This window comes from Dendronephthya gigantea, unplaced genomic scaffold (assembly GCF_004324835.1).
Source record: "Dendronephthya gigantea isolate DGI-Jeju-01 unplaced genomic scaffold, DenGig_1.0 000116F, whole genome shotgun sequence".
Lineage (NCBI taxonomy): Eukaryota > Metazoa > Cnidaria > Anthozoa > Malacalcyonacea > Nephtheidae > Dendronephthya > Dendronephthya gigantea.
Genome location: NW_021163126.1, coordinates 161,571 through 233,659, shown reverse-complemented (window position 1 = coordinate 233,659; position 72,089 = coordinate 161,571). Strand labels below are relative to the sequence as shown.

Genomic DNA, 72,089 nt, shown 5'->3' with positions numbered 1-72,089 from the left:
ACATACTCTGTTATGATTGGAAAATTGAGCCATTGTTTTAATTTTCCCGCTTAAACAATTGACTGTGTGCGTTTAAAGCGTTTGAGCATTTTCAGGTTTTTTTTATTGCTTCAAATAACGCAGAAAATCTGAAATCTTTCGTGGTCAATATCAGCCATTTGTTGACGAAGATGCGGAGACGCAGGACATCAACAATACGTAAGTACTCAAATTTACTCAAATTATGCTCACATATTTACATATTTCATACCTTTTCTAGTGACTCATATGAAACGGAGCTGGAGACGCCAGTAAGACAAGCCACAACAAGCAGACCGATGCAACCGTGTCTTGGTCAGTGAGGTCTTTTTAAAATTAAAATGGCTACGTATATCCGGCACACTCATCGTCAAATAATTTATTTATTAATGGTTGAAGCTGCTGGGTGTTACCTTCGAGGACGATGTGTGCTGCTGGGACCTGCACATTGATGGCTTGCTGTCGAAGGCTGGAAGCCGAATGTATATTCTATTCTATGCAGAAGGTTTGTATATCGAAAGGAACATCTCAGCTATCTCTTTGAGTCAATTATATTGTCGTTATTTCTATACAGCATTGAAATTTGGGGATCGGCTCTCTAAAAGAAATATTTAGAACGCATTGATAAGTTCTTCAAGCAAGCGTATCGGTATAAATATGTACTGAAAGAGTATAAAATGTCTGAGCTAATCAAAGTGAGAGACAAAATTTTATTTAATAGGATTTTAGATGACCCTAAACATATTTTATATGAATTATTGCCTTTCAGAAAGGCATAGAATTTTAAGAAAACGCGATCATCCATTCATTTTACCAAAGGTCAGAACTGAAAGATTTACGCATTCTTTTATAAATAGATGTCTATTTGACTTTGGCTATCAAAAGTTTCCTCTCATCATGAGGAATCTAATGATATGACTTTTATTGCAGGGGTATGTATAGAACTGGAGATATTAGTGGAAATGTCTCAATTCTTGGATTATGTATTTAGCGACATATATCAGTATCACCCTCCCGATGCGATGCCCATTTCCGGTTGCTGGTCCTTTAGTGGATTTAGTGGTCCTTTAGTGGATCACTTTTTTTAGTGGTCCTTTAGTAGATACTTTAGTGGGGCTGTAGCGGTCTGAGATTGTCACCGTGCTGAGATTGTATCGACACTACTGCGCATGCTCTGTTTATGGGTGCGCCCGCGATGAGTATGGACCGTGCTGAGATTGTATCAAATATATAATCAAATATATTTTTGTTTACATCCGAACACATGTCTTTCTATTTCGAAGTTTAAATTCAAAGTCTTTTCTGATTATTGTAATCTTTCCTATTGGTGTTGGAAACAATCAAAGAAACTTCAACATTGCGCTTTCCACAGGTGAGTATTTGCTTATTAAAATATATGGTAGCACTAATAAACTTGCAACATATAAGTTTGCGTTGGCCGTTGGGCAAGCGTATGTTATAGCTTAGACAGACTGTTTATTTTTTATTTTGATTTTACTAGAAACTTATTTGTTACTATTATTTGCATCAATGACTAGATACTATATAGTGAATTAGATCGATGAAGAACTGCCCGTGATGGGAATAATATTTTTGGCAGCAGGGCGAGGACCAAACGTAGCTTGGATTATCAGCACAATCTGTGCTGTTCTCTTAATTTGTTTTCAACCATGTCAGAATCTAAATCTGGTAAATATAATTAAAAACTAATACTTTTATTTTTGTTATTTAGGCTAATTGTTAAATTGTAAGAATGGCACTACAGAATGATGTAAAAGTGGAAAGTGTTTCTGATGAATCAAAACTTTGTTCACTTGATGTGAAGTGTCCACCTAGTAGAGAAGAAAGACTTTGGAAAGGTGTATCTTCGGTTTTTTTTCAATTTAAACCATATTCCGGGGGGGGGGGAGATGAAGGCATGGTCACTCACCCATAGCCCTGCCTATTTCCGGTTGCTGGTCCTTTAGTGGATTTGGTTTGGTCCTTTAGTGGATTTGGGTCCAATTTTAGTGTAAATCATGTGATCGATGTCAACGATATGACAAATTAAAGACACAGTGAATGTTGCAGACCTGTTTCCGGTTATTGAGAGTGGGGAGTGGATAACAGATGACCAAATTGACCATGCTCAGGCTATGCTCTCTAAACAATTTAGCAGCATTGGAGGCCTGCAGCCAGTTTGCATCTTTGTTCCAGAGGGATGCCAACGAGTTGGAACCCCTGAAAATGAGTTCATTCAAATCCTGAATATTAAGGGTAACCATTGGATAACTGTAAGCAATGTTGGTTGCCCAAAGGATACAGCAGTCAGATATGACTCATTAGGATATGGTGGCATTAACTCATATGGGCACAAACTTTTGCGTCAAATTTCATACATGGTGATGCCAAGATCCAAGCATATGACGTTGATGGCAGCAGACATTCAAAAGCAAGTAAAGACTTCGTACTGTGGATTGTTTGCTATTGCTCAGCACAACAATCTCAGCACAACAATCTTAGCACAACAATCTCAGCACAGCAATCTCAGCACAACAATCTTTATACAGCAATCTCAGCACATCAAACCATACACACAATTAACACCCTCACCACAAACATTCTTAACACAAATATATCAGGACACTTAACTGAGCACAACATCTTTAGAAGAACGAGATATGCTTTTGATAAGCAAATGTAAAAAGATTCTTTGCTATTTACAAGAGCAAGTTCTCTTACCTATTTTCATATAACTTTTCCCAAAAAGTCTCGTTATAAATTCCAATAACTTCCAATTATTCAAAAACATTCAAATTATACGATCTACATGTATTTTCCCCGTTACTCGTCTTTTATTTGATTTCTCAAAATTGTGTTGCGATATTCATTTGATGAATACTCGGTGGAACTGAACTTCAAAATTCGTAACAGAACTAGGGCCGAAAATACTGTACAATCTCAGCACAATGACAATTTCAGACCGCGCTTCGGCGTGCTAGGATTGCAGGCTTGATTTCGAGCATGCGCAGTAGTGTCGATACAATCTCAGCACGGTGACAATCTCAGACAGCAATATCTCAGAGCGGTTTCAATGGATTTCAACAAAACTTTGATGGGGTTATTAGGGCGTGGTCATTCACTAGAGGCACGCCCACTTCCGGTTAGAAATAAATTAAGTATTTTTTAATTTTTTTTTTAAACTTTGAAAAGGTGTATCTCAGGGGGTATTTACCAATTTCAACCATATTCTGGGGGGAAGGATGAAAGTGTCGTCACCCACCCATAGCCACGCTTATTTGCAATTGCTGGTCCTTTAGTGGATTTTCCTGGTCCTTTAGTGGATTTTGGTGGTCCTTTAGTGGATCATGTATTTAATAACATCTTGAGTTAAATTTTTTTTATGGTTGATTTCTACAGATGGAGGACCGAGGGTCACCAGACCTGTTCCAAGATCTTGAAGAGGAGGTTGATGCTCGTGCAGTCGATGCTGGTGAAGTTGATGACAGGTCATCAGAAAATAAAGAAAACACAGAGAAGAAAAAGGTATTCATTTGTTTTTTTAAGAATTTGTTGTTTGGGCATTTAAAATAAATGTGCATGCAATTTTAAATTCGAAATTTATGAAATTTTTTCTCAGGTACAAGCACGAAGGGAAAAGCCATGCCCAAAGTGCGCCAAAGCGGTCAAATACCTGCCGAAACATTTGGTACAGTTTCGTAAGATCACAAAAGCAGAGGCCTAGATAATTTCAAGCAAGCAACCGAGGGCAATTAAAAGAGGGGTTGTGCAACGGGCGCCGGCAATCAAATGCCCTGTGCCGGATTGCAACGCAAGGGTATGCCGGGTCGATAAGCACCTGAGGACCATGCATAAAATGGACACAAGCGACCCTGACTATGAGAGGTTAGTGCACCTGTTTTTGTCTTGAATGCATATATATAATATAGGGTAAATAGATACATATACATAATATAGGGTAAATAGATACGTATACGGTTATACGTATACGGTTATACATATACGTATACGTATACGTATACATATACATATACGTATACATATACATATACATATACATATACATATACATATACATATATATATATATATATATATATATATATATATATATATAATATAGGACAGCGAGGAGCTATGCCGCCACGAATGCTAAGTCCGAACAAACGAATCCACAAAGCGCACAGAAAGATTCATCTGAGAATACAAATAGCAGTGAAACCTCTGGCAGTGAGGGAGAAGAAGAGTAAGTAATGTTCAAGGAGCCCAACCCAAGGCCAGATCCACCATGTGGGACAATTAAAGAGATAAGCAAACTGAAGATACTGTGGGTATTCAGCAACCCCCTCCAGAGTTTTGAGGGGAAGGAGAAAAAAAGTCAGTTGCCCAAGACCATGTAAGCTGTGTCTCCCGGTTGCTGTATGAAGTAAAGAGGAACCCAAAAGATGTTTCAACAATCTGGCAGGACAAGTCCATCGATATTATCCGAACAAATTTTTTTCTGGGCAACAACAAACTCCAAAACCCCAGAAAGCCGCAAACTATGAAGACTTACATTATATCTATGAAATTGTTTTTCAAGTTTTTACTGGCACGGGAGGAAACCGTGAAGAGGCTCAATGAAATTAGAAGATCGGGACCTGGAGCAAATAAGGGCAGCAATGGTCCGAATTGAAGCCTGGGCCTCAAATTTCAACACGGCGGCCGCGAAACGGTGACAGGAAGTCCGGGAGAAGGACCAGGAAGAAATTCTTTCTCCCGAAGAGTTCCAGGTTCTGACCGATGGGGATGTCGCAAGAGATATCAAGGCGTTGTTTGCCGCTGCGAAAAAAGACCCAAGTGTCATCAGTGCAGCAGATTTTGCTAATATGAGAGACTTCATCATGCTCCGGGTCATTATGGGAAGCGGACAAAGATACGGGGCACTCTCAAACCTTTCTGTAAAGGACTATATGCAGTCTGTAAAAATCAGCGAGGAAAATGAAGAGGAACTTTTCCGCTCGAAGACCACAGTCCATAAAACCTCTTCCCTTGGCCCAGCCAAATTATTTTCGAGGGATGATGTGAAAGAAATGAGGGACATCTATTTGTACAGTCTTCGGCCCGTTTATGCGAATGAAACATCTATCCTCTTAGGGAAGCCCGGGGTGAAGGCCGAGCAGGCTATGTTTATCACAGTCACTGCAAAACCAATGTCAGAGAGCAGGATCAGTAAGGCGGTGTCACGACTGGGGAAGAAGATGCATAAGGGATTAAAGAGGAGCCTTAAACAATCTAGGCTCCAAAAATCCATTATTTCCTCCCACCGGAGAGGGGTAAGCACATTCAGCAAGGTTGACATTGCCTCTCAGATGGCGCATTCTGTGACCACTGCTAACCAAAATTACAATGTTCGGAACACTGATCAGGCGGATGCTGCTATGGCAGAATATCTCCATCAAATTACCTCCGGCCAAGAGGGTGAAAAGAAAAAGGTTAGATTGAGGGGTCATTAATGAGAAAAATCTAATTGACAGAGCAGGTGAAATGGATAGGGTATTTAAAAACAAATATGATTTTTTTTCTTATCTAGAGCAAGGAATGTAGTGCTCCTGAGGTGGACGCCATTGATAGCAGAAGAATTAGATCCCCTGGGTCTTCGTCAAAGGTAAAATATTTTGATATTTCATGTTAATTCATTGCTGTCCTGTCTCACAATTTTAACTCCTTCCCTTTTAACAGAAAAGGAAACATGGCGAAACAACTAAATCCCCTGGGTCTTCTTCAAAGGTAAAATATTTTTATATTTCATGTTAATTTATTACTATCCCGTCTCACAATTTTAACTCCTTCCCTTTTAACAGAAAAGGAAGCATGGTGAAACAACTAAATCCCCTGGGTCTTCATCGAACATAAATATTTTGATATTTTATTTTAATTTATTGCTATCCTGTCTCACAATTTTAACTCCTTCCCATTTAACAGAAAAGGAAGCATGGTGAAACCAGTACAGACCCTGGGTCATCGTCAAGGGTAAAATGTTTTGATATTTTATGTTAATTTATTGCTATGCTGTCTCACAATTTCAACTCCTTCCCATTTAACAGAAAAGAAAGCATGGTGAAGCAACTGGAGACCCTGGGACATTGTCAAAGGTAAAATATTTTGATATTTATAATAATAATAATAATATTTCACATTTATATTGCGCATATTCTATAAAATATTCATATGCGCATTACAATGTTAAAACTAATCAATACAATAATATTTACAATTAAAACAATTACTAAAAATCTATCCTATATAAAAACAAGTTAATTATATCACTTGGCAAATAAATACGTCTTTGCCAGTGACTTAAAATTGTCCACAGTAGTTGGAGCAGCAATCATGAACGCTCGATCACCCATTGTCTTTTTAGTTCTTATTGTGCTCCTGACTAATAAAATACCCATTATCATTACGCCTCAAATCATACCTTAAAGCCTGTAAAATTTTGATCAACTCACACAAATAGCTTTAAAAGTTATGAGTAGAATTTTAAATTCTATACGTGCACGCACTGGCAACCAGTGTAACTCTTTGAGTATTGGAGTAGTATGACAAAATTTAGGGGTGCAATATATAAGTCTAGCACTAGCATTGATTACACGTTGGAGTTTCTTTACATGACATTCTGGAATTCCATTCAACAAGCCGTTGCAATAATCCAATCTACTCGTAACAAAAGCATGGATCAGCCGTTCAGTATGTTCTTTTGAGAGATATTTCCTGATATGTCGAATGTTATAGAGATAGTAAAATACATTGCTGCAGGTCTTGGAAATGTGAGTGGACATATCCATATAGGAATCAAACCAACTTCCAAGATTTCTTACTGACGGCACAGGTATAATATCAGCGTTGCCAACTTTGATGCTATCGATGGACACTTTAGCCAGCTGTTGACGATTGCCAATCAATAAAAACTCAGTCTTGCCATCATTTAAACATAGCGTATTTTCTTTCATCCAAGCACGCACATCTCGGATGCAGTTCTCCAAGGAAGCGACAGCTTCAAGTTCACCCAAATCATCAGAAGGTTTAAACAACATATATAATTGAGTGTCATCAGCATATGCATGCACAGAAGAAAGATGCGAACATATAATCTCAAACAACTCGTTGATATAAATCGTAAAAAGTAGAAGGCCTAAGCACGATCCTTGTGGAACACTGCATTCTAAGTTAAATTCATTAGAAAGCATTCCATCAATCGAACTTCTTTGCGATCTTTCCTCCAGATACAATTGGAACCAAGAAAGCACACTTCCACACAAACCTAACTGTGACTGTAGTGTTCGAAGTAGGATGGTGTGATCAACTATGTTAAAGGCAGAACTCAAATCTAATAATACCAAAAGTGTTACATGACCTTTACCCATATTCATGAGTAGATCATTTTTCACCTTAATCAAAGCAGTTTCAGTGCTGTGATGTTGTCTATAAGCACTTTGAAATTCAGACATCAAATCATTCTTTACCATATGACATTGAATTTGGGTAGCCGCTGCTTTTTCTGTCAGCTTAGATACAAACTGCAGATTGCTGACTGGGCGAAAGTTCTTATGAATGACTTCAAGATTATATTTCTTCAGTTGAGGATGCACTAAGGCACACTTCCATTCATTCGTAAAGTGACCAGTCTGTAAGGATAAGTTGACCATCTTAGTTAAAACTGGGAGTAACTCATCCAGGCAAACTGATAAAATATATGCAGGAATTGGATCAAGCGCACACGATTTCCTATTTGCTACTGCTAGCTTGCGTACATTGTCCTCGGACAACGGAGAAAATTCAGAGAATGAAATATCCGGATTGGAAACATCAATACTTACATTGCCCAAGACATCAGACAGATCAGTCTCAATCAGTTTCGCTCTAATTGAAATGATCTTGTGTGCAAAAAACTCACCCATTTCATTGGCAAGTGTAAAAGCATTTGTATATGATGGAAGGATTTTATCTGGCTGCATGTTTAGAAGGCGTTTACTCACTCTGAATAACTTAGACTGGTCAACACCATTATCCTCAATAAACTGTTTGTAATAGTTTAGTCTAGCTTCGTTCATAACATAGATAGCATAGTTTCTTTTAACTTTTAACGCAGCCAGATCTTCAGGAAGTCTTCTAGCCCTCCATCGCCTTTCAGCTTTTCTCCTATCTAGCCTTGTTTGTATGATGACGTCATTAAACCAGGGTGGAGTTCCACGAGTAGCAACATGATGTGATAGCACCGGCGCGTGTTTATCCAGCAAAGATGATAAAGTACTATTATAACAATCAGTTAGAGTGTCAAGGTCAGATGGAGGGTTTGTGTACAAATGGGATTTGTGAATATCCTCAACAAACTGTTGCATGTCAATTGACTTTAGCTTTCGATACTCAGTGTGCTTAATCTTCTGCACTGGTCTGGCAATTGTAAACTCACACATTATGGCTGCATGATCTGAAAAATATCTTACTGGCCATGGCTCTGTCAGGTCTTGTTTTCAAACGCTTTAAAAGCGCCAAGGCTCTTTTCCTCGTGGTCTTTGGAATCCCCTGTAAAATAACATCGTCCAAAACTCACTTTCCATCTCACATGATCAATCCTCAATTTGACCCCCTATTTGCTCATCTTCCTGTAACTCATAGCGTAAAAGTCTCTCCTCCGGGATTAATACCATATGTTTCATTATCAATAAATTTTAACCAAGCAGACCAGATAAAGCTAGCAGTACAAGTATTGAAAAAACACCGCTACCCTTTTAAATAAGGAACTTTCTCTTCCTCTTAATTGAAACGTTCTTCTTTACTAGAGCTCGTAGTTGTTTCTTGTAATGTGTCAAATAACGTTTCTGAGATGGAGTTAATCGAATCACATTTTAAACAATTTCGCAAACAGCTAAAATTAAATCCGATGGACTGTGCTGAAAAAATAGCTTTTTGTACTTGCGGTTTTGATTTCGCTAATACCTGAATAAACGGAAGAGTTCTTTCTATATACTCTGACATCTTGTAAATGATGTTCTAATAAAGAACAAATTAATTATATATTAATTAAAAGATATAAAAGTACATTGGAACGAATCCTGAATGTCATCTTAATGACAATATCTCAGTCGATCGTAATTGGTTGATAATTCTCATTGGAATACTTAGAAATGGAAGAATTCAATCTTGTACCAGGTAAAAGGGGGTAACAGGTAAATTGGCAAGAACCGTACTCTTCTCTCCATCAACACCGACGCTCTTGATAGAATCAATAAGATTACATGGAAATTTAAGATATCTCAAACCATGATTTACATCCACAGGATTTGGCAATTTCTCTTCCACTGTCAATGGATGATCATTTGCCAAACCAAGACGTTTACCACACTTCTTTAAATTTACAGATTTCAAGTTTGTAGAGTCAATCTCAATGGTACACATATTATTGTGAACATTAGGTGAAAGTGTAATGTGCTCCCCTTTCAGACACTCTTTCAAAAGTTGAAAATCCCAATACCCTTCTTGAAGTGTTTTTTCTTGAGGTGTGGATGAATCTTTCTTTACCACTTCAAATTTGATCTCCTTGTATTAACCGCAAATAAACACAGATATGTTTCGCATTGTCATCATAAATGAATATGCACGTGTTTTTACCTTTGCATATATACAATATGTCTCTCCCCAAGTAAAATATTTGTGCGTAAACGAATAATCTCAGGAGTTGGGGGACGGCAATCAATCAATAAATAGCTAATAGGTCGCTTTGTTGCATTGTGAAAAGAATCCAATAAAGACTGAGTTCGCCTTTGGAACGTTTGTTTAGCTAATGTTGAAATTCCAAGAGAATCACGTGGATTCTTAAACACAATAATATACTGAGAATTCTGGCTGATGGTTCTTGATAATTTTCCAGGAGGAAAAAAATTCTGGGTAAGATAAAATACCGAAATACCCTTGTGATGAGAACCGCATGTAAATAAATGGGATACACACGTTGCTCTTTAGAACATTCACTCATTAAATCATCCAAGACTATTAATGATTTCTTATGTCCTCTTGTCATTTCATTTAAATCCGAGGGAAACCCTTTAACAAACTCTATATTATGTAAATCATCGAACTCCTTTTGATACTCCTCGTAACAATAAATAATCTTAGATAAAACAGGATGAAACTATTGATTGATATAATATAATAATTGACATACCAAATACGATTTTCCTCATTGGCTTTGACCTGATATATAAAAATTTGCTGGTACTTTAAACCTTACAATAAACGCACATGCTTTTTCAATAAATTTTCAAAAACACGAGTTAATAAAAACACAAGTTAATAATGTTTAATTAATGTTATGATAATGTGCTATATGTACCCTTGCTATTCTGTACTGAGATTATGATTTTCTGGAAACCACCACACATTCCACAACACGCAATCAATATCCGCACACAATTTATCTACACTATAAGAACCACGTACATGAATAAAATCTGAATTGCGATTCATATCCATGTCTATGTAAACACTCTTAACTGCATCACATATTAATTTATAACTCTGACAGGTACGCATTCCATAAAGATTATCTTCGAGTTGAACAATGGAATCACACTTAAACATCGCCCTTGGTAACCTCAATACATCTCTAACATGATTCCAAACATCAATATATTCCTCATGCATATGACATATATGGGATGTGTAATAAATCGGAACCTCCACACAATACTTCCCAGGTCGAATACTTGCATACTCGAGAAGAATCTCCTTCACGTCATTCTTAAACATATGACAAATCATAAACATGAACGCCGGTCTCAGTGCCTGTGTTAATTGATCTCTGAACGGGTGATCCCTCAAAATACAAACAAAAGTCAAAAGAGAATCAACATTCAACAGACAAACATAAGATTGATGATGATAATGATAAACTACACCCCCTAATATCTCTTTATTTATACTCTCATTTATACATGTTTTTATAATTTTAACATCATGTGATTATACCAGGTGTTTTTATAATGAACAATAAATGTGACGTCATAACTATTACAAAAAATGCTGAATCCTGCCATAAATAATCCCCCTATGTATATGCAGGACGTGACATCATAACTATCATAACTATTACAAAAAAGGCTGACACCACCAAAAATAGAATCCACTATAAAAAATAAACATGTGCAGATTATTCAAGTCAACCAAAGATTTGATCTCAAACAAGAAATTCTGGATATTGTGGAATGTACATTACCTGAAAATGCATTTAACTTAAGGCCACCATAACTTTACCATATTTAAGGAACATGATAGACCTTAACGAGTTGGACCGTCAATGGAGGCAATTGAATCAGTGGTTTCTACCATCACAGGTAGATGAGTGTTTTTCACCATCACAGGTGAATCAGTGGTTTCTACCATCACAGGGGAATTAACGCAAGAGATTTACGAGGAGATTTATGCGACGGCAATCGAGATGATGCTGCTTCCATATCAGCAAGGTCTGGAGATATTGCAGCACTTTCATCGGATCCAGACACTGATTCTTCTGAAAGTGAACATGCTGAACCTTTTAACCAAAACCTCAATGATATGTGTGATGATTGCAGAATTTATTTCCTCACCCCGAGCAGATAGTTTCAAAAAATGTATTACTACAGGAATATGAAGAGAGGATTGTCGCTTGTGTTATTGATGAGGCCCATTTAATAGATGAATGGTGACAGGAGTTTAGGCCGGATTATAGCAAACTTTGTCGTTTGGCTTTTCTGTTCCCATGTGCACCAATTCTTGGTCTTACAGCCACAGCTCCAAAAAAAAACAAGAGATATGCTTCTTAAAAGTCTTAACATGAAAGCGCCAGTCAGGGTAATAGGAGCACTGGATAGGCAAAATATTTTCCTTTGCAAAAGTAAACGGAAACCTTCAAAATCAGGATCTAAAAGTTTTGAAGAAATACTACGCCCAATTGCAAGCGATTTATAGAAACAGCTAGTTGATTTCCCACTAACAATAATATATTTACCGTTGAAGTGGTGCGGCTTTGCGTTTAATTACTTTGTTGACATATTGGGCAAGGAGAGCTACTACCCTACAACGTCAGCCGCGAATCCAGAACATTGCCTGTTTGCACAATATCATTCTCCTCAAACGCATGCAATGAAAAAAATTATAATAGAACAATTGACTGACCCTTGCTATGACCTTAAGACAATCACCTGGAGGTCAAAGAGGTTACTCCGGTCATTGTATAAACCTGCCACAAAATGTTAATGACTTTGCATCTTCATTGCCAAGATATCGTAAAGATTTATCTGTGATTATTGTGAATGTTAAAGGTAGAGAAAGTACTTGATATCAGTGTAAGAGAACAAAAAGTACACCATGCGTTATTGTGGCTTACACAAAATAATCCTCATTATGCAGATGTTCAGATAAATGAAAAAGCATTAAGATGTTTGCCGAAAAATGATGTCCCAATCAGATCTTCTTTCTGTCGAGACAGAATGTGATATTACTTGTAATGACAATACTCAGCATGACTCAGGTCCACCCTCTTACAACACTAATGAGGATGTAGTTTTTAAGTACTCAACCGAAATGAGTAGTTTTCTACCTGTTGGTGAACAACAACAGCAAGAGCTTGATGCAGTTAGAGATAGATCAGCTTTCTGCAAACGAACCAATGGCATGGCCCTCAGTTCAAAACGAACCCTTTAATGAGTATCAAACACAATATATAGCTACTATAGCCTTCCCTACACTATTCCCTGATGGTAAAGAGGATTCGTCTAACCACGCATTGGTCAGAGATGTTTCTTTTGTAGAAAGAATTAAGCATCTTCTTAAGTTTGCTGAAAACATTGATGGTAAATGGGTTTATCAATTTCCCAGCCATCCTAGATTCTCATACTGGGCTTTAAATATGATTCAGAGAAAAAGAACATTGCCACAAGGTGGGATATTTCTAAAACAAAATCCTGGTGAAGCACATCTAACAATTGAAGAGTTAAGTGAAATTGCTGGAGATACTACTTTACCTGCATTTATGTAAAAAATATCTAGGTATGTTGCTAACATTACTGGCACAAATGCTTATTGGCATTGAGTACAGGAAGAACTTACAGCCATTATAACAAGTGTTGGAACTCCGACATGCTTTTTCACCTTTTCTTCTGCTGATATGCATTAGCCGGAATTGCACTCTCTCTTCTAAGGTTCAGATATTAACAGTCCAGACTTCACAATTTCCAGTGAAGAAAGAAGACAAAGTATTATAAATAATCCTCACATTGTAGACTGGTCTTTTTTTACCCAAAGGTTGGATAATTTTATAAAATATTGGCTTTATGATACTCTTGATGCTGAGTGGCACTGGTACAGGTTTGAATACCAAGGTGGAGGAAGTATTCATTGTCATGGTACTGGTAAATTGAAAAGTGACCCAGCACTATGTGACCTTGCAAAGACAGCTTTAAAGGGTTTCTTAGCCCAGAAGTGTAAAGATGAAAATTTGGTTGATGATATGTCAAAGTTGTAAAACTGAATGGATAGATCTTGGCAAATCAGAAAGGACTCCAGGTGTATCTTATGTTGCTCTTATGTTGCTATAAGTAGAGTTAAACTCTGTCATCTTGTTGTATTGAGAGCCAATGAGATTTGAGAGGTTAAATACCTTAAAATCATCCTCAACTTTACAATATAGGCTTGACGAGAAAGCACGATTAGATAACACTGCAAAAGCAACATGTAAAGATTTTGATTGGGTTTAATGACTTCTATAAAAGTACAAGCTCAAACAACAAAGTTTGCACCATTTCAGCACTTATAAACAATTTTAATTAAAACGTAAATAATAAAGTAGCACAAAAAAAAGGTAAATTTTGTTTAGATAATAAGTTAGCCAGACTGAGCTATTAGTTCTAATTAAACTACATGTTATATATAACATGTGGTTTAATTACAAACTGTAGTATCTAACCATTCTGTTCTCTCTCTTAAGCCTGCAACAAACCTACAAGCAAGTGTCAGAAGTTCCAAAATTAGAACGAAAAATAACAGGTGAAAATGTTACTAGTTATCAAAATTAAACTTATACTTTTTACTAATTAGAAATTATCCTTATTTCACCTAGACTCCAACATAAAGGGCTATATCCACAGCGTCTCACCAGTGAGAAATTTAAAATCCTCCTACAGAAAATACTTCAATTTCATGGTGCAGCAAAAAACAGCGTGATTCGTGCTGTGTGTCTTACACCAACTAAACAAACAGACAAAATCGCCAGTAAATGTATCCAACTTTAAAACATCTTAAGGTGACGATGTTATCTTCAACCAGAATACAAAAGTAACCACATTAGATTCAACCAAGGTCGAGCATGTGAACTCCAATAAATTAACTACAACAACAGGAATGGTAAAAAGCATTTCAGCTTGTAATGAGTTAGCCATTGAACAACTCACTACTTCAAAGCACAAGTGGCAGAAATGACTGCCGTAAAAAAATTCGTACTCAGCATCAAGGTATGTTGAACAAGCAAGAAGTCAAACTGAGAAATACAACCGCCTGTATAAAGGCAGTGCTTTGGGGATCGGACGTCGATACTTTGAAAGAAAAAAACACATATATTTTTAACAACTTTAAAGATGATGTAAAGTCCGTTCTGCGCATATATTCTGCGCATAACAATGTTTGTTTACATTGGTTATACAGGGTGTATCAGAAAAAACTAGAAGATTTTAAAATGTTCAGAAAACTATCATTTTATCAAGATATCTCAAAAATATATTTACGTCTAAGTATTTTAGCATCTTCTGGCTTATCTAACAGTAAAAACTAGCAGAAAAATTAACCCCGAAAAGCGGGAGAACGGTTTGTAAAAGCCTCATTTTTAACCGCTTGTGCAAAGAAAATGAGACGTTGAAAATCCAAGTTCAGTTAAAGAGGTAAAAGTTTGGAATCTTTTGTGCAATGTATCGCAATATCAAAAAATTTGATAAACATTATGTCCGCCGCGAAACGTTTCAAAATTGGACTTTTTTCTCCGTTTACTCCGTTCTCTCGTAACTTTTTACACGCAAGAATGATTACATGCATGAGTGATAGTTGGAATGACGTAATTACCAGCACTCTTTGTTAAGTGAAAACAATAAAACAAGAGTATTCATTGTTAGTTATGTTTAAGTACGTCATTGAGATATCTTGATAAAATGATAGTTTTTTGAACATTTTAAAATCTTCTAGTTTTTTCTGATACACCCTGTATAATCTTTACATGACGTATGTTGTTTGAATTTTCTTATTTTCTTCTCACTCGACTGGCTGTAATCTGTGATGAATATGCTTATTTTATATTATATTTTGAAGAAAATATTATATTGTGAAGAAAATATAAAGCAAAGCTTGTAAATAAACCAGCCGTTATTTAAAACTTTATATATTTGTAATATTTGTAGGACAAGCGAGAAGGTAGCGTCTGTGCCTCTTCGCCTTGCGACATAAAATAAAATAATTGAGCTCCCAAACTGTCTGTTTGTAATACAATGCGTTAATGTCGCATATCATTAATATTCCAAAAGTTGCTCCATCACTGATGGAATGTGTTGCTGTGCGGAATACATGCGCAGAACAGACTTTACCTCATCTTTAAACTTAAAATATACAGGGGTGAGAAATAACTAAACATGCAGAAAAGTGACAAAAGGCAACAGAAACCACTCTATTTGACCAGCCACTAGTTGCTATTGATGTCAACCTGCAGTTAATGTCTGCAACTATAACTGGAAAAGTTATCGGGGTACAAGAAATTGTAAAAACTCTCTCCGGTGCAAGTTGCAAGAAAAATGTTGTCCCTCTCTTAGATGACAACCTCTTTGGAGAATGTCAGAGACAGGCTTGCAAATCGTTGGCTATATTAAATGCATGTGGCACCCAGTTCACCCCTTCGCCTCTTAGTGCATCGCCTCTGTAATATTGATTTGTTACCTGTTGTGTTTGGTAAAAATACTTAAAATATAATAAAACCTTGTGTAAATTTGTGTTATCCATTTTCAATATTTTTATGACCTTTCACAATAATGAGCAAGAGCATTTAGCATTGGCATTTAGTACTACCAAATACTAAATAGGCTCTACTAGGCAGGACTTAGTTTGCGAAGTTCTAATTTCTTCTAGAACTTCTAGTTACATAGATTATTCTTTAACCTTTTGCATTTTGTGTGATTTGGTGAAATGCACTCCAGCTGTCACAGTTCCAGTACACGAATTTGCCCTATCTATGCTGATTTGTCCCGAAAAACATACAGGCGAGAGCCGAGTTCTCTCCGAAATAGTGTTTCGTACCTTCCTCGCGACCACATAATTGATTTATTTGAGAGCATGTGATCAGAGTATTTGCACTAATTCATATGAAATTTTGAACATTTCTTGTTGCCTGGTAATGCTTAGGACGCTTTTTTGAAAAACATTTTGGTAATGCCTTCTCAGTGCCATAACGAACGAAGATAGGGGCCTAGGTATATCTGGCGTGGGGGCCCTAGCTGTTTGTCATGTTTTCACTTAAAAAATAATTTGAGAGCTGAACCTTGTAAATTTACATTAGTGTATTACTTCATTAGTTTGAGTTCTTATCATACACTACATAACTGATTCACATACAATTATGTTGATAATGGAAGATTTTGTTACTTAGTAATTGTAGATAAAACTGAAGAACAATGTGATTATGTGAATGTCAAAGTGTTTAATAACAAATCTAAATATGCAGTCGGTCATCCCATAGACACCTATATGTTCCTTTTTTCTTGCATTGGCAAATTGTTGTATTGACTTGTGTTTATCAACGTGTTTCGCTTGCTTGTTTTCGATGGAGAGGACAGCCAAGCCTGCAAGTCTTTCTTGAGGCATTTGAGACCTGATATATGTCTTTATCAGCTTCAATTTAGAAAAGGAGCATTCTGCTGTTGCAACTGTGACAGGGATGGTCGCAAATAGGATGAGGAGTTTGCATACTTGTGAGAAGGTAACCCCCGCCACACAATAACGGAAGTAATTAGTATTCAAATGTCTTCCGTGGAACTATAAGCGTCTTCTGTGGAAGTATAAGCGTCTTCCATGGAAGTATTAGCGTCTTCCATAGAAATATGCATGTCTTCTGTAAAAATATAGGCGTATTCCGTTATCTGCCTGTATGTTTTGCTGATTAGATCATATACATATGTATTTTGCGCTATATAAATTTTAAATATTATTATTATTATGTTTGACATACTGTATATAGACCAAATCACTACAGCATGCAACAGTTCAACAAGATATTTATTTTTAGAGAACTATAGTCATATATTATGCTAATTAAATAAGGTGCCCTTCCATAAATAAATACTAACTTTCGCATTGATTGCAGATATTTTAAGAAATATAGGTAATATATATGTATCGTTCCTTCTCTAAGCTTGATGCACTACCTACAATCATTGACAAAAAATATTGGGACATGGCATGTAAACATCCCTTTTTTTTACGAAAGTCTCAAAATTAGCATTATTCACCTCATTCCCTTCCCCGCCCCACACCCCAAATCAATGTTGACGAAAGTGAGGTAAAATCACTTAAAAATTTTCGCTGCAAAACAATACAACATTGTTTTGGGGGCGTGGGGGGATTCGTTTTGCCAAAATGATTCATCGTTTCAGTGAAATTGTCAATGATTGTCTGGAATTTAATTTACCTATTTATGTCACAATACCTTCCACATTCAACGTTTTAACGACATTTTACTTGAAGTATGACCGGTATTCGACGGGTCATTTGCATAGGTTTTAATTAGCATCTGCTTTCGAACAAAGTATTTCGAACAACGGTTTAGATGAAATCAACATGCAATCTCTACAGCAGTATGAAAGTTCTTCTTCAGACAGCGACTTTTATAAGGACGAGCTAAGCAATAGGCAAGTTAGACAAGTATATTTAGTTACATACAGCCAGGCTGATACCAGCAAGTTCCCTACAAGAAAATCATACGCCGAGGCTGTTGTTTCATCGTTTTCTCGAGGCCCGACTACACCGGTCGTTCAATGGTGTTGTTCACAAGAGAAGCATAGGCGCTCTGGTGTCGACTACCACATAGCTATAAAGCTAAACAAGAACCAACGTTGGTTACCAGCTAAGAAATTCCTACAAGATAAACACGGGATATCTGTGCACTTCTCAAATGTACACAAAAATTATTACAGTGCATGGCGCTATGTTACGAAAGATGACGAAGGTTATGAGCAAAGCGAATCTCACCCGAATCTCTCAAATGCTGGTGAACCATCAACGTCAAAGGCGCATGATGCCATTAAGAGGAAAAGGGAATATCGAGAAAAAGCTGACTCAACCGCTGTTTCCTGTGGCAGTGCCGACCGTGTTTCTAGCACATCAAATACCGAGAATGCAAATCAATCCCGGGGAAGGAAACGTCGACGTCTGTCACCATACGATGAATCGCAAATTATTATTGCAAAGAAGCTACCCGACCGAATCGTGTTAATGGCTTTTGCGAATGCCCAGAAGCGAGAGGGGAAAACCGACTTGGCGGAATTTTTAATGAATCGGACAACAAAATCTGTCAATGAGATCATTATCAAAGCATGGGAGATGGAAAATGCAGAAGCGACCATGAAACGAAGAGAGAAATCCCGCATGGAGATCTTAAATGAGGTTCTGTAAAGTGGTTGCACCTGTAAAACGCACGGGGAGTGGGAAGCATTTGCTTTGGAGACACTCCATAACAATGATATACCGCCAGTGCAATTTAGCTTGTGTGTTGAAGAGTTACTTTTGAAAGGGAGAGGAAAGTATCGTGATTTAATGCTTACAGGACCGGCAAATTGCGGAAAAACTTTCCTGCTGAATCCGTTGAATAAAATTTACCGCACCTTTACCAACCCTGCATCCAGCAGTTTCGCATGGGTTTGAGCCGAAGCTGCTGAAGTGGTATTTTTGAACGACTTTCGTTGGTCTCCTCAAATTATTGCTTGCCAAGATTTACTGCTCCTACTTGAAGGCCAACAAGTAAACCTACCTGCTTTTAAGTCCCATTTTACCAAAGATGTTACATTCGATGGAGACACGCCTATCTTTTGCACAACCACAAGACCGCTCACTTACGTTAAAAACGGTTGCCTGGACAATCGCGAAACTGAGATGATGAGCGTCAGATGGAAGGTTTTGAACTTGAAGAAACAAATTCCAGAAAGTGAACAAAAAGATTTGGAACCGTGTTCATCGTGCTTCGCGAGACTAATTTTACACGTAGAAGATTGGTAAACAACTTTTGCTTTTTTAAACGTGTGGAACTAATAAGCGAATAAGACTGTATGCCCGATACGTTGAAGCATCTATATGACACTTAACCACACTTAACCACATTTAACTGCACTTAACCACACTTAACCAAATAAATGGATAAAAAAGTTAATGTTATTATTTCTTTTAATTTTATTTGGTTAAGTGTGGTTAAGTGTGGTTAAGTGCATGTAATTTGGATTCCCCTACAACATTCATTTCTCTTGGTCTATAGTCACGTTGTCGTTGCTTCGCTCGACACACGCACTCAAAATGTCCCGTCTTCTTAGAATAATTACAAGTTTTGCCAAACGCCGGACAAGACCTTGATGTGTGAACGATACCACAAAATCCACACTTTTCGGACTTTGTTTTTCCACCGCGGCTGCCTGTCTGCTCTTTTCCTTGATTAGCACCATATCAAAGAACATCTACCGACTGATTTGCTTTGCTTGATTGCTCCCTAACATTCATGATTTTAATCTGTTCCTTCCACGCTTCAGCTGCTCTCGCCATACTTATAGCTTTTTCCAGTGTAAGTTTCTCTTCTCGTAATAACCTTTCTTTCCCTTTTCTATACGTCTTGTATACTAAACACAAACTTGTCCCTTACCATATCGTCAACCGATGTATATTCACACAATTTTACTTTGTTCTTTAATCTTTTGACAAATTGTTCAACCGTCTCTGAATCTCTCTGTGTAATTTTCCAGAACTAATTTCTCGAATACAACATTTTTCCTGGGGTTACAATACCTTTCAAACTGCTCGATAACCTTATCCAATTTTTTTTCATTGCCAGCAAAAAACTCGAAAGTATTAAAAACTTCTATAGCATCTTCGCCGGCAAGATTCAACAATATATCTGTTTGAATTGTGTCGTCATTGTCTTCGCTTCCCGACGTGACCAAATATATCTGATACTGCTGCTTAAATCGTCTCCAATTTTCTGATGTATTTCCTTTGAAACTTAAAAAACTCAGCTTATGAAAGCTATCCATAAAGCCACACCCGACACCATGTAAAATATGTTTAATTTCCCAATATCAAAGTTTATCTATCTTTGACTTAACAAAACAATCCCTTATATATCCTAATGCTAATTAATTTACATATTAAACTGTACAGTCATATTTCCATAAAATGTCATGCTAAATGTGACAGGTGGTTTAAGGCTCTTGATGGGACTGGATCACTAGTTTGAGTGTGCTTATTAGATTTCTCCAAAGCATTCGACAAAATTAAATAAATAAGTGAAGGGATATGAATATTCACCCGGTATTAGTCAACTGGATTATTGCGTTTCTATCTTGTCATTATCAACGTGTGAAGCTCAAAGGATCTACATCTCGTTGGATCAGTGTCAAGGCAGGTGTACCTCAGGGGACAAAACTTGGCCCCCTATTATTTCTAATCATGGTCAACGACTTCAAACAACCAATAATACTATTAAATTCGTAGATGATTCTTCAATTTTCGAAATAGTCTTACAGAATGCAAGATCTAAGCTAGACCAAACTTTACTAAAAACCAATATGTGGGTTGAGAGAAACCATATAAAATTAAATGGGAAGAAAAGAAAAGAATTAAGGATAACATTTTCTGATCAAAATTTTGATCTTGGTAATCAGGTATTGAAGAACAACGAGCCTGTTAGAGTTGTTAAAAAGGGTAAAATGTTGGGGATTACCATTACAGATAATTTAAAATTGAATTACCATATTCACGACATTTGCTCTAAGGCTAGTAAACGTTTATACTTTTAAAGAATTCTACGACAAGCGAGATTCAATGTTACAGATTTAGTCAAAGTTTATTGCTGCTCTATCCGCCCAGTCTTGGAGTATGCTTGCTCTATATGGCACTCTGGTATTCCTGACTACTAGTGCAAGCAAGTAGAAATGGTCCAAAAGCAATCACTTTATATTATATGCAAGAATCTGTCCTATTCACAAAATAAAGAAGCGACTGCTTTGATGTCTTTACAAGATTGAAGAGAAATCCTATGCTGCAAATATTTTAATCAAATAATCATAACAACAAATCGATTATTTGAACTCTTACCACGTACTAACGACCACAAATCTACTTTGCATAAGGATCGCCTCCAGTCAATAATAGCTACAACAGAACGTTTTAAAAATAGTTTTATTCTATATGCAATTAGAACCTATTCATAGCTATTGATTAAATCACAAATCTATTCTATCCTGCTTGCTAGATATAAATATAATTGTATAGTTTTAGAATTAGTTCCACTTGAGATACAATCATATTATGTATTCTTAGTCAAGATTCTCATGTATTTGTGTATGTAGTTTTTAAATTTAAACTTTATATTGTATATAAGTAAATGTAACAATGTGTAATTCAATCCCTGGTTGCAAAACATTTATTTATCTAAAGACTGAGCGTTCGCATCACCACTATCCTCAGACTTAATGTCACTTCGAATCTCCATGAATACAATCTTTTAACCAGTCTATTCAGAAACTTCGTTCACCCCTTCTCCAGCAACTTGACTATTGCCCCTCTTACAACTCCATCCTTACCCTTAATCAATTTTTTCACCACAGCAACCTTCCAAAACCCACATTTTACTTGCTCGTCAAATACCAACACAACACGTCCCAATTCCGCCGTAACATCACCAGCCTTCTTCGAACTCTTATGGTACTCTCTCAGATCAGCCAAATACCCTCTCCTCTGACGAGTCCAAAAATGTTTCCTTAGCCTTCCCAAATATTTATACCTTCTGCGATGCCCTTCAACATCGTCTGCTATATCATTGTCAGCTCTCGCGGTACTATCAGGCATGGATTGAAGGTTGGTAGCCAAAGATTGTGAGATGGCGTCAATACCTTCACACCAACCTCATCATACTCATAAGTCAATCGTCGTGGATTGATAATTCCTTTAATCTCAATTAAGTTGGTTAAAAGTTCATTGTGGGTTAGTTTTGCCTTACCCAAAATTTTTCTCAACGCTTGTTTTACTGTTCCTATCATTCTTTCGAAAAACCCTCCCCACCAAGGGGATTTTTCTAAATTAAAATGCCATTTTATACAATTATTTGCTAAATGACCACCTAATTCATCATCGTGCAAATTTCCGAACTAGTTTTGATGCCGCCTAACATGTTTTTGCATTGTCTGACACAATCAAACTTGGTCTACCCCTACGGGAGGTAAATCGAATTAAACACCTCATTCTAAACGAGTTTCATTGCATGATTCAAGTGTGCATTTTGCATAAGATTTCTCGTCTTCTAATTGTCAGACTTTTGCGCCATTTTCTAGCTTATCCTTGCCCTCGCACTCTTCTATAACCTTCCTTACCTTGTCGCTGTTTGTGAGCCATTTGCGCATTTGAAATTCCCCCGTCTGAAAGTGTCTGTTTCAGGTGTTCATACAATTCAATTGCTTTTTTCTCTGTTTGTTTGCCAGAATTTAGATTGTTAACATAAAAACTTTCCTTCAAATTTTGCATGAATTGAGTCGAAATGGTAGCGCAACATTGCGTTCAAGAGGAATGGTGAACAGTTAATGCCAAAAACATGACAAAATCTATAAACAACAGGCAACATCTTGTCGGTGCTCAGATCGTCTACCCATTTTAATCGCAAAACATTTCGGTCAGTCTTGTCTATTTCAATGTTAAGAAATGCCTTTTCTAGGTCAGCAGCGGTCCAACATGCAAACAATTGTTTAGTGAAACCCTATTTTTACCTTCCTTGCATGAAGCGTCATACACTACCATAACTTTCGTCGTCTTCGCTTGCTTCCTAACAACTGCGTGGTGAGGCAAGTAATGAATCTTTTCTGCCCTCTCTAACTCTACAACTGGCACAATTATTCCTGCTTCTAGCTGACTACTCATAACCTGGTTATACTCATCTAACATGTCTGGATCGTGCTTCAGTTTTGAAATTTGATTTTTGAGTTGCTTTAAACTGTTGTTGTAATTCCTTCCTTCCACGGCAAATGTACCTGGTAACCTCTACCATTGAAGCTAATTGCTTCTTTCAAGACTTCATGCACTTTGTCCTCTTTGTGTATACCTAGGGCATCAAAATCTCACAACCTGGAAATAGTGTCAGCCATGTACTGGCTAGAGACATGTTCTTCTTTAATGATGTTCCACCGGCTCATGAGCTCCCCCTTGCACTACATTACCGTTCCCAAAGCACCAAAAAAAATCAAACCAACCAGGATATCTATATCAAATACCTCACTGTCCTTACACACATCCGAAAACCAAAGCCGTCGTAAGTGAGGATACTCCCTCTTTTCACAGGAAGCCCTGTGTCCTCTCACAACCTTGAAAGTCAAGAATTATTTGTGACTCCCCGTATCAAACATCAAGCGAACATGTGCTGAAGTTTCAGCGCCTTTCAGTATACCTTGCCACACCAGTGGACTCTCGAATTGAACATGCATAATTGGACTACCATTACTGGCCAAAGACCACTCCTCCCCTTTGGATTTGCAGAGAGATACATGGTGGCCCCCCTTATTACATATTTTACAATTACTTCTTCGACGACAGTCTTTAGATACATATCCTTTGCTTAAACATGAGAAACATCGTCCGTATTTAGGTGCTACTAATTTCCTATCTTTTACACCACTCACTTTGTCACAGTTTTCATGAGTTTTCATGTGTCATTCCAGGCAATAGGCACATCTTACATCTTTGAACTTGGCCATCAAGGCTGACGTACTTTGTAACCCGGCCTTAGCATAGCTATTTTCAGTCCGTGTGTTAATTTAGGTGTCCAGTGTTCTTCACGCAAGCACTCGCGACTCTTGATTCTCTTTTAAGATATCAATATTGAGATCGCCAATTATAAACACTTCTTTTCCATAAGTAAGGGCTAGGGTGTGTTTCTCCAAAAATTCATCCACGAAACATGCCACAGAGCAGTTGGGAGGACGATAAACAATACAGAATATGACTGACTTTTGATTCCTGTGCTGGATCTGTACCCACAATTGGTGAAAGCCAGACGGTGATATCCCGCTGAGCTCCCTAAGGATTTTAACTTTCAAAGAAGTTAGAGTATAAATGCAAACGCCTCCTCCTGATCTCGTTGTTTTATCCAACCTTGATAATTTATACCCTTCGATTTCTACTTCAGCATTTGACACGCTGATTATACTCCTACCATTTCACTTTTCCAGCAGCATTCTTCACCTGGGTCTCAGATAAAGTTCCATGGCAGCCATTAGATCTTCTTCTAATTGTCATTTTTTCTTTTCTCCCATCTCTGCAGCCAGTGTTTCAGATGCATGCTCTCTTTCACAAATCTCTTCCAGCAATGTGTCCAATTCTGTTAATTCAGGTGAAATACCACTAGCTCGTCTTTCCTCGTTTTCCTTTTTTCGAAACTGTTTCATTAGGATATTGACACCATGAAAAGGGATATCATAGCAGCAGGTCAGGACGAAATCAGGAAAGACACACCACAAAATGCCCCAACACCCCGACACAAATTCAGGGTAGGTAAAAGATACCCCTGCGAGACAGCAGAGGACAAAACCTTTGAACAACACACGGACAGCCAATCTGCAATACCTGCCAAAGAGTTGGGCATTTTGCATGATATTGCAATGAAGCAGGTATGACCAGTTTATCACCTCGTCCCCAAAGGCGAGCAGTATGGCCCTCCTCCCCAGCCCCCTTATCATAACCATCAGTATCCCCTAGCACCACCACCACTCTGAGAATAATGCTGGGTATTTAAACTCCCACAGGTCTTCCATAAGGGGACGGGGACCCACAAGTAACTGGATATTCCTCAGCAAATCGATATCATAACAACTCTTATTCAAACACATCTTATCAAACAAGTGGAAATTTCAATGAACATTATTCACCACATGTCCAACCCAACCAACAAAGTCAGTTCATACAAACACAACCACCCCCTCTACCCTCTCTTACATCTTCTGTGGTGCCACTTTAGGACAGTTAACACAAAATGATTTTGAGACCACGCTTATTACTGATCCGCCCACCCCTACGCCATGTACAGGATTACCAACAACAACTCAGAAAAGCACCAAACTACCTATTATCAATCCCTTGTCAAGCAAAATCCACCAATCTGATTTGGCTGATCTGCAAGACCCACCTAGAACACTACCCCCACCAAGCCCAACTCCCCCTTCAGCCACACCCTCTGATTTTCCCAACATGACCAACTGTGTGTTGTCTTGGAAAACAAGCCCTCTCAGAACTGCTTATTGAATACTCTGACGTCCCGTCTCATTCAACCAAGAGTTTGGGTCGAACAAACCTGGTCCAACACCAAGTATTCCATGGATTGGACGGGAACAACTGCCTAATATATTTGGATAATATTATTGTCTATTTCCACACATTCATTAGAAGATGCGCCCCGACTAAGTGTGTAATTTAGCGCTACCAAAGGTTCATGGGACAGCTGACAACGCGGTTTGTTCTGATTGGCCAGCCTCTTCATGGTTCCGAGCGCTTCCGAGCAACGGCTTTGGTTACACACGCCCGTACCAGGAAATCCACGCTCGGCTATATTCAATTTCACAGTAAACAGTTGTGCTGCTTTGGACGGTCAGAGTGTATGTGCTTATAAAATTCGATCGTTCTTTTTCTTGGTAACATTTTTTCTCGCCATGGCTATGTTTAATGTTGGAGATGCTGTGGAAGCTTTAGATGAAGTGTCTGTCTGGTCAAAAGGCAAGATCATCGCGAAAGAAGGCGAGAACTTCGTCATTTCTTTTGACGGTTTTGGCAGCATGTGGGACGTCTGTGTCAGTCCTGAGAATGTGAGGCCTGTTACTGTTGTTTGCTTGCCGAGAAAAAGATCCAGGAATAATCAAAATATGGTGAGTTATTCTATTCAATGATCAGCATCGCCTAGTAGAGGATTACCTGTCCGTTTTGGACCTTATGCTTATATAACTCGTTGTGTTTATAGTGTAGTCTGATGTGATTGCCATTAATACTGTTAGCTAGGTCTTGTTCTTCAAAACTAGTACTTTAGCTTGAACTAAACTGAAAATAACATGTTCTTTCTTAAACTCTGCACCTAAAGTTACTGTTTTGAACTGATACATTCATCATTCATGTCTGTAAATGAACTTTGACTGGGTATTTATTCTATTTAAATCTTCACTTGCAGTCTGAAAGCCTTAAGAAAGTCCAAGCTGGAGATGAAATATATGTGAGAGGGAATGGAAAAGTGAATGTGGTTCAAGTTGACCCAATCAATGGAAAGCTGATGGTATGTAATTATGATATGTATGTCAATTTTTATAGGGAAGGGACTATATATCAGCAATTAATGCACCAAAAGATAAATTATACAGAGTAATAAAATAGTGCATTTTATTAACAGGTTGAAGTTGACGGTACACATAAACAAGTTGGTGTCGATGAACTGTGCCCTCCACCACAGCTGCACCCACAAAAAAGAAATGGCAATGTCATGAAAGGCAAAAGAGCAAACAAAAAAAGGAGACGAGAGGAAACACCTTTGTTTGAGGAGAGTGAGCACCAGTTGGGTGGTGAGGTGGCAATGCCCACTGGACAATTTATGCCATATTTATATCTTATGCGAGATGATGGTATGTTTTTAAAAGTGGGCGATATTGTTACGGTGGAGGGAATGAGCTTGCCATTTGTCATTTGTAAGTTGTTTGTGGGTGAGGATGGCTGTACCAGTGCTAAGTTGGCTAAAGTTGTGAATACTGGTATAGAAGATCATTTTATTATTACTTGTGATGTTAAATTTATTGTTAAATATTCAAATGGAAAGGTTTCCCTGAGAGGTTCAGTGAAGGACAAAATTGAGCATGAAGCATTTGTTGAATATATTGGGTTTGTGGAAGGTAATGGTGATATTAGTGTTCAGAGCCAAATGAGGAAACAGTTGTTAGGTCATGCCATGCGTGTTGGTGTTCAAGGTGGATTTGGGAATTTAAGTAGCATGAAAGTTAATTTAGGGCCATCAGATATGTTAATAGATAGCAAGATCTTTAAATTTTCTGGGATGACTGGTGTGTGTAAGTACTCTTTGGTGGCAGATGGAGATTTTGAGTTTTTGGATAGCATTATGGGAAGTGGTTGGGATTACAAGTTGGGCAAAGGTGATGATTCATTTTTTAAATTTATCACAGAATTACATGTAAAAAGGTCTTCTGACCTTAATCTTTTTATTGTGGCAAGGTTTGCCCAATCACAATGTAAATTTAATATGGCATACCGTAATGATTGTTGCAAGGCAATAAAGGCAGACAGCAGATGGAGAACATTACACTATAACTCATTATTAGAATGTAAATACATTACAATACTTGTACTTGTAACAATTTTATCTGTTAATGAATATTTGCTTATTCACCCATGAAGCTATAATACCAGTTTATTTTACCAAAAAGTAAGGTGTGATATAGTGTATCTAATTGGTTTCACATTGCATTATTATACTAGTATATACATTATATGCAACAACCCTCGCTTCATTAAATGCATTAATTACAGCTCCAACAATTTTTTAATGAACTGACATCCCCCTGAAAATAACCATGTTTTAACCAATAGCTCTTCATTACTGTACCTATATGCATATACCTGCATGACTGAAATTGTTAATTATTACCCAGTCTTAATTGTTCATTAACTTCTTCAAAGTATTTCTGGCCTTTTTTACCATATTCTTCCTTCTGTTGAGTTGTCAGAGCTTTGTATATTTCAGCAAGGACAGGCTGAATTTCCTTGAATGGTAACCCGTTAATATTCACCTGCGGAGACTTTTCTTTCACAAACATCGCAAAAGCAGTGGGGGGGCGCTTTAGTTCTTCATTACGTTTCTTATGATGACTCCTTTTTGTCTGTTCCATGCTTGACTTTGGCATTCGTGCCACTCCTAGTGCTCTGCAGTGCAATGTTTGTTTGAGATCTCTGAAGGCACCGCAACGCTTGAAGTTTGTTTCCGCAACAGTGGCAACCTTTGTGTGGACTGCTGAGGTTCCTGGAGCAGCTTTAATTTGATCCAGATTGAGTGTATAACTGTCAACGTCAGGCACTGCATTGTCATTCAACTCTGTTACAAGTTGTGGGGATACAATTTTCCAGCCCTTCTGATAGGCAATTGTGATTCCAGGACTTGCACTTCCTTTATTGCATTCTCTTTTGGTGGAAACTACAGTGATGTTCACTGGCAGGTTTTCTGGAATGGTATTTAGGGCATGAACACGCCCACCTTTAACAATAAATAAAATAATAATATGAATAAAATATCAATAAAATCTCTAAACAGGGCGAAGGGCAACTGCATACCTTTCTTTACAATCATATCTGTGAGTTTCTCATGGTTGAGTTTGTGACTGGCAAATGACCCAACAAGAACAAAACGCATGCCAACCAGTGGACCACAATCAGCAGACTTGTCAGATATGGCTGTTCCTTCCACCGAGTTACCTGTCTCACATTCTTTCAGGCATCCATCGACAAACTCATACCAGATGCAACAATTATATAATATTATTAGAATAATATTATATACAATTATATAATAATTATATAAACAATTATATAAGCCAGACCCAACAAGCTTGTTAACATATACATTTTATTATGCTTGGTCGTCTAGCTGTCGAAATACATTGCCTGAACAACTTTCCTTTCCTCACTCACTCAACATTTGCCATTGGCCGGGCATAGATTTTCACTTGTGGTTCACTAGCAAAACATGTCATTGTAAAAACTGTATTTTTATTAAAAAAATTAAAATATTTAAATACTTATTTATTAGCTAATTTGTTTGCTGGGTTTAAAATATTTGTTCTGATAAATATTGCTCATCTTGAGGAAGCTCTGGGCAGCAAGTCATGTGAGTTCATACAATTTGACACCATGGCATGATACTGAGTTACAACTGTAGAGTCTGTAGCCAGTCTGTAGCCAGTAGCAATATTTCAAACTACAGTAACTGCTAATTCTCCATCAGTCCATAACAATGTCTCGAGTGTCAGTGTTACGTACATACCTTGTCCTTGATCAGAGAGAAAGCTTTCAATTTTTTTCCAACCACGATTTTTGACATGCTCGCGTATCCCTAATGGGTCTAAAGAGCTCTCTATGTCAATATATATGATATTGTTGTTGACAACATATGGTAGATCGCTTGGCCAGCCAAGACTTTTAGCAGTTGAAAAGCACTCGCCAAATCCAACTATGGTATTCATACCTCCTCTGCAAACCCTGCAAATAATATATAACAAACACGTTTAATAAACGTCATAGTGATGGTATTTTAATATCATTATTATTATAGATTTCAAAATGCCTAATGGACGAGTAATGACTAATTGTAATTGGCAATAGTATTACATACAGTGGCCATTAAACACTTACCGATCAATACTCCTGTGCTACTTTTCCTCTTCGTACAAATCCACCATACTTTATTCACTTCGAATAAACGTCAAGGCCAAATACCCACAAATGAACTTCAAATCGCTGACTGCTGAGCGTTTATAAAGTGTTCAGTGTGCGTGTGAAATTTGCGTGGGGAAGAAGCAGACAACGGATTGCATCACGGGATATCAACCGCAAATTATGCGGTTGATGCAACGGGCGCAACATTACACACTTAGTCGGGGCTAATCTTGTCATGTTAGACGAACACCTTTCTCGCCTAAGATTAGTTCTCGATCGAGGTGGAAGGGTGGGATGTTTAACAGTTAGGACATACATTTCTCAGAGACAGCACTACTGCTATGAAAAGTTTGGAAAAAAGCATTGTTCTAGACCAGCTCTCAGGACAACAGATTACATTATCAAACATGCAAAGAGGTTTGATATTGCAACAACGGATGTAGAAAGGAACGAAGTTCGTTTGGCAACTGGTGTATGTGGACTCAGTGTTCTGTTTTAACTCCATACATTGTATAATTTTGATCCAGTAAATGATCTTGTTATTAACAAAATGCATCTGTCCTTTAACACTCTCAAGAAAGAATTTCTCACATATATGTGGGCTGATATGGGAAATCATACTGGAAGTGATGTAAATCTTAGAGATCCAAATGAAGGTGGTCTTGTCTCAAGAAATCAATTTAAAGCAGCACTTGAACATGTCAACTGGACGAAAGAACATCTAAATCTCTTACTTATAGGCTCAGTGGTTGGAAAGCAAATGAATTTTTAAAGCAAGTTATTTCAACGGCTATAATTAATTATGCATTCTCTCCATTGTGCTAATTTCAAAACAACTCCCAATTTCAAATTTAAGTACTTAGAAGTCAGGCACCTTGATTTATGACCCTGCTTTCCCACAACGACTTTTTCTCTGTTTTATGCTATATAAAAGGGTTTAACTCAAAGGGCTTAAAACAGATATATTCGTTATGATGACTGTTCTGGCTGTTCTGGAAGGACAATGCAAACTTTCTGGAATTGCTTCTGCAAGATCCGAAACACAGAGTATACATCAGACACAATGGAAGTAATATATGACTGTGTTCCATTCTTTTTCACAGCTTAATGAAACCCTCAGCATGCTTTCTTTCCCTTGTATCAAAATCAGTGTTTTTTTAAATTTTATCCCAGTGCTGTAGGCATCCAATTTGATTATGAAGGACAGCAATACAGAGATTGTTTAAATGCTGGGAAAACCGCACATTGTGGTAAGTAGGGAAAGCCTTCATGGCAAGAAGAATTTTTTCAGTTCTTTTATCCTGGCAGCAGACTTATGGTAGTAGGAACACTTTCTTACATATCTTCCATTTGCAAGGTCAGAACGATGGCAAGCACACCAAAAGTTCAGCAGTTTCCTCTCTACATGATTTTCTAACCTCTTCCACAAGCCAGATTTAGATCCTGTGTTAGCAGATTCACCATCTGTAGTAACACCAGCAATTTTTTTTTCATTACAAGTTTGTTTACTCCAATTGTTTTTAAGCCTGTAAGAACACAATCTTCTAAGCCAGCAGCTCTTTTTAGGTCTGAGTCAGTTACACAAACAAATTTTGTCTTAATATCTAATGGGTCATCAGGAGAGTTTTATTTTACAGATAGAAACTTATTGTCATGCTGCATGGTGTCTACAGATCCATCAATTTGGGTGGAAAATTTAATAGTTGTGTTCACTTCATCTTTCAATTTCACAAGCTCTGGGATGGTGACAAGCATTTCTTAGTAAATGTTTGGATCTCTGTAATGCAAATCTATTGAACTTGGCTCAAATGGAATGAATGGACTCTGCAATAATCCATTTTCACTCAGAGAATAAATAAGCTGCTCAGCATGTGCTGTGGCAAGGGCTCTTGAAGGCCATGACTATGCTGATAGGGTTAGCAGTTTACTGTCATTGTAAACGTCAATTGCAAGTTTGATTAGATTTTCTGATTTTTAAAAACTCTTACCAGAGGATAATTTAGGTCCTGATTGTCCCATAGTTCCTTGTACTTTTTTTGCATCCAAAGCTGCCGGATGTATTTCACTATGCAAATGATCTATTATGTTTTTGAGTTTCTCTTCCAAATCACATCTTACTCAAAAGGCACGAAAGGCATACCTCAACGACCCCCTGTCTACAGAATTGCTGGTTACGATAAGGATGAGTTACAGGGAACATTCTACAAACAAGAATTGCAGGAAGTCAATAAGACAGACAGTGATTTTTATTTATAGAGTAGAACAAATACTTAGATCACACATACGTAATAAACATAAGGAATATTATGTAAAATGGCTAGGGTACCCAGAAGTTTAATTCATGGGTGCAATTCATATATAAATAAAGTATCATTGAACTCAAAAACATTTGTGTCCAAGCGTTCATCATGACTTGTTTGAGGTATTTTCCAAAAAAACACCATTGCAATTTTCAGGTAAAATTAGCCCCAAAAGAGTGACTCTTTGATTATTTCAACCGAAAGTCCTTTCATTCCATTATTTTGCAGGTGTTGTTGATCATAAACGAAGCTAGTTTTTAATTATATTAATTAATTACCAGACATCATAATTTAACATTTTGTACCAAATCTGTTTTAGAAACGCAGATTTAAAATCTTGTACATTATTTAAGTTTCCCTTGCAGCAAAATTTTAAAAGATGTGCCTAATAGTCCATGACAAGTTAATTATACTTTCATTATCTTCGTGCTTTCAATTTACAAATCATAATACTGCAGTGTTCATTAATCATTTTCTAGATATCGGGATGTGAATATTGGATAACCAGGATGTGTCCATGATGCCCATGTTCTTTAAAATTCAAGTCTTTATGCCAAGGGCCAGAATTGAGCACTGTCTTCTGAGGTAAGAAATATTAGATATGTCACTTGTAATTAGATATGTCATTTTGACTTCAGTCTGTTAACTGTCATTATAAATTAGGGTAATGACATTTTGCAAGTATCACCGCATGGTATAGTTGTAGTTGATGAATTCAGTAATTCACTGTTTGTGGTTCATTCTATTAGGAGGATGCAGGGGCGGATCTAGAGTAAGTCCAGTCAGTAGCGCGACTTACGTATTTTTGGCAGTAAAAATGATAACTAAATATTCAAATTTATCTTGAAATATGAATAATTAACGTCCTTCGAGATTATAATAAGAATTACAATCATAGTCCAGTTTAAAGGGTTCAGTTTCAAAAAAGCAATATTCTTTTATCCAGAGCAGCGGTAAAATGCAAAAAACTCGCAGAATCGGGTGGGTCAGCCGGCTCATTTGATTGCTCGATAAGCCATTTGGACTTATCTCGACTAATTTGTGGGATGGCCGGACTGATTTGCGCCTTAAAGGGGCCAAATCAGTCCATTTCTTGCAGTCAGTTTGAATTTACCGGACTTATCTCGACTGAATTGCGGGGTGGCCGGACTGACTTGAACTTTAAACAGGGTTCGATCGCTCTGTCTTCAGAATGATAACATTACAAAATTTATTATTAAACGAAGCCAGGTTCTCTACTTCTAATATTCTGTTATACAAAGGATTACAACTTTATTGTTAGAAAATTGCATTAATACGCAGACATTCGAAGCAGGATTTTACAAGATAACTGGCTCTTGATAAACTTTATCGTGGAGCAGAGATTTCATGCGAGCAACTGTGTTGATGTTAGACCAGTTAGACTTCAATATACGAGGGAACTAATCACGATATCCCAGCTGAACATGAAAGCTAAGACTGTGTTGGTAAGAGAAACGTTTAACATGGATATAATATAACGAATATAGCAATATACCTGGTTCGTTCACAGTTATTGATTTCATGCCGCTTTGTTGTGTAACTTGATCAATTATCAATATGGTTTATACATCATAAATAATCTTCCTAGACGCCCTTATTATGTCGCTGTTTTCTTTTGGAATTGAAATATGGGGTTCCGCCCTTGAGAGGAAATATCGAGAACGGATTGATCAATTTTTACGGCGAGCGTATAAATATGGATACACAACAAAATGTGTTTAAATAATGGATGTGATCGAGGAAAAGGACAAAATTCTATTTGGTAAAATATGTAGTAACATGGACCACCGTTTATACAAACTACTTCCACCTAAAAGGAAAAAGCGTTTAAGGGAACGAGAACATGATTTTATTTTACCCAAAGTCGAAACAGAAAGATTTAAAAGGTCTTTTTTAAATAGATGTCTTTTTGACAATTTTAGCTAATTTTAATAATCTTAAATTTTAATAATCTTAATAGTAAAACTTAAGGATTGACTTTTAATAACTTCAGTCATATTAGGTATTGTACATTAAATAATTCTATTCCATTCTTGTATATGTTGGTATATGTTAGTTTGAATTGTAAGGTCACACGTCTGTTGTGGCTAGATTTTAAATGTAAAGACTTAATAATAATAATAATAATAATTACAGTAATAAGTGTGTTTATACTAGAGACGCATAATTTATCCGGACAAAATTGTGCACTTGCTTTTAAATAGTTTTCAAAAACATTAGACGTCTTTGAGAATGAAGGCTATAGAAAACTCGTGTGTCATCACCATTTAAGCAAATTGCTGACTTCAACAACGCAGATGCGTCAGACGCGATAATCTTCAGTCAAGTAAAACAAAGTAATTTTGCCTATGCATGATGCAAGTTCATCAAGACAAATTATCCGTCTCTAGCATAAACAGAGCCAATGTTGTTGTTGAAGTTTTGTATAACGCCAATGATTGTATTTGCAATGTAGGTGAATATACGAGAATATATTATTTCATGGTTTGGTTTATTTGCCTTTTAATTACGAGATCAGTAGCGCCGGGTTTTTCATAGCCATAGAATATAATAGCAAATTAACCAGAGTCAAAGTGGTACTGTTTTATCTCAGTATCTAACAGATGTCAGTGAACAAACGATACCATTCATCAGTTGACAATGAACAAACGATGCTATTTATAGCATATAAGCATATTTACAGCTTGTAATAAGAGTGGACTTTACACATGTTTTCAAAATTACCCAACCTGTCATCAACACTTATTTTTACTACAACACAAAGGCTAAAAATAGCCAACCTACAGTAAACAACTTTTGAAGGCAAAAATTTTTTGAGACAAATAAAGATGAATTCTTTATTTCATGTGAAATCTTATTATGTGAAAGTATTTTGGTAATTATCGTAACTGGGAATTTAAGACTTGTCCAATCACAGTAAAATCAAGGTCCATTTGACAGCAGAGCCATGCAGGCACAAGCAAGGCAATGATTAAAACGATAATGTTGTGATACAATAATCAAAACATTCTGTTGCCATGTTGGTTCTCGTTTTATCAAAGTCGTATAATTTTCAAAACCAGTGTAGGTCTGATGGTCCAATACTTACGGGGGCCATGTCAATCACATCAAATATTTATAGCAGCGTGTTATATAGTAATTGTTGACAATTGACATAACTTTTGATATGCATTGTCAATTCTCTACGATCCCGTTTACACTATACCGGATTCACTTGTCACAATATCTTTGTTAGCCTTTAGGGGGCAACAGTTATTAATAGTAGCAAATACTTAGTAGTTTGATAGATTTGGTAGATTTATTTCGATCTATGACAGTGAAATTTAATAGCTACAAGATTTGACCACTCCAGAAGCAATTCGGTATAGTGTAAACCGAGCATAAGTCGTGCATAACTCCTTCGACATTCACTTTATAAAATCCCTATTATGTCAAATATGTTAATACCATTGGTTACTATGGATTTGACAACAACAACAATTTGAAATTACATCTGCTCTTTGATTGAAATCCTGTATGCTTAACACAAATTTGTTGCCTATATAGATATATTGTTAAGAATGTAGTTGATTTTCCTGTGTGAAATGTTAAAATTAAATGCAACCTATAAAATGCTAAATGCTTTGTGTTGCTAGAGAAAGGGGAATGGTGCTTAGGATGCACATATAAATACTCTTATCCATATTGGTAAATTGTAGTAATAAATATAATTTTTACGTACAAACAAATTTACTGCATCATGTGCATGCATAAAAATGCTTATGGCAAACATTTATACACCTATATGGGTCCCTATACACCTATATGGGCCCCAACAGGTTGCTTAGGCATTCAAACTCTAACAATTTAATTGTTATGGGTGATTTCAACAGTTTTCGTTTTTTTTGAGACACCCTGTATATAAACAACGACACCGTTGTTTCTTCCTAGCTCTCTGAAGTTCCAAATTATATCAGTGTCTTACTGAATGCTTGTAATGCATAACATAAATCTATAAATTGCGTACAATCTCGAGAATTTACTCCATTTTTGCATCACAAATGCTAGAAGTAAGCCTCTGTTGCTCCTTGTGTTTCCATTGTGAAATGTGAATATTAATCAAGGCCCAATAGAGGCTTTGCACAGATCACATGACCTGAAAAACGCTGCCATCTCGGTGGCCTTCGAAATTGAAAAAAAATGGCGGCAAGTACAAGCACTGTTGACAAGCGTGCACCAAGTTTACATGATTATCACAACTCTCTTAGCGCGGAAAATGTAAAGATACATGATGAAAAGTTAAAATTTACTGCAGGAGTTGATCCTTATGCAGTTTCTGGACATTTGTACTCCACTGCCATGGAGAATTATCCTGAAATAGAGTATCCGGATATCGTGAACCTACTTAGCTTAAAGCTGTGAGCCTAAAGCCTACAAAAGTCTGGAAGCTTATCAATATTTTGTAGCCGGTTCCATAAAGAGCATCCATGTTAAAAACGTAACAGAAAAAAACAGTTGTTCTTATAGGAAAAGTGAGTATGCCAAGTTTAAACTTTGTATCATTACAAACACTGTCAACATTCAACAATTTCACAGTAAGATTTTATTAGAAATATCGTCTTCTTTATAATAATAGGTGAACCATTCTGAGTGTTTAAATGAAGCTCCATTGACAGACTGTTTTAACGGCACATTGCAACTGTTTGGCTGGCCTTGGTGAAGTGTGTTCGCACGTTGGTGCTGTTTTGTTCGCTGTGGAGGCTGGAGTAAGAATGATTAAAGGTAAATTGTGTACTTCAGAACCTTGTAAATGGCTTATTCTGGCTTCAGTAACAAATGTGCCTTATGCTGAACTACAGAACATTGATTTTACTGCAACGAACACTAAAAAACAAAAACTAGATGACAAAATATCTGGATTAAGTGAGACACCTTCAGCAAAAATTACAGATCACATTATGTCCCTTCCCAAGCAATGGTGGACTTGTTTTTCCAAAAACTGCATAATTCTAAAAAACCCCAGCGATATTGTCTCTGGTGGCTCTGGTGTGCCAACTACTCCCCAACTGGACTTGCCCAAATCCTTGGATGGATTATATGAACAGCAGTTGACAACTCTGAGTTTTCCAGAGTTATTAGAGAAGGCTGAGGACATTTTTGATGACATAACTTGTACTGAGCAGCAAGTCACTGATGTAGAAGAATCCACTAGGGATCAGAGAAAGTCGTAACTATGGTTCAATATGCGATCTGGTAGAATTACAGCAAGTAGATTTTATGAAGCGTGCCACACAAGTCTTACTGAACCATCCATGAGCTTAATCAAAGGAATATGTTATAGATCCAAATTCTATTCCAAAGCTACTGAGTGGGGTAATAAAAATGAGAAAATAGCATTGGTTAAATACAATAAGGTCTGTACAGTTGTATGTCTGTTAGTTTATGTATTTTTTATAATATATATCAGTCCTGTTTAGGTTGTTTCTGCAAAGATAATGGATATTTTTGGAATACTTTCCGGAGAGATTTGTCACATTTTGCCTGACCAAAACACCATTTTTGAACCTATATAGGTGGCTTTATAGAAAAGGTTTTTGCTGACCACTTAAAATGTGTGGTATTTCTCTTTAGGTTATGGTTGAAAGTCATGTTAACTTTGAGTTAAGAGCCTCTGGTCTCTGGCTCAGTCCAGAGTATTTTTTATCTTGGGGCTACACCTGATGGCATTACATCTTGTGACTGCCATGGCACTGGTTTAGTAGAAGTGAAGTGTCCTTTCAGTGTGAGAGACCAAATTCTGCAGGAAGCAGTTGATAATGACAAACTTTGTTTGGAAAGACATTCTGATGGTCTTTAATGAAAACCCATGCATTTTGGTATAAAGTTCAAACCCAAATGCAAATCACAGAAAAGCAATTTGCTGATTTTGTTGTGTGGACTATGCGGGATTTACATGTTGAAGGAATTTCACAGGAAACTGATTTTTTTGATGGACAGATTGAGAAAGTGAAGGAGCTATATAAAACTGCGATTTTACCAGAGTTACTGGCAAAATGGTACACAAGACCAGCAGATGATATTTCTAACACACAAGCACTTTGTTGTTATTGTAGAGTCCCAAATAGTGATGAATTACTTGTGTTGGTTTGCACTGGCACTTCATGCTTATTTAAAAAGTTTCACTTGAAATGCTGTGGACTACCTAGAAGACCATCGAAACACAAGTTGGTTTTGTGACTGTAACAAGAAGACATCTGCAGATTGAATTATTCTCAAGAGTAATATTGCAAAGAACATCTTTTATTACACTCACGTCGGGCGAAAATGTACCTCGGGCAGTACATTTTGAGGTATATTTTCGCCCGATATGAGGCGTCTGTATTCACAGGCTAGCATTAACTTTTCACAAAAAGTTTGCAGAAGTGTTATGTGCCTTACCCTCAACTACCCTGTTGCAACAACAGATTTACAGCAATTTGTTAATGCACAGCAAACAAATGTGATTTTATCCAGTAAACATGGTGTGTTCTGTTCAGCAGACATCAGACTTTGTATGGCAACAATACCGTGTCCGAGTGTAACATACCTCTGTCTCTGACCTCAAGTCTTCAACTTGATATCCGTCTTTTGTATGTGCTGCATTTGCAGCTTCAACTTCCACTAACCAATCATCAAGAACTTCTTTGTGGCCAATTTCACGCATGTTGTGCACAACACAAGTGATTAGTAATCAAAGATGGCGGATGCTCTTTTGTGGCCCCGTCATATAACATTATCTATTTAAGCTATAAAGCAGACTTTGGTTTTATTTTGGTAGTATTTAATCAAGGTCTTATATCTACTTTAAAAATAGAAAATAAGAAAATTGAAACACAATTTGACAAAATCAAACAGTTAATTAATAATTTAAACAAGTTGTTTAATTCCCGTTGCAAAGAGCTTGATAGCAAGCTAACCAAAGTGATTAATAGCCAGACGTTCCTTGCTGCACAGTACAATGAAATCAGTGGAAGACTTAACAAAATGGAAGAAGAAAAACGTGATCTATCAATCGAAAATTCAAGCTTAAAAACCCAAGTAATGGACTCGGTAAAAGAGATTAATATAATTAAAGACAAGCTGAATAATTTGGAGCAATATATCAGACGCGACTGCGTTGAAATAAGAGGAATACCTAATCAAGGCTCTGAATCTGTGCGCCAGACAAACGAAATTGTCCAAAGAATCTGTGAGAAAATTGGCCTACTGGTTGATTGTGATATAATAAGTCATCGTCTGCCCGTCATAAGAGGCCCTCTGGATATCAACTTCGCTCATCAAGTCAATCGACCTCAATTGAGTCAGATCCAATTATTGTCAAATTCTCAAATAGGACAGTACTTTGGACAGTACAGAAGGTCTTTGAGAGATATAACAACAAGGGATCTTGGCTTCCAAGCGCAAAATAAAATCTTCATAGTGGAAAGTTTAACTCCCAAAAACAAGGAAATCTTTAATGGTTGTCTTGGTGTCAAAAGAGATAAACGGTTCAAGTTTTTATGGACGAATATGGGGAAGATTTATCAACGCAGAGATGAGAAAAATCCAAGGACTCTTGTGTCATGTCTAAATGACCTTGAGGAACTGGCTAGATGAGTACTTCTTTATATATCTGTGTCAAATATGTTGTGTACTCTTTTGAATTCTTTAAGTGAATTATGTCTAACAATGCGTGTGTAACTGACAGACTTGACTTTGGCTTATTACCACGTTTGGATATAACCTCTGATATAACAAAAATCCCATTTCTTACTCACTCTGATATAGATAACAATATGCCTGATGGATGTAATTTTAATTATTATAGTCCCCATGAATTTCAGAGCAACTCTGTATTATCTGAATGTCATTCAAGTAATGGGTGATTGTCTATTTTTCATTGCAATTTACGAAGTCTTTCAAAAAATTATGACAATTTTACAAATTTGCTCTCAGTGATAAATCATAATTTCTCTCTTATCAGTAACTGAAACTAGATTTAAGATAAACCAAGACCCCTTGTTGAACATTGGATTACCAGGGTATGATTTTTTATCTCAACCCACATTAACTAATGCTGGTGGTGTGAGATTTTATATCTCCAAAAACCTTAGTTACTCGATTCGTAAAGATTTATCAGTTTCCATTAGTGCTACACTTGAAATGCAATGGGTAGAGATTGAAAATAAATTTCATTGAAATATGATTTTTGGTGTTGTCTATGGACATCCTCATGGTGATGTTAATGTATTTATAAAAAATAAATAGTGTTATTGATACAATTAACAAGGAACAAAAATACTGTGTTATAATGGGAAATTTTAATATTGATCTATTAAAATTTGAAACACATTCAGATACTGATAAATTCTTAAATAATCTTTTGTCCTCTCACTTTCAACCTCATATTTTACAACCTACAAGAATTACTGACCATTCATCAACCTTGATAGATAATATATTCTTTAATTCTTTAGATCACTCATTAGTTAGTGGTAATATAATATGTGATTTGTCTGACCATCTACCAAATTTCTTAATAGTCAATAATTTTTCGCATTTGCCTAGAAATATCAAGGTTTACAAAAGGGATTACTCCGGATTCAGCCAGACAGCTATGATAGAGGATTTTCAGTTACTTCACTGGGATGATGTTTTGTCAAATTCTAATGATCCAAATTTACTGTTTGAATAATTTTTTGATAAAATCTCTCAGATTATTGATAAACATATCTCCATGAAAAAAGTGTCTAAAAAAGAATTAAGATTTAAATCTAAGCCATGGATAACTCCTGGCATACAAAAGTCTATCAAAGTAAAAAATAATTTGTATAAAAAGTACATGAAATCAAAATTGTTGTAGTTTCTTACTAAATTTAAATTATACAGAAATAAAATTAATCGCTTGATTAAGATAAGTAAGAAAAAATATTACAACAGTTATTTCTCAGTTAATGTTAAGGATAGTAAGAAAATGTGGAGTGGAATTAAACAGATTACCTCTTTGAAATCAAATAACAAATCTACTCCCACAAAAATGATAATACTTACACTGACTCAAAAACTATTGCTAATGCCTTTAATGAACATTTTGCTGGAATTGGTTTTAAACTTGCACAATCAATTCCAAATGTAAACAGAACCCCTTGCAGTTTTCTTCCTGCTTGTTTACAAAATAGTTTTTATCTGACTCCAGTTACATTTGACGAAATAGAGACTGGAATACTTAATTTGAATGGTGCGAAATCCACAGGACCTTATAGTATTCCTATAAATATTTTGAAGATAGTCAGAACTCTTGTGTCCAAACCACTTGAACTAATATTTAATATTTCTTTTCAAACAGGTATTGTACCTGACAAACTCAAATTAGCTAGAGTTATTCCAGTCTTTAAAGATGGATCTAAATTACAATTAAGTAATTATAGGCGGTGTCTGTAATATACCAACTCCCCAACTTCCCAACTTCGCGGTATAAATTTTCCGGTCGGCGTTAAATAATAAATAATTTATGATAATTATGTATGCGTAAACAGAGCATGTGTCATGTGCAAACGTGCAATATCCAAATTTTTCAACATGGCTGTTTGTAGCGATTTACTTTATAAAAGTGATCTTAGCAGCGAAGATCGTTTTAAGCTGCTGGTAACAGATGTTCCCGTTGAATTGGCACAGGAAAAACCTCCACCTAACCCGTCGAAAAGTGGGAATTACCTTGTAGATAAGAATGCGATTGGCGTAGATTGGAAACACACATCCAGCTCTTGGCTGAACAGGAATACCAAAACACGCATCTTCAGACGGTTGATTCGACTAGATGATTCTGACGACGACGATTCAGACGACGCAATAAGTTGGCAAAGCAAAGAAATTAAAGCCAAAGATATTAAAGGAGCAGTGTCACCGCATGCGCATCTTTTCTGCGCATACATGAAACTTGAAATAACAGGCTGTTTTTTCAAGCTTATCAAACGCAAGATGGCGGCTACTCAGGGGGCAAAGCACGGTGGCAAACGCGATAATTCCGGCAGGAAAAGAAAGTTTCAGGGCGCAGAAAGTTTTAGTAGCCAAAATAAATGAATTTACTTATCGTTAAGTGTATTTTCGGCTTGGCGAGAAGCGAAGAACAATGCCGGTTACAGCAAGTACAGTGACAGCGATTTCACTGCGCATTTGTTGTCATTGGAGTATCGTAGAAGGTAAAATTTCAACGATTTATTTTATAACTCATCATCCTATGTCTACGTATTCTATATATAGTTTGACGTCGTGATTTTTGCATTTTAAAGAGCTGATTTGAATAATCGCAGAGTGGAAGAGCGACCCCCAATTCCAATCACAATCGATGAGGGTGACCAAACACGTGGCATTATTTCGGGTATTTTAATTTTAATATATCAAAGTCTAAGTATCAAAACACAGTTATGGTACTTTTAGAATAAATGCCCAAAATAGTTTAATTTGTAAGATAAATTATACCGATTATTTTAGATTGGGGTACATCAACACCAATGAAAGTCCAAGGTATTGGAACTAACTTGCCATCATGTGATGTGTCGCCAATTGAGAAGGAACAACAAGCAGAGCTTGATGTGCAGCCAGAACAAGAAGCGTCAATTGGTCAGGAAGCAAGTACATCTCACCATGAAAGGTACTGAGAATTATATTTGCACCTTTACCATGTTGGTTGTATGGTAAAAAGAATTACTTTTTACAATGACCTAATTGCAATTTTGTTGTCAAATAAGTAGAAAATTCATTGAATTCTTTTAAAAAGTTTGAATGTCTACTTTCTTTCTACTTTAGTAGATTGAATACATCTATGTTTTCTGATGATGAGTTGTCTTCAGAGGATGGTGATGATGACAGGGATATTAGGTATTATATATTGTTATGTGTGCCTATATTATTTGTGAACTATCATTTATTTATTATACTTTATTCCACTAACACTTTACAATTGGAAAATTCATTAAGTATTTTTCTTTCTCACTTTCAGTTTTCATGACCAAACAATGTCAATAATTGAGGGAATGAATGCTGATCATGATGACAACTTGGAAAGGGATGATGATGCAAAGTATGAATATGTCATTTTGTACACTGTTGGTATCTTTGTATATAGTTATAAGTTATAAATCTCCACACACTTTTTGTATATGATATACAAAACCAATGCAAAATGTATTTATTTTATTTTTAATAGTTTCAGTGATGTTGAGTACACATTAGAGAGTGATTCGACAGATGAAGATGACAACGAGCATGAGTGGTTGGAAGGTCAATGTGACCATGAAGATGATGAGCATGATGAGCATCTTGCTTGGTTTGATCGCAAAGATAAAGATTATCAAGAGCTGCAAAAAATAATCCTAAATCCAGAGCTACTTGCAAGTTTTAAATACTATACCCGTTTTAGGTACAGAAAAAATATTATTGATATAAAAATATTAATAATATTTAATCAATGCAACAAGATTAATGTGATCATTTTAACATCTTTTTTAGACATACAGGTGGCATAGAATGTGCCAACAGCCTTGGACTTGTTTATACCCCAAAGAGGACCCCGTTCAGGTAAAATTTTGCCAACCACCACAATTTTGTGTGAGAGAAGGGTCTTGAAGATCTTGTAGCTTAATTGTATTGATTGTTTCTAAATGGAATGAATTAATTCACTCCAGATACAGTGCATACAAGGCTAGAAGACAGCTCACAGCCATTGATTGGAACTTCCATCAAAACCTCCAGCAGGCCAAGACAAAGCATGGTGATGAAATTGTCACAAGGAAATACAATCCACGAACCCGAAATTGGGACCTCAAGATGGTGAAGGTGCAAAAGGGGTACAATTACATCCCAGTGCTCATAGCTAAAATTTTAAAACGAAGAACAGATGACCACGATATAGGTGGTGTTACAAGAGCAGTGGATTTGAATCAAAGTGACCCTGCCCTAATTTCTCCTACCATTGCCCACTTACCCCCACCACCTACAAATAGGTGTTAACTATAAACCAGCCCTAATGTCTTTATTGTAAATACTATGTACATATCCACCAGCCTTTCGCATGATGACAAATATCTGCCATTTGTGGGGTACCATCTTTTATGCCAATTTTGACCTATAGTATGACCTTGTAACCGTCTTTATTTTAAGGCTGAATTTTGTTCAAAATAATGGTCTGTTGATTCTAAAATACTGGTTTTATATGGTTATAATTGTTTAAATTGATTTAAGAAAATTGAAATTACCCCAAAAATGGCAGATATTTGTCGTGATGAGAAAGACTAATTGTAAATAAATTAACCTGTCTTTTGTGAAATAAATATAACAAACTCATAGCTATAAAATGGTTTAAAGTATGTACATTTAGTGTTCTCTGTATCCTATATAAATTCCAGTCACAGATGGAAAACGCTCCCTTATTTTCAAAACTGTACAGGAAGGGCAGACACGCCTGTTACCTTTACCAAGACGGCCATAGCGTGCAAGAATGAATTGCCTATATGCTGCTTTTCTAAATGCCCTTGTACTGTTGTCCTCTTGGTCATTTCGAATGTCTGCTCTATTCCTTATACATAGCTCCAGAACATCAACATCCAGGCACAATTTGGCAAAACGTGATGTAAGTGTTATTTCTTTTACTTGCAACACTTGTTTTCAATTTCCTGGGGCATTGGTCTACATTTGCCACAAACACACCAATCCGGTGCAGCAGCATTTGGGGGCTCTTCAGGTTGGTCCAAGTCTTGTTGTCCAACATCGCTTGATTGCTCTCCAAAATCACCAAGTTGATCATCTTCTGGGTCTTCATCTAGGTCATCTTCCATTATCAGCAGGGTGTCAATGTAGTCCATGCTACCAATGCCTCTTCTCAAGCTTCTAATCGCAAGTTTTCGCACCAGTTCTTCATCCAACGTTCCAATAAAATCCTGTAATAATTAGACAAAAGCTTTAAAGTTTTATAGATTTAGGCACAAAATAATCATACCTGTGACTCTCAATTCACTATATATTGTCTGACCGGTCAACCCATGATAGTATAACTCTATCATATATATCATAACTTTATCATAACTTTATCAAATCTACCAACAGGTTGGCTTGTGAAATTCATCTACATACAATACATGTGTATTTGTCCACCTTCACATCCTTATGTTCTTTTTCCCTCAAAGCATCCTCAGATTGCAATAGTTGTGAGTTAGCACTGCTCAGTCTAAAGCCTTGTGCTTGGCCACGTGTTCTACTTCGCTTGTCGCGGTTATCGCGCTCTCTCTCTGTGTTTTGTGGCGTATCCTACAGTAAAACCACATTAAGAATTTGTATCTTGTATGAAAGAAAAAAAAATTGGTTATATCGTAGATTTATAGGCAGACATACCCGGTTTTTGCAAGGTTTCTTGCTCGTACCACATTGACACTCTGCCGTGCACTCGACGTTGTTTCCTTTACAAGGACATCCACGACTCCCACTCGCTTTTCTTTTGATGCTGCAAGAACTCTTGCAATCGCAACGACTTGTCTATACGCGTAATGAAATACAGTTAACCGTACACTGATTACAGCTATGTATATTATATGCAAAAATGTAAATATATGTAAATTTTTACTCACCATGTTGAAAAGAGTATGAGTTCACTGTTCACTCATAACAATGGTGCCGATTATCTCCGATCGCTTTTCCGACAATTTCCGACAAAATTTTTGTTATGCGCAGAAAAGATGCGCACGCGGTGACACTGCTCCTTTAAGGCTGGGTTGCAGGGTGAGGGTTACCTGCTAAAAACGACTTACTATAACCATGCAAACGAGAAATACTCGGCCGTAAGAAGAGTCATCACAACGGTTGAAAGCTTCAAAAACAACGAAATTGGTAAGGCAATTCAAAAAAAAAGATTGGGGGATTTGCTGGGGGGGGGGTGCCACCCCCAGGCTATTAGGATTAGAGTAAGGGTTAGAATTAGCATAATTAGGATTCGGTTTAATTAGCTTAAAATACAAAAGAATACAAAATTACAAGTCTAAAAATATAGAAAGTACAGTATACCCGCACCAGATGTAAATCACCTGCTACAAAGAATTTCTCTGATTTGTCGTAAAAGTCATATGCACTTGTTATTTTAAGTAGTTATCATTTGTTATTGTAACCAAGAATTTGGTTACTTTTTGTCACCTAACTGAGGGTATATAACCAAGTTTTATTTGATGACTGATATTTCTTCTATAGATAATGTCTACTCAGCAGTACTGTGCCAGCAATTTGTAGTTTTTTTCCTTTTTAGAAGAGATGAATTATGCTCTTATACAATACATGTTTCCTAATAACATGGAGCAACAGTTATCACCAAAGAAGAGAAAAGGAAAGCCTTTCATTCCAACTGCACCATCAATCAAGAAGAAAATACAAGAGGCTGCTGGGCCAAGTACAACTTATCAACCTTTAAAAAACACCGTATCAGAAATTGAAGCAGGTATGTGAGTCTCTCCAGGGGCATGTTTCAAAGATTGTTGTTATGGACTTGGTGAATGTTTGTTACCAGCTTCTCATTTTCATAAAAATCTGTTTCATATTTTGTATCTTGCCTATTTTCTTTTGGTATTTTTCATGCATAAAATTTTAGAGGAAATTTTTGCACATCTATTTTTTCCCCGAGCCGGTGCGGAGCACCGTGCGAGGGTACTAATTCCGCCCGGAGATTAGGAATTACACCCGGGACCCGGGATAACATAGCGGAATCCAAAGTTGCCCAAATGTCATGGACGTTCAATGGTCATGGTACTTGTGCGCATGCGCGAAATGCGAACGCATGTAGACTGGTGATCAGCAACTTCCTGATTGGCTAAGACGAAACGTTTGTGTTTCAGTGAAAAACGTCAGCAATTTAACTGTCATTTTGCAAACTACTTTTTAAAAAAATGTTTCGAAACCAAAATATGAAATGTGGAATCAAATAACAGATAAAACACTGGGAAGAGTTTAAAATATTATCAGAACTGGAGGAATTAGCGGTGAAAAGGGACAACTCGATTATAATCCTTGAAATGGTAGGAGTCTATTTTGTTTATTTCGAGCTTTATTTCGTGTTTGCTGTACGAATACATTTTATGACCTTGGTACAGTATGTCGTTTTGCTCGGTTTTGCGAAGATGTGACCGACTATTTAAGGCTTTACATCATCGTTTTAACTTCCAAAGAGTCCTTAAAAGTGTAATTCGGAGTTTTAATATAACAATAATCACTTTAAAGTGTTATATATACTCGACTGCAATCACTGCATGAATTTAATAATCAAAAAACAACATTCGACGTTCACTGCTTGGTTATTTATATTATTTGGGCTGTTTTGATGTTTTGAAGGTTTAGCTATAATGAAGTATTAACTCTCACTTAAACTGTGAAAGTCTATAACTTAATGCAACGGAAAGCAGCAGGAAAACGGGTGATTTCACTTCACCTTTACGACTGTGTTTGTTTTCTAAATATTTGAAACATCAGCTATCGGCTTTACATTTAGCCGAGACATTTCATATAAATATTGAAGGTTAGGTCTGGCTAGTTCAGGAAATATTTTGCTTCGTTTGAAATGGCGAGGGGTTGCTGCATGCATGTATTTCTAGTTCAACACTAATTTGAACCCTGAATTGTAAGATTTTTGTCATAACATAGTGGCACCCCGGTACTACCTTCAAATTTGTATAACAGTTATACACTTGGTCCTTTTAATGATAACATACAATCAAAAGTGTGTTGGTTATACTCATGCCAATCAGAAATAGGTCTCCATGATAATAGTTTGGAATTTGTACCCATGGTAATAACAGTAAAATTTCTATATAAAATCAGTGATATGCGCCAGTTGCAGCTGTGTCACCATCACCTTTAATGTGTACCTGTTGCAAAAGTTTACTTGATTGAGATTCATATAATCAGTTATCATAAATGCAATCATTCATCAAACACTCATGCCCTACTAATATGATATTTGCTGGATTAGGAATTTATTAGTTACAGAATTGTTCTTGAAGTTTCTATCTTCATAACAGCCATAGCATTCTACATGGACCTTGTTACATTTAGCAATGCGTGTCAGAAAAGGATGTAACCACCAGTAGTGTAGCCAGCCCGCTGATTTTGTCCCGCTATGCAAATATTGTTGTGTTCATTGACTGTGAAAACAATGAATTTCTGAAGAAATGAATAATGATAATAATCGTGAATTTGCATAGCGGGATGAAATTGTCAGGCTGGCTATGCCACTGGTAGCCACTAAAAACTTATTAACCAAGAAAGCATAAGCTAAACTTGAATTGTCAAAAAACCAGGCCTATAATAATACTAACTCATCCTTATTAGTTATTATTTTTCATTTAAATAATTGCTTCATAGGTTTGCCAGCTTTTGAGGAAACTGAGCTTCCTCACTTTGTCAAGGGTGCTTGGAGTAATGCTAACCAAATACTCAAGATTAATGGTGTTAAAGATAATCCTTTTCTTAAAAGCAAGAAGTTGGTAGCCTCAGTGACAAGTGACAAGTATCATGATGACACATGGCAAGGAAATAAACTAAGGTACAGTAGGCTCTTTAAATAAACAGAGGCCAGGTGTTGATAATGTAAAATATAAATAAATACATAAACATCTTTTTTTATTAGACTAAAATTACATTTCAGATGTGATTGTGATGGATTTAGGACAAGATGTATATGTGCACATAATATCGCTGTTGCGTTCCAAGAAGGAAAGCTACAGCCGCTTCTAGTTCATTACCAGCCTCCAAATTATCAGCAAACAGCAGAAAGCCGACAAAACCAGTCAAAAGCTGGACGAAAACCAGGATACTGTCCCAGGAAAAGGGTGAATCAATCCAGGTCTGTGGAAGGTTTTGAACAACCTTATTTAATGTCAGATGATGAAGTTGATGATGAAAGTTTTGACATAGTTTTCGTCAAAGATACGACAGCATACAAGTGTTTTGGCTGTACTGGATTGATCCGAAGAGATGGAAAATCACCTCCTCCTCCTCCACCATTTGATATTTTTGTGAAAACAAAAACTTTCAGGCACTATAGGGAAAAGGCAAAAAATGGAAACCCTGGTATCCTTCACATCAAGAACAAAAAAGAGAATGTTTACTATCACCCTCAACTAGCTTGTATAGCTAAATCATGTGCAGATGTGGTGAAAAAGTTAACCATTTCTGATGAATTTAAGTATCGGCTAACTAAGTCTCATAAGGATTTGATGTGGAATGAGTTTGGACTCAGACTTTGACAATATGCTTTATGCATTAGCAGTACTCACATTTTAATGATATGTTTTCGATTCAAAATTGCAGTTAGGGTTGTTACAGTCATTCTGGCATGTTGAACACTTGTACCATACTTTTTTCAATGAGTATATCTCATTCAATGTTAATGCAGTTGACATTTACTTGCAGCTTTATAGTAGGAAGCTATTTGCTTGTTTGGTTAATTTCATTTGTCATAGAAATTGTCTACAGTTGATAATGATACTAGTATTGTCAGGTTGTAATTATTGTTTATTTTTATGGTGGTAAAAAAATATTCATATAATAATATCCCTGGAATTTGTTGTTGTTTTCAACACAAAAAAACCATAGACAACATGTGATTACATTAGCCCTTGGCTGGTCAGTTAACTTATAGATGTACAGCGTGTACATGATAAGCTGAGGTAATACATCACAATGTGCAAGAGATCAGTGATACATTCATTGATGCAGCTTCTTTTGGACAATATTTTTTGTTCTTACCATGTTATGACATTATTTAAAGTCTTAACAAGTATTAACACAAATGTCAATAATAAAACATTAGCAAAATGAAAATTTCAGACAATTGCCCTAATAATCATTTGAGTTCCTTTCATTTAAGTTCCACCCTAGGAAAACATTTAAACTTAATTACAGGCCTGATTAAGCGTAGACAATAAGCCATTGGCAAGGAATGGTTGTATGTGTGACTGCTTTAGAAAAGGATCTAATTTTGCAAGAGCTTGTCGTTTTTGTTCGATGTTCATTGCACAGAATTCTATTTCATCAACACCAAACTGCACAAAATCTGGAGCAAGGGCATATGGTCCGTGCCCAATCATTGCTTGGTGAAGAAAACACCGCTCTTCAAATACTAAATCTCTGTAAATTTCAACAGCATCCATTAACGTGCACGGCTTAGTTATGCAAGCGCCATCTTGGCTTAGCATCTGCTTCTCTCTTTTCTTGTTCATCTTCTTGTTCAAACATTCTAGAGCATTATTGTAATACAGCTCCTCACCTAATCCAGCAGCCTCTCTGATGTCAGCCAACATCCCATCTTTCATGTCATCTTCGACATGAGTTTTAAAGTATTCAACAAACTGTGGAGGCCAGTTCTGTACCATGCTGCTTAAAGTGCTGTCAAATGAAGATCTGGTGCAATCGACCAAGCCCTTCTGCATCTGCTTTGCTGAACCAAAAAGATCTTTAAAAACTTGTTTTTCTGTGTCCTTGTCTGAAATGTGTTCTAAAATGTTACTTTGAACATGGCGAGTGCATACCTCTATCCCCTCCAATAAAACGTAGTTTATCTATGTCAGGTTTTGATTCAACAAGGCTGTGAGCAAAGTAAAGATATACTTCTGCTGATTCCTCCTCTGCATGAAATAGGCAAGGTCCAGGCACATTGACATTCTTTTTTGTCCTTTTGTTTATAAATGCCTTCAGCGCATATGATGTTGGTGTCATGAAGAACTTTCCAACATTAAAAGTGGTATCAATGGACAGTGTTCCACAAGGAGAAGAAACAGAAGTGCATGAAGCAATTATTTCTTCTAGTTGTGCCTCAATTGAAAAGACAAATCTGAAACCTTTGCTATGAAATTGTAAGTTTCGTATGCAATGTTTCCCAATTGCATCATTTGAAGAGTATAATAGGATCTCTTGAAATTGATCATCACTCTTTTTTTCTTTACGCAGTTTCTTTCTGTAGTATGAAACCTGATTAACATCTCTTGGAGCCATTCCTTGAGAAAATAAAAAAGTTGAGTTTGTGGCGAGCAGGCACATAGTTGCATTGCATACATTGCACACAGTAGGATTTTCTTATTTTCTTTTGTGGGGAAAAAATATGTCTGGCTATAAGCAAAATATCTTAGGAAATAATGGAACATTTTCACAAATATTCTTAAAGAATATTCTTAAACCAAGACCCATTTTTATTTTGGTTAAAAGTTGCAAAAGAATCAAACAAAATATGTTGTTTGATAAAAACGCTAACTGTTTATTGCATACAAATTTAATCAACCAACCTAAGCCCTGCCAGCCCTAAGCCACAGTCAGAAAGGTCGTTTTTCTATAAACATGCTTGCACAGTACCTGCTACAGTTTGTGACAAGATATTCCCAGAAAGTTTTGCTGTTATTGTTCTTGGCCCAGCAACTGTTTGAACAGCCTCTTGTATTTTCTTCTTGATTGATGGTGCAGTTGGAATGAAAGGCTTTCCTTTTCTCTTCTTTGGTGATAACTGTTGCTCCATGTTATTAGGAAACATGTATTGTATAAGAGCATAATTCATCTCTTCTAGAAAGGAAAAAAACTACAAATTGCTGGCACAGTACTGCTGAGTAGACATTATCTATAGAAGAAATATCAGTCATCAAATAAAACTTGGTTATATACCCTCAGTTAGGTGACAAAGAGTAACCAAATTCTTGGTTACAATAACAAATGATAACTACTTAAAATAACAAGTGCATATGACCTTTACGACAAATCAGAGAAATTCTTTGTAGCAGGTGATTTACATCTGGTGCGGGTATACTGTACTTCCTATATTTTTAGACTTGTAATTTTGTATTCTTTTGTATTTTAAGCTAATTAAACCGAATCCTAATTATGCTAATTCTAACCCTTACTCTAATCCTAATAGCCTGGGGGTGGCACCCCCCAGCAAATCCCCCAATCTTTTTTTTTTAATTGCCTTACCAATTTCGTTGTTTTTGAAGCTTTCAACCGTTGTGATGACTCTTCTTACGGCCGAGTATTTCTCGTTTGCATGGTTATAGTAAGTCGTTTTTAGCAGGTAACCCTCACCCTGCAACCCAGCCTTAATATCTTTGGCTTTAATTTCTTTGCTTTGCCAACTTATTGCATCATCTGAATCGTCGTCGTCAGAATCATCTAGTCGAATCAACCGTCTGAAGATGCGTGTTTTGGTATTCCAGTTCAGCCAAGAGCTGGATGTGTGTTTCCAATCTACGCCAATCGCATTCTTATCTACAAGGTAATTCCCACTTTTCGACGGGTTAGGTGGAGGTTTTTCCCGTGCCAATTCAACGGGAACATCTGTTACCAGCAGCTTAAAACGATCTTCGCTGCTAAGATCACTTTTATAAAGTAAATCGCTACAAACAGCCATGTTGAAAAATTTGGATATCGCACGTTTGCACATGACACATGCTCTGTTTACGCATACATAATTATCATAAATTATTTATTATTTAACGCTGACCGGAAAATTTATACCGCGAAGTTGGGAAGTTGGGGAGTTGGTATATTACAGACACCGCCTATAATTACTTAATTGTAATTTAGATCCATCTTTAAAGACTGGAATAACTCTAGCTAATTTGAGTTTGTCAGGTACAATACCTGTTTGAAAAGAAATATTAAATATTAGTTCAAGTGGTTTGGACACAAGAGTTCTGACTATCTTCAAAATATTTATAGGAATACTATAAGGTCCTGTGGATTTCGCACCATTCAAATTAAGTATTCCAGTCTCTATTTCGTCTATTTTGCTTCGTATTTATCAAATCGTAAGCAGTTTGTATCTATTAATAGTGATATATCTAATGTAGTTACTATCAGTTGCAGAGTTCCTCAAGGTTCTGTGCTAGGACCATTATTGTTCTTGATTTATTTAAATGACTTTAGTTCCTGTTCACTTATGGATTTACATCTCTTTGCTGACGATTCTAACTTTTTTGCTTCAAATAATGATTTAATATCGTTGGAAATATTTCTGAATGAAGAATTGGGGAAAATGTTTGTTTGGCTTTGTGCTAATAAACTTTCATTGAATTTTAAAAAATCTAATTTCGTTTTATTCCATGCCAGACAAAAATTTATTAACCATTCCCTCTCCCTTAAAATTAACAATGAAGAACTTAAATGTGAGACTTGTGTTAAATATCTGGGCATACTCGTTGATTCAAATCTAAGTTGGAAAAATCAAGTTAGTCATGTTTGCAATAAAATAAGAAGGAGCATATTGGGCTTCTATTTAAAATTCTTTCTTTTGTAAACCTTAAAATTTTGATTAATCTTTACTATGCTCTGATTTATCCTTATCTAAATTATGCATTAATTGCTTGTGGTTCTGCATCTCAAACAGTGCTTAAAGGTAGTCATATCCCTTTTGTAAGTCATTTATCGTATTGTTTTCGAAATTTTGATTTTGTAGGTTTTGGGTATTTTAACTAGTGTACTTTTCGAATTTTAAGTTACTTTCATGAAATTTATAATTTCTAAATGCGAAAAATGCTCCTAAAGTTGTGGTTACACAAATTATCCTCCATAGCAACGCCTTAGCAACGCGTTTTTACCATATATCCTCGCCCAATACAGCCATGAACTAGCTTTTCTGGTTTCTACTTTTGAAGTATGGTATTTAAAGACCTATTTTCCTTGCTGTGATTTGATTGGTCCGTTTTAGAAGCATGCTTGATCATATATTCATATTTTTGCATAGCAAATTCACAATCGTCTTTGACACGTTGGCTGTAAACTTCTGTACGAAATTCTTCCGTTTTCCTCGATATTTAGTCGCAAATTACATTTGTTTGTTGAATATTGGTTTGGTTTAGTTATTTGTTTCTGGTTTCCCGTACGAAAATGGGAAATGTTCGTAATAGGAAGCGAAAACGGGCAAGAGTTGCTTGGCAGAAACAAACCAAAAAATTCAAAGATGGCGTATCAAGTAATGAAAATCTCGGACCTTCTAAGACGAAGATTGGCGATATAGAGGGACGGTTTGGCAAGAACTCTGCTTTCATGGGCTCAGAAAATGAAGGAACTATATTTATGGACATGTCAATTTTATTTGGCGTGTTTAACGAAGTTTTAAAATGCCCTGAATGTGGTCACAAAATGACTTCTCATGTTGACTTGAAGAAGAAGCATGGCTTCTCACATTACATTGTGCTAGAATGTGAACTCATTTGTTCAACAAAGTCAGATTTTATTCCAACTGATTGACTTTTTCTGGTTAATCCTAAAAGTTAAGTAAATGGCTGCCATACTGATAACGCTTATATCAGCGCGTACACGCATGGGCCATGCGTCTTTCAACTGGATAAGCAACAAGCAGGCTCAGCTAACTATCCAGGCCATGCCAGTTTCTTGCCGTGCTATCAATCCAACGAAACTCCGTCAAAATGCAAGTGTAAACGATCAGTGCTCAGTTTTCTTGAGCAGCACCCGTGCCGATTTTTACCCATGTAAATGAGACTGATATTTCCAGCTGGACATCTTCCCATTACCATAGGTTGACTTCTCCATATAAAGTTTTCCACAAGGCATTTACTACAAGCCTGAACAACAGGTAACCATTGATCCAATCCTCTTAACCTGAACCCTTGGATTTGCAGCCTTGCAGTTGAAGCAGAACTTTCCTAAAAACTCTGCAAGGGAATTGTAAAACACCAGGAACATTGGTTCATTGTATGGACTGGTGCCATCAACGACACTATCACAAAAAATATAAATAATAATAGGAATATAGGTATTTAAATTATACCTATATTTACAGTCTTCTTCAAATTTTACCAGTATTTTTATTAGGCTTCAATTACACTATACCGGATTGATTTTCATACCAGATTAGTTTTCACACCACGACCCATAAAGCTCCGTAAATCTTCGCCGTTGTCATGGAATCAATGGCGATTTCCCGCCATACAGACCTATATAATATTGGGAAAGAATCAGCAAAACTGCAAAATGTCTGCCGTGTCAAAGAAAAACTCTTCACATGGACTGACTCCGAACTCGAACTGTTGATTGAGTCAGTTAAAATATTTACTTCCAACTGTCTTTTCAAAGGCACAGATTGGGAAAGCGTTAAGTCAAAATACGAAAAAATTAGAGAAATTTTTGTTGAACACTATGCAAAAATTGATGAAGATGGCGAAATCGAAGAACCAAATTCAGACTATCCCAAGTCAAAGTCCCTGGAGCAAATTACGAAAGAACGAATTGCAGCAAAGTTGAAAACAATTTGGGGTAATTTTAAGAAGGCAGTCGACAGCGGGAAAAGAAGCGGGGGAGGTAGAATCATGATGACATATTATGATTTATGCCACGACATATGGGTAGAGGCCCCTTCGACAAAAAGTATCGAAGGTACATTCAGTATTATTTACTACAATTTTTTTGCTTTTTATCGCCGAGTATTGAATGATACTTTTTATTCATCGCTTCTATCGCATACTATGATTTATTTCCTAGTATAAAATAGTACTCTGAACAAACAGTCATTCAGTCACTGCTATTGAGAATATTTGTATTATTAATTATTGCATTAGTTTAGTTGATTTTAGCTGGCAATGCACTCAAATATGTCCTATATCAGTATTTACTCTGCTATTAAACAACAGATGACTATATACTCATCAGTGGTAGAATACTGCTAGTAAATGGGGTAAACATTTATGTTAATTCAGGTGGAATTGATTCAAGTTCAGCCCATGAAAAGAACAACAAATCCAGTGAAAAAGACAAGTCACAGTCATCTTTGTTTGTGCAAAGATGCTGTTGTTGTCAACAGCGATGATGAAATGGAATCACTGTTTGGCATATCCGGGGAAGAAGAGGGCACACAAGGAACACCCAAAGCACAAAATCCAATTGACAAAAGAGAAAAGATTGCTACATATCTCAATAATGAAAAAGAGAAAAAGATGAATACAAAGATCTCTGTTAACAAACAACACCTTTATCTTGCTAGGGAGGATCTAGCACTGAAGAGAAAGATGATGGAGACATCTGACAATGTTGACCAGCAATTTAGTTGACCAGCAATTTAGTTTCAATATCTTCGGTCTTGCGCATTTCTCGCACATTTCTTGCACTTTCACAAATTTTCCCGAGTGTTCGGAAAACAATGGAGTCTTAACTCTTTCCCTCTGTAATTCTACTTCCCAAGCTCTCTCTTCAAATCTTGCTTGCTGTCTACGCTCTTCTCTCCTGATTTCTTTCTCTTCCCTCCTGATTTCTCTCTCTTCCCTCTCATGTTCTAAGGAATTAATTTTCTCATTGTCCCCGGGAATTTCACCCTCATTTTTCGTTTTAAAATCACCGGCACAATGCAATTTACCCAGGCTATCTGAAAGATTTTGTATATTTTTGTCATTCTCAAACTCTCCAGGTTGGGTATCATGTATATTTGATGCCTGTGCCTCGTCCGTCATGTCAACCACCTTATTTATATCGTTTGTATGCAATCTGGCAGCCAAGGTCTTAACTCCGTCCTTAGAGTTTATAACTATGTGTCTTTTATTACACTCATCCCTTAACGAGTCTATTTGCCGGTTGTTATAGTAAGTCATTTTAAGGTACAATATAAAAACAACCCTTTGCAGCTTTGATTTTCCCACCGCTGCCACCAATTGTGACGATTTCTATTGTGGATTTGGGCGCTGCAAACGCTGATCCAAAACAACAAAAGTATTCTAATAATTAATAAAATCCTTTATTCTAATTAACTACCCCTAACTATTATTTTTCTACAGTATTTTCAAACAAACCCTAATTCCAGAGAGTGTCCGTCTTGTTTCTTCGTCTAGCCCCAACACTTTGGTTACAATGTATCACCAAGCGATTCCCAGGGAAACCCTCGTCTCTTACGTTTTTTTTTATCGGTTTTGGTTATTGCATCACTGACTTGTTCAGCTTCACCACACTTCTGGGTTTTGCTTCAGTAATCCTGTCGCTTCAATATACTTGACTTTCAAGGCTTTACTTCAACTTTATCAAATATATCTTCTCAAGGCTTTACTTCAACTTTATCAAATATATATATAGCGTAGTAATTTCTAGACGGGTTCACCCCAATACTCTGCTTATTCCACTCAAAATGTTCTTTATAACTCTTAGGACCGCTTTGCTGACTTGTCCTGTCTCAACTCTCTGACCCAGATTTAAACTCTCTCCACAGTTTTTATATCCCCCTAATTAATTACCATATTTACAACTCAATTATCATGTAATTATAATACAACTATTCTTCACAGTTAGTCAAATTTTCATAGGTCAATTTTCATTACCAATCGTCCCCCCCCCCCCACCAGATTTATTAAATCTATTAGGTTTCCCAAGCTTAATGCCAAGCTAGTCTGCTAAATTCCTAGGGCACACCTATAGAATGACACAAAATATTGCACCTTCGAATTCATTGCACCTGCGTTTTATTCAGCGGAATCTTGCAAAAGCAGTAATAAGTTTTCAAGATGGTGGCGGAACTCTTGGTAAAAGTGCACTAAGTAACAAATACCTATATTAAAAATGCTGGAAATCGTTCCCTTGCCAGCGATATCTCTGGTGATTTTCTACAGCTTTCAAGAGCGGTTATAAAGAAGCATATGTTTCCAAATGATGAAGCTTTTAAAGGAGCAGTGTCACATTGTGCGCATCCCTGCTGCGCATCACAAACTTGAAATTCTACACTTGTATTTTTTCAAGTTTGTAAATCAAAGATGGTGGCCGCACTTGGCACGTCGCACGGTGGAAAGCGAATAAATGCAGGGCGTAAGAGAAAATACGAACGTTCTAACAGCGCGCAAACTGTTTGGAATCGTAAACATAAACAAGTTTATTTTTCATTGACGATTTTTAAATCGTGGAAAGACACGAAAGATGAGGCTGGATACGGTTCAAGTACCGACAGTGAATTTGCCGCATATTTGTTGTCATTAGAATACCGCAGAAGGGTGCATATATTTTATTTTTCTGTTGCTTCTCAGCAGATATGTATATTTTTAATAATACAGTTTATTCCTTTAGATCAGACATTGAAAATGCAGGCCGAGAGCGAGAGCGCAAACATAGTGTCAAATATACAAAGTAAACTGGCTCAAAATTTACATAATTATCTTTATGCTATGGTCAATGCCGCCTCTTGTAAAATAATGAATAAAATGCGATTAATTTTTTTAGGCGTCATTAAAACATCTACCCCATCTAGACAAGATAATCGAGTAAATGTTCCTCCAATTTTGCCCTCGATATCACCAATTTTTGATAGAGGAGAAAATATGGAAGTAGGCAATTTGGAACATATGTCACCACACAAAAGGTTTATAAATTATATTATGTAATATTATATTGTTCCTTATCAATATGCAATTATTGAGAGTATGTTGGTGATAACTAAATAATATTAAAAAATTAGTTTCTATTCATGATCGAATTTCATAGTCTAATGGGTGAAACTAGTACTTCGAAAATGAACATATCATTATTCACTGATGATGAGGGTGAAAGTACTGATACTGCAGACAGCTCTGAACAAGACTATTGGTATAGTTTAAGATTATTATATGAAAGTTCAAAGCAATTATGCATGGGGTAAATAAAATACAGTTCTGGAACTAATGGGTTAATGTTTATTTCTTTTTTTAATTTGTAGCCACCAACACAACCTTTCACACCCAGCCATTGCAGAACTGAATGCTGATAGAGTTCTTGGAGAATCTGATTCAGAAGATAGTGGGTAAGATAAATGCATTACAAAATGTCTTTATTGCCATTTTATTGTAACATCAATTTTATGTGTCATATAACTATATAGTGCAACTGAACCAAAAATAGATGTGGATGATGAGTCAGATGATATATTATCTGGAGATGAAATGTAGTGAGTTTTTTTTCTTGTTTATTCAGTATTTTGATTATCCAAATATATTGCTTAATATTTTCCTTATAATATTTTCCTTATATATATATATATATATATATATATATATATATATATATATATATATATATATATATATATATATCTTATATATTTTTCAAACAGTTTCATTGATTACGATGCTAATGATGAACAGAAAGATCCCCCAAAACACCTGACTCACCACAAATCCCAGAGGTTGCCAGTACCAGCCACATAACATTTGGACCTCATCGTAAACTGAGTAGGGGTGAGGAGATCAACAAGTTTCCATATGAATTTGAGATGGTTAAGGAAAGCAAATTTGTGTGCTCTCTTCCACTGTTATTGGAGATATTTCAAGCTCGCTGTCAATCACCTGGTTGTGTGAATGCACCAAAAGTCAGTTACCATTTTGTTTCTGCTACATTACTTGTTGAATCCATTTGTCTTGCTTGAATCCAGTTGGCAGCAATTGACTGGAATTACCACATTAATCTTCCCCAAACAAAGACTAAATCTGGACAAGATGTCAGGACAAAAAAGTATAACCCAAGAACGAGGCAATGAGATATTAAAATTGTGAAAGTTGAAAAGGGTTATGAATATGTCCCACAACTCATATCCAGAATATTTCACAGAAGAGTTAATGATGCAGATGGTGTGGCAAGGCAAATTTCTTTGAATGATAGTAACCCTGTTCTTATCTCCTCAACCATAGCCCATGTCCCTCCTTCTGCAACAAAGGATATTGTTGAAAGAAAGAGCCGATTCACAAGAGATGAATCGGCTAGACTGCAGAATACCTGTCCACTAGTAATTTATTACTTGTTTCATCGTGGTTCTAGTTACATAGGCTCTAAAAAATGAAACTAACCTTTAAATACGTCATTATAGAAATGCTAATATTTTTCATTCACAATACTTGTCATTTAGTGGCTACGCAGTCAAAACAAAAACAATATACATCTGAAATATTTTATTTCTTAAAAATTTATGCATGAAAATTTTATTCAAGTTTAAATGTTTACAGATTCATTCAACTACAAATTTCTTTTACTATACTTTATTTAAATTCTCCGTAGATTTTTCTCACATCTTGTAGAAAAACAGAAAATAAGTCCTGACCCTTATTTTCATATCGCCAAAGAAATTCTGCTAGGTGAGATGAAAAGGCAATCTTTTTCACCCCAAAGGATGGCAATTGATATTTTGCTTGCCTCCAGTGTCCTTCTATTTTATTAGTATGAAATCCTTCAGTGTTCACAAATTCTTTAGAATGATTAACCAACCGATGTTCGTAGCCATATTTTTCCAAATTAATATAAGCTTTCCAACAATCTGAAACTATGGTTGTTCCCTTCGCAATGTTTTGGAAAATTATTGGTAGAAGGGTTGCCTCATCTTGTTTGTCTACCGCTGCCATAAAACCTTTTTCAATTCCTCCAAACACCCACTGTCCTTCCACACGATGGCCGCGCTGGTATTTCCTCTTTCCGAATTTGCTTTCATCAATCTGCACAACCTTGCCTGGCCCACCAATTTGCTGTTTTCGTTCAAGCAGTGTCACTTCGCATGTTTCACAACAGAAGCTGTCCCAATCAACTGCAGTATTTGAAGCAATACTCATCTCGTGACAAATATTCTCTTGTTTAACTTTGCGGCACCACCAATACGTAAATTTTAATATTTCTACAAGCATCATGTTGCTATTGTCGAACCAGCTTCCATGACGAATAGACATTTCTGTCTTGTGCCGTTTACCATTTTCTTGTCTGCGACATTCCCATTTGTACCCATCTGACCGATCATCACACTCTATCAGCTTCATTGGTTTTTTGCAATGACCGCATAATCTTTCTCGCGCGATAAGATCCTCTTTCATACACCATTGTAAAATTTCATCTTTACTGCCAAGTACTTCGCTTTTAAGCGATCGTGTGTCCAATTCCTAACCCTTTCACTTCGACTGTAGCTTCCTTCCTGTTCTTGTCCACATTGTGTGGCAGTGCTCTTTACGTCAAACAAAGAAATCTCAATAATTATAATAACTTGTAGGTACACCACGTAAGTATTAAATACTGCAAAGCTTTCGGTCCGTTAACCCGGACCTTCATCAGTGCAATATTGGAAGGTCCGGGTTAACGGACCGAAAGCTTTGCAGTATTTAATACTTACGTGGTGTACCTACAAGTTATTATAATTACTAAAGTCGCCATGCAATCATACAAGAAAATTATTAAAGAAATCTCAGTCTGTGCAACGCTACTTTTCTTTAAACTTTTTTTAAACTTCACACAAACCTGAACTGCCTTATCCATTTATTTCTACAGATGCTTACAGTCTCACCTTCAACAAAATCCCAACATCACACTTAAGACTAAAGATTGACACCCTGTTATCATGCCGGAATTTCTCTCTCACAGTGCAGCTTCCGATACTCTTATTCATAATTCCATAGTCATTGTCTCCTGCTAATTATTCAAAATTGATACTTAGGCATACACTTTTGAATAATTGTTTACCGTTTTTGATGTCTATCCCCATTAATAAAAAAAAATAATGCGTAACAAAATTACAATGACTTTTTACATAAATATAACTAACAACTAAAAATTCAAAAAAAAACAAAGCAGATCACAAAAAAATTCCATTAATCGTAATATGAGTTATTGTGAGAATTTTAAATTGGCTTCCAGATTGGCTAATTACCTAAGTATTGCAAGACAAGTTGCAGATGGGAGTGTTAGACACTGCAACTTCTTATAAGAATCAGCTGAATCATTGTGTGCAAGTTGTTAAGCATTTATATTTTGAAAAGAAATTGGAAAAAACTAAATTTAATTTAAGAGATACATGGAAAATGCCTAATCAAATTATTTGGTGGAAAAGTTCAAATTCAAAATTTCCTACAAGTTTTAGAATTAATGGTAATGTTGTGACAAATTCAGATACTATTTTGAATAATTTTTGCAGTTATTTTACCATTATTGGCAATAATCTTGCAAGCAAAGTACCGGCAGTTGATTCTCCAGAATCTTTTTTAAACGCCAGTTTCATATCAAACTTTTGCTGAACAAAAAGTCTACTTGTATTACGCGGGGTCATATTTCTCTAGATTTGCCGCAATATAAGAGGACATTTTGTAGTTTTTTGCTTCTTGCCGTTTCTGCATGCCAGCTATTCATGAGTTGCCATTGGAATATTAAAATATAGGTTATGGGTCGTGTTTTGAATATATTTTTACGGCAATTGGAGTTAATTAAAGCTCGTCATTTTTTAGTTGTTTTGGATCAATTGCGCAATATTTTACTAATGTTTACTATTATGCGCGCTGCGTAGACTCGGGGATTGAATGTGAGCACGAACTGCGCAGGTCTATGACTATAGTTTCCGCCAAATTTGAATAGAGCGCAAAATTTGCAACATTTTGGTAGTAAATTGTTTAAAAAAATATTGAGTTTAGGCTCGTCAAAATGGCCTGGAAGTTCTGGGTGTATTTTGTCCTTATTCTCGCTGTCGCTGTGCAGATAGCGACGGCTATAAACAAAAACGGGGCAGAAATTTCGACGGACACATCGTCGCAGTTTGTGTATTGCATAAGCAAGTAAGTCAACACAACATTATTTATTCATATATTCCAATATTTTCCGTTACTGAGTTGATGGTATATAAAATATACTAGGTTACCTGCAAGGTAGGGATTGCTGCGAGCATTTTAGGGTCAAAGTGAATTGTTATATGAAATGTTAGTAAACTAAATCCGTTTCAACTAATAGCAATGGCAGGTTTAAAACACGTAAAGCGAACCTCTATTGAGCGTTAACTCGCTGGGGCTGTACATGAATTAATACCTGTTTGCGAGAACACTGTCAATGACGTCAATATGTAGGTCAATATATGCTATATCAAGTTCTAACTTTTATCTCGAAATTGTTTTGAAATAGGCTTGTTTATACTTATGATTTCGCGAGTAAATTTGCTATAAAGAAAAGATTCATAAATGTTCAATTGCCCAAAGGATTTGTAGATTGCACTCGGCAAAAACAAATCGTCTGAAAATAGTCATTTTACAGTGTCATGAATACCAATTTCCCCGATGTTGGATAGACCCGGGAGTGTTTTTCCCGCTGTGGAAGGGTAAAGGCGAGAACGCTGTCTTGCGAGTTACAGCTCGTTGAAGTCAAAATCTTTAGAAGCAGCTAGTTTTAAAAATATTTTAACATACGAATCACAACAGGAGTATTAACAATAATAGTAATATTGGCTAGAATTTAGCACGCGTAGCGACATAGTATTGTACTTTTCAGTTTCCGCGCGGAAAATATTGTTTGGGCGCGCAAAATTCCACCTAGCGAAAATACAGGCCCTGCAGTAGCACATGTTTAACAAAATAGAACATTCTTTGGTAACATGGATATTTGTTTTTAAAATATGCTATTTGTCTTTGTCGTAAGAGTCCATGTAAATGTTTGGCTTCATGTGAAGAGTGATAAAACATCACGTAATACTTTGAACTTTGAACCCGCTCGAGAAGACGTGTAATCAGAAACCAGGTGAAGATCCGGTAAAAGCACTAAATAACAAAAACATTCAGCTCATTGTAAAATAGGAATAAAAACATATGCCTATGCTTACAGTAACCTAATATAAAATAAGTCAAACATTGCACGAATCTGAGTGATTCAGTCAGGCAATTTAGACAATCAATTCAATTGCATATTTTATCTGCGACTGTGTCATGTTATTAAACACGACTTGCAAGCGTCAAGCCGCATACTTGAAACATCATTTGATGCAAAATATGGAAATCAGCAAAAGAATACAAATGTCAATGGATAAAAAAGACTTTAAGGCATCTGTATGTAAGACTTGATTTGCTTCACAGCACTGACAGCTCAACTGCTAAGGAAAGCGAATTAGCAAATTGGATAGTACATCTTAATATTCTAGAAGAATTTATATAGTTCTTATATATACAGCATGAATCTAGCTGTGATCGATTGTATACTTTTAGCGTTTCATAAATATACAAGTTAAAATTGTAACAACTGTAAACGTAACATATGAACGAAAGATAAAAATATCTTATCTTGAATAGTCAAAATAGAACAGAAGCTGATCCTGTCCATCGAAATAAAAAAGCACATGGATATGAGCGAGTTTAAAATTTGTGTTCTACGCATAGAAAACGCGCACGACCACAATTCCTTGCGCTAAATAAAATTTAGTTCAGAACCCCCTCTCTGCACAAATTAGACTGCTGCTACGCTCGCTCGCTTCAGGCTCGCTCGCTCCGCAGCAATGATCAGGCAGATCAGCTTTATAGTAGGTAATTTTTGTTATTTTAAATATTGCTTCATCGATTCGTTCGTATAGCTATTTGATTTACTCATTGTCAACTGAGCTGGAACAACTAGATGGTCAAGATTATATCTCTTGGTTGACCATGGTTGTCACTGAAATCCTCATTAAATCAGGTATATATGGAAACTCAACAACCATATTATTCAAGTATTTAAAATTAAAATCAGTAAACTGAATTCTGCAATGAAACGAGCGAAAAAAGCAGGTGGCAGACAGTCTATTAAACTGCTGAATTTATGGAAGAATTCTTCATATAAAGTGAGTATTCATTACGATAAAACTGATATTGGAGGGTTACATACGGAAAGAAAATGTAGAGCTACGTGATGGAAAAAGGAAGCTAGAAAGTGCCCTGGAAGCTGAATGTGTAAAAAGAGCGAAAGTTGAAGAGGATTTAGAATTATTAAAGAAAACTGATGTAAAAACCGAATTGCATACAAAGGCAAGTTTAAGCAACTTGTGAAGAAAATTGCAAAACTATCATCCAACAAAAAAACAAGGGGTCCTGGTAAAAAGAAAGAATTTAGCAACTACACAAAACAACACCAAAAAAGAGTGCAAAAGCAATTGAAAGAACAATGTGAAACAGGACTGTCATTTCTCGGGCTCTATGGATTTGTACCATCAAAGGTTGAATTGTACAATGAAAGCACTGGGGAAGTTGAATGTTTTTTATTTAATGAAGATGATGTGAATGAAAATCAGGAGGAAATGTTAGATGAGGAGATTGATAATCTGAATACCTGGCTCTACTTGAAGGACAGGTTTCATACATCAAACGAAGCTTGGCATGAAATATCCATGAATTCAAAAGAGTCACCCTGCCTGAGCAAGATAATGAAACATGGAATCATAAACTAACACCAGGAGAGCAACATGGCATCCAAATGAGTTTTCGTAACGGTATTACTGAACAAATTAAGAGGCTAAAAGAGGTTGGTGTGATAATTCCTGGAGAAAAAGCTAAGGTCAAGATCAGTGGAGATGGAACTAAAGTTGGAAAAAGATTAAACATAGTAAATATTACTTACACAGTTATTAATGAACAGAATCAATCCATGAGTGAGAAGGGTAATTACCTTTTGGCAATTATTAAGACAACAGAAAGCTACAAAACATTGGCAGAGAGCTTAAGAGATATAATCCAGGAATGGAAAGCATAAATGTTGATGACACAACCTACCCACTGGAATATTTTCTTGGTGGTGACTGGAAATTCCTGGCATGTGTGTGTGGTATAGTTGGTACAAATGCTGATTTTGCATGTATATGGTGCACATGCCCTAAGAATGAAAGGTACAACATGAAAAAATCTTGGTCAATTCTGGATCCAGATTTAAGAGCAAGGACAACAAAAAAATTTAAACAGTTTGCCAGAAGAAAAAAGTTTAATTGTAATCATGAACCTCTATTTCCATTCATTCGTAAAAGCCATGTTATTATTGACATGCTTCACCTATACCTCAGAACAACTGACAATCTTATTGAACTACTTATTAGGGAACTGAAAACATGTGATGCAATCCAAAAGAAAAAGCAATTTACAGACAATTTTGCAAGGGAAAAATATAAACACATGGCTGAATATGAAAAATATCTTCAAAGCCTAGGGATTGCATTTCAGTTTTACGTAGGCAAAGAATCGAAACAGCTGGAATACAGGGATTTAACAGGGCCAGAAAAACAAAAACTTTTTAAGAATATCAAAATTGCGTCTCTTTTACCAAATTGTCCACATTCTGAAGAAATACAACAAATTTGGAATGATTTTACCACTCTCACAGAGGATTTGAAACAGAATGTGGAAATTGATCAGGCAGTGGAATTCAATTCAAAAGTCAAAATGTGGATGAACAAATTTCTGAGCATTTATCAAACAAAAGATGTCACCCCATATATGCATGCCTTCAGCCAACATGTTCCAGAATTCCTTTCGCTTTATGGAAACATTGAACAATTTACGCAACAAGGAATGGAGAAATACAATGATATTACCTCAAAAAACTTTTTTAGATCAACAAATCACCAAGGTATTTCAGCTATTAAGCAATTATTTTTTAAAAGAAAACGGGTACAGCATTTAGAGGCTGCTGGATGTTCTCGAGCAAAACGAGATTACACTTGTTCAAATTGTAACAATATTGGACATACAATTAAGACCTGTACTGCAAAATGTAATAGTTGTAATCATGGAACATGCTGCTCCCATTTAACAAAAATTGGTGCTAAATATAGAAAAAAATGCACAATAGTGGAATAATAAGCACTGTTAATAGTATATGGATTAATGTTAACAGTGGCATAGCTACAATCCTGGCCAAAACCATCGACTACACTCTGAATGATTTGTACTTTTTTACACAAAATATTAATATTTCTGTTTCGTTTCCCCCCCTCGCCCCCCTAATCAATGTTGAATCTATGCTAAATGCTTGAATGAGTTATGACACATCACTCAACATTGATTTGTGGGGGAAAGGGGGAGAATTTTGAAATAAACCCCGCGACTGCTGACTGTAGTGTCAACTAACACAGAGTGTCGTCAATGTTTTGACCAGGATTGTAGCTTTTTGCTATTTGTTTGTATGCAAGTGATATCAGGTTTTTTGTCAGTGAACTGTAAAACAACTGCTTTGCTTTTTCGAGCAACCCCGCCCAGGAGTAAAGCGCCGGTCGCATTATAAGTTTTCCGTATTTGTGTGAATGCCGTCTGCTTTCGCCAAAGTATATTATGCCAGTGTATTACAAGATCGCGATTATATTATCTAGGTTATAAAATAAACAAATCTGGGTTAATATTCCAAATTGGCTTAAATTATACGAAGATATTTAACATGTTTTGTTGCATGAATATGGCCTTCGTTTGGATGTCGGTGATCTTGTTTACGTTTGCATAAATTGACTGTTGATTTCTGGGTTTACTTCAAAACTACTCATCTGACTGGACAATAAACTTAGAAACGCATTTAACTGCCAGACTATCAAACTGAAACTCGCAGTTTTTGACAAACCAGCCCAGGGCTATAGGCATTGCAGCCATGATTTGTCATTTTGTCAAAATTTGACATTACTCCTAGCAAGTGCACTTATGAGAGGCATTACCACCACCATTGATTATTTTCAGAGGTCTGATTATGGCCTTATAGATTATTTAATTAACTATTGAAGGTCAATTGTTGCTGAAAATATGCTAAAATATCTTATCAAATCAACAGGTTGTACTTCTTCTGAAGTTACTTCTGAAGCTACATGTTACATTCATGCAGTGTCACCTGTAAAAAAAGCTTCAACAAGTGAAAGGCGTTTTTTTTATCTTATTCTCCAAACTAAAGAGGAATCGGTGAGACCTGTGTGCTTCTCGCCAGAGAAGCAAACTGAATTAAAAACACTCGAAAAAGTGAAATCGCCAGTGAAGATAAAAAATTATCAGAAACAACGCCAAGATATCTTTATTAACAAGTATACAAAAATCACACCATTGCCAATTGATGAAATTGACTTCCCACGCACTGAAATTTGCAATGAAGATGGGCTCATTCCCAACATATCCTTCCTTCAAAATGTAGCAGGGGAACAAATTGTTTCACTCAAAGGCGAAGTTGCTGAGCTATCAGGCATCAAATATCTCAACACACAGCACCATGGAAAACTGAAAAAACAAGAAGCTATTGTGAGAGATACAACTTCATCAACAAAAGTAATATTATGGGAAGATTATGTTGGATCTCTGGAACTAAACAAAACCTACCTTTTAAAGAATCTTCGTGTCAAAGTTACCAAGACTGACAGATATCTAAACACTGCCAAAACAGAAAAGTTTACCCACACAGAAACAGAGCCATTTACACATCCATTGGTTGATGTTGGGGAGGATTTGTCTGTGGTCACATCAATTACATGGACTGCCAGAATATTGGGTATCCAGCAAGCTTTGAAGCAGCCTTCCTGCAGATCCTGTGGCAAGAGTGTTAACCAACATGCAAATGGTATTCTTGGTGAGTGCACATCATGCAAGATGAGCCAAGTTCTTAGTTCGTGTGCAACACAGTGGTTCATAAAAGCACTGGTCCAAAATGTTGATAACACAGAACAAAAGCAAAAGCTCTCATTTTACCCCAATGATGTCAAGCAGCTGGTGGAAAAATTGGGCATTGCTGTTGACCTGAATGATACAACAGAAGATGAAATTCTCATAGCAATCTTGCAGGCAGAAAAGGACATCTCTGTTCCCTTTGACTCTGTCACTTCTAAAGTAACAAATATATAATATTGAGTTTTAAAGACAAACTTAAACTGTTGTTCATAACACCATGGTATGTTGAGAAAAATGACTTTGTTTGTGTTTAATCAGTTCATTTTACTTGTTCATTAAATATTGGGTTATAAAAACATAAACTCAAACTATTGTTGATAACATGCATGTTGTCCACAAATGATATTGATTGTGTTTCAGTTCATGTTACTTAAGTTCATTAATTAATGGTACAAGGTAATTCTATTGACTTATTGTATGTGACAACAAGAACTCAATATGTTGTTGCCAACAATTTCTATTTCCTATGTTCCTCAGGAACAACATTTGTATTTTCTTTAGTTCATGTTACTTTTCTATAAAGTTATTATTAAAGGTTGAGTTTTGTACAATTTTTTTCCAACTTATTTAATCGTCTACCTGAGATCAAACTTCAATGCTTTCAATCTTACCATTAGCAGCAGAGTTTACAGTTTGATCAAAGCAAGTGTTAATTATACCTGTAAATGGTGTTTGCAACAGATTTTTATCTAAATGGACTTTTTATTGAGCCACTAGCTAACAGACCTCAAAAAACCTCAACATAATTTACAGTAAGCACCCGTTCAAGTATATAGTTCTAAAGCCTGGTCGTAGGATATAACTTATTTTGTAATAACGTACCTGAACTAGCCATACAGTAATTTGTCTTGTATAATAGCCAATATAATAGGCCGTAGCCAGAAATGGGTGCGGGTGTTCAATGACTTCCGGTTCGACCACGACCTGCTGCCCCCCACTTGTGTGAACTCTATGCAAACTGCAGGTTTAATAATCGCTATAGAGCTATTATTTCTATTGATATCTCGATTTCTACCACATTAATTCATTTAATTGTTCGTCTAAAGATTCTTTTGGCAAGGTAAGACACCTGTGATCACCCGTATGTCTCTTAGTCAATTGATATAGGTCTGAATTCTCATTTCTCAAGGAAATGTTAGATTTTTTATTCAGTGTTACAAATGTTGTCCACAACTCCACGTGCTCTCATGAATAGTATAAAAGATCTTTTATATTATCCATGGTGCTATTAACTTAATAGTATCGGCTTCTAGCGAACATTTATCCAGGAGGTTTCAATGTTGTTTTTTTTTGTTTATAGGTATATGTGGTGTGAGTTCATTTGTTCTCACAAGAGCCATTGTGTTCACGCTGGTCAGCATTTGAATCAAACACTATTTGCAATCAAACGAAGCCATTGTGCTTTTATAAAACTAAACCTAGCGAAGCCGTGGTGCTCGCTTAATATAAAATACAAACAAAGGCATAATTTTTGCCTGTTGACATATCATATATTGAATACGCAAAACGAAGCTCAAACTCAGGCAGTAAACGTCTGTTGTATTATATAGTTTGAAGAAAGAACTGGCAATTGATCTCTCATAAATGGGAGTAACAATCGAGCAATACCGTGCCCGAATTGGCGCACATCATAACACAAAAATTCTATCTTGTCATCAGTCTACGTCACTACAGAGTCACATATGAGATGCGCATGCGTGTCTCGCCAGTCAGTGCTTACGTGTTCGTTGATCAGTCAAGCAGAAAAATTTTTGGCTCAGTAAATAAACAATTTTAATCCTTCAAAATTTGGAGCCATCAACGGGTAAGTTTCGACGAATCGAAGGTAAGAGAAAGACCTTCAAGTGTTCTTACCTTTTTTAGACGAATTACAATTCTAGGTAGAGAGAAAAACACCGAAATCATGGCAGCCGACTCTGACTCGGACCGCGAGGTCGTCAGACATATGAGCAATAATGAACGCCCCAACGCTTCACCGAAGCAACGGGCTCAAGTTAGCTCACCGAGCACAAGTCAAAAGCCTACGGCCAAAAATGACGCCAATACCAATGAAATGCTCATGAATATTAACGAAAATATGGGCCAGATGACAACCTTACTAACGGCCTTGGTCAACCGCTTGCCGACCTTCCCCGAAACCGAAAAATACCCACCGGGTAAACAATCCCATCCGAACCGGACACGCGACCGGGGGACAAATTCGGGCGACAGTGAGGATGAAACAAGGTATGAAAGTGATGCAAGCGGTTTTGTTGATGACGATGATCGTGCTCCTGGCAGACGACAACGTCGCGCAGCTGACCAGATGAGTATTCACACATCAGGCGACAGTGATAAGGAAAGTGTCGACGTACGAAAGCTCACTGAGCAATCACGGCAGAATAACAGCAATGAACAAAATATGACCGATTCTGTTCTAAAAGAACTGTCTGATTTACTTGATGAAGACGAAACTACTGGACCCAGTTATACAAAAACAACTAGCAGAGATTGCAGATAAACGCTGGGGAATTAAATTAACACCCGACAAAGTCAAAATAATGACTGAGCGTTATAAGAGACCAGGCAACGTCTCCAACATTATAGCAACCAAGGTTAATAAAGAAATTTGGCCATTACTAAGTGCCACAAAGAAGAAAATGGACTTGCAGTTCTCGAACATCCAACAAATACTGCGTAAAGTAGCAGTCACAGTGCTACAAACAGCGGATGAGCTACTCCCACAGATCAGAGATGACGCTAATAAGAATCTTGCATCAAGATCTGTGGACGCTTTGGCCATGTTGGGTCATGCCAATTCGGAGTTACAAAGACTACGCCGTGAACAAATACGGTTTGCACTCCCCTCTGAGATTGGTTCAATCTGCCAGGCTGACATCCCGAATGGGCCATTACTGTTTGGTAATGACCTGCAAAAACAACTAAAGGATGCCAAAGAGACCAATGCCATAATGGGAAAAAATTTGAAGAGCCACTCAAAGAGAAGAAACACCACTTACAGGACGAAACCTTATTCTACAGATAGAAGCCTGCATTACTCCTCCACAATCGCTACAACAAAGGCCAGAAGAAGGAGGGTTTTTGGAAAGGCCACAATTACCCAGCAAAACGACAAAAACAGCCGCTGGAGACAGGCAAAAAATGATAGCACAATTGGAATTAATACAAAAAAATGTAAGCTCCTTTATTAACTTTATTCCAGTATTAAAACAGTATTTGCACGCCTTATGCCGGTCCTTCCAAGGTGGTCAAGTATCACAATATTGGCATGAATGGACAAAAATTACATCAGATAGAAGCATTTTAGCTGATATCTCAGGCATTAGAATTGAGCGTATGGAAACCCCTGTCCAACATAAACTAAATCACCACTTTGACAAGCAGGCTTTAGAACTCATACCAGGTATTCTGAAAGAAATGCTTTACAAAAATATCATTCGAGTTACTACAAGCTCACACAAACAGATCATTTCGACTATTTTCTTACGCCCCAAAAAAGATGGCAGCTATCGTTTAATATTAAACCTTAAGAAATTTAACGAATCTGTTGTGTATCATCACTTCAAGATGGACTCATTGACAAATGTAATAAACCTTATGG

At 36.5% G+C, this 72,089-nt stretch overlaps 5 protein-coding genes across 5 annotated transcripts; 3 read left to right on the top strand and 2 right to left on the bottom strand.

Annotated features, from left to right (window-relative positions):
• The first annotated feature begins 25,938 nt into the window (after positions 1–25,938).
• LOC114535327 lies at positions 25,939–32,031 on the top strand. The gene is made up of 4 exons (XM_028556691.1): positions 25,939–26,219; positions 26,516–26,617; positions 26,732–26,960; positions 31,901–32,031. The coding sequence occupies exons 1-4, from the start codon at positions 26,007–26,009 to the stop codon at positions 32,029–32,031; spliced, it is 675 nt and encodes a 224-aa protein (XP_028412492.1). The 5' UTR covers positions 25,939–26,006.
• Positions 32,032–39,098: 7,067 nt separating this feature from the next.
• Positions 39,099–39,710, top strand: LOC114535326. The gene has a single exon (XM_028556690.1). The coding sequence runs from the start codon at positions 39,099–39,101 to the stop codon at positions 39,708–39,710; it is 612 nt and encodes a 203-aa protein (XP_028412491.1).
• A 1,962-nt stretch (positions 39,711–41,672) lies between these two features.
• On the top strand, positions 41,673–44,102 carry LOC114535325. The gene is made up of 9 exons (XM_028556689.1): positions 41,673–42,133; positions 42,191–42,292; positions 42,404–42,471; positions 42,585–42,744; positions 42,900–42,971; positions 43,093–43,173; positions 43,300–43,512; positions 43,602–43,670; positions 43,778–44,102. Exons 1-9 carry the CDS (start codon positions 41,673–41,675, stop codon positions 44,100–44,102), a joined length of 1,551 nt encoding a protein of 516 aa, XP_028412490.1.
• A 635-nt stretch (positions 44,103–44,737) lies between these two features.
• LOC114535324 lies at positions 44,738–45,748 on the bottom strand. The gene is made up of 4 exons (XM_028556688.1): positions 45,738–45,748; positions 45,509–45,620; positions 45,243–45,395; positions 44,738–45,028 (listed from the first exon to the last, which is right to left on the bottom strand). Exons 1-4 carry the CDS (start codon positions 45,746–45,748, stop codon positions 44,738–44,740), a joined length of 567 nt encoding a protein of 188 aa, XP_028412489.1.
• A 14,346-nt stretch (positions 45,749–60,094) lies between these two features.
• On the bottom strand, positions 60,095–60,913 carry LOC114535323. The gene has a single exon (XM_028556687.1). The coding sequence runs from the start codon at positions 60,911–60,913 to the stop codon at positions 60,095–60,097; it is 819 nt and encodes a 272-aa protein (XP_028412488.1).
• Positions 60,914–72,089: the final 11,176 nt, after the last annotated feature.

Coding starts and splice junctions, on each gene's coding strand:
- LOC114535327 (XM_028556691.1), top strand. CDS start 26,007: ATGGCTATGTTTAATGTTGGAGATGCTGTGGAAGCTTTAGATGAAGTG. Junction 26,220..26,515: donor CCAGGAATAATCAAAATATG/GTGAGTTATTCT, acceptor CTTCACTTGCAG/TCTGAAAGCCTTAAGAAAGT. Junction 26,961..31,900: donor ATATCTTATGCGAGATGATG/GTATGTTTTTAA, acceptor CTTACTCAAAAG/GCACGAAAGGCATACCTCAA.
- LOC114535326 (XM_028556690.1), top strand. CDS start 39,099: ATGGAAGAAGAAAAACGTGATCTATCAATCGAAAATTCAAGCTTAAAA.
- LOC114535325 (XM_028556689.1), top strand. CDS start 41,673: ATGGCTGTTTGTAGCGATTTACTTTATAAAAGTGATCTTAGCAGCGAA. Junction 42,472..42,584: donor AACACGTGGCATTATTTCGG/GTATTTTAATTT, acceptor CGATTATTTTAG/ATTGGGGTACATCAACACCA. Junction 43,174..43,299: donor GAAAGGGATGATGATGCAAA/GTATGAATATGT, acceptor TATTTTTAATAG/TTTCAGTGATGTTGAGTACA.
- LOC114535324 (XM_028556688.1), bottom strand. Junction 45,396..45,508: donor CACGGCAGAGTGTCAATGTG/GTACGAGCAAGA, acceptor GTTTTACTGTAG/GATACGCCACAAAACACAGA. Junction 45,029..45,242: donor AAGAACATAAGGATGTGAAG/GTGGACAAATAC, acceptor TAATTATTACAG/GATTTTATTGGAACGTTGGA.
- LOC114535323 (XM_028556687.1), bottom strand. CDS start 60,913: ATGAAAGAGGATCTTATCGCGCGAGAAAGATTATGCGGTCATTGCAAA.